The 62,279-nt window shown below is 36.9% G+C and overlaps 1 protein-coding gene and 1 pseudogene across 1 annotated transcript; both read left to right on the forward strand.

The window, feature by feature from the left end:
- The first annotated feature begins 1,227 nt into the window (after nt 1-1,227).
- LOC105985417 (zinc finger protein 883-like) lies at nt 1,228-51,589 on the forward strand. Its single transcript, XM_013015961.1, is given in 6 exon segments — nt 1,228-1,243; nt 6,348-6,513; nt 23,578-24,184; nt 50,021-50,646; nt 50,728-51,117; nt 51,271-51,589. Coding segments are annotated over 6 exon segments (2,124 nt in total).
- Nucleotides 30,511-49,989, forward strand: LOC105985416 (annotated as a pseudogene).
- Nucleotides 51,590-62,279: the final 10,690 nt, after the last annotated feature.

The raw sequence follows: 62,279 nt of genomic DNA on the forward strand, positions 1-62,279 counted from the left end.
GTTAAGTTAATTCCTAGGTATTTTATTTTTTGTGGGGCTATTACAAATGGAGTTGCTTTCCTAATTTCAGCCACACTTTTATCATTGTTGGAATACAGAAAAGCCATTGATTTTTGCTTATCCCTTTTTTCTTACTTCAAAATTTCCCAGTGTAATAAAAACATCACAATGATGATACTGCATAATAAATGTGCAATATACCACATATTATATATGCAACTTTTCATCATGATTTTGAGTCAGTGCTGTTGATAACTTTTGGTATTCTATATGCATTTGGCATAAGGATGTTGTTTGTATCCATAGCCACATCCATATATATACATATACATCCCTTTTTCTATTCATTTGGTATTGTATATATTTTTAACTTTCACTATTCGTTCAATCATGTGTTGATCTATTTGTCATCTTCTTGACTGAAATACTACTGTATTGAATGCATACTTTGTAAATATCTTCAGCCTTAGGAGAGCACCTTTTCTACTTTGTCTTGACTGAATTAAGGAAAATGTTGTAATATAGACAAATGTAATGACATTTTCATATATATATTTCCTATTTGCATTTCCTTTGGGAAATACATCTCCATACTTAAAACACACTTTCATTTCCTTTTCAAAGATTACAAGTGTTGTATTCTAATTTTGCCACTTTACTTGGTTCTAGGAGTTGTTTGCAAAGACTTTAAGAAAAGGTTTACCTTTCTCATATAGAGAGATAATTCTCCTAGTGGCTTTTTATTTGGTAGTCTAGTGTCAGATCTCCGGTTCCCACACAGGCTTGTTTCCCCTATCTTAAAACAATTTTCTTATTGTGTTTCTTCAGGTTTAATATCAGACTGTCTTGGTTACAATGCTTTATTATAACAAATCTTCATTTCAAGTGTTTTGTGTCCCCAGATTTGTTCTTCCACATTCTTTGAATCTTTGATCTTTGAAAATCTCTCCCAACATTCTTCACTGGAGATGAAACCCAGGCTTTCCTGTATGTGAGGCCAATGCTCTACGACTGAGCTACACTCACACCCAGCTTTTAACTTTGAGAAGCAACTGTCACTGGCTCCAGGTGAGAGTTTGTGAAGTTTCCCTCTAGGAGTAGCTAGTCTTGACCCAGGGTCCTTGACTTTGGTCACAGAATAAGAATTTCCAGAAAAGTCACCATAGTAAGAAATCTTGACAGAGCTTTACTGGGCAAGCAAACCAACAGATAAACAGACAAGCAGACATGCAGATAGACAGAGGTATGTACACTGAAATGCAATGTGGGTGCTCTCAAAGGGATTGACACAGAACTCTTTGACAGAAGGAATATTTTTATGATAAAGGCAAGGTGAGTCATAAACTCATGCAGAGAGGTGTTTATCTTTGCTCTTAATCATTCCTGGTGTTATGCTTTTTGAGTTCTTGTTTATTGTGTGACATACTCTTTAGTGCATGTCTTCCAAGAAAATGGATTTTTCCATAAAGAGTTGCTTATCCTTATGACGAAGAATGCATCTTGTTGCTTCTCAGAAAGACTGTATTTAGAAGCAAACAAGATAGTGCTTTTATGTGTCTAATTTTCTTGTTTCTATCTGTGTTCCTGGCCGCCATTCCTTAGGTATTATTTTCCCTAACCTATCCAGCCTTGGAACTATGAAAAATTCTGATAAGACTTCAGAAAATTGCATTCAAGGTTTAGATTTCTTTGACAGAAAATAATATCTTCTTTATACTCAGTATTCCTGTTTATGATTGTGTCATTGTTCTCATTTAGCTATATTTCAATTATTTGGAATGTTTAATGTTCTTTATGTAGTATTTTATATGTTTTATTATATATAGTTTTTGGGTGCTTTTTTGTTAGGTGTGCTTTGAACAACCCTGGGGACTGTACTCAGATCCTGGTGTATAGAAGAAAGAACACATTCTGCTACTTAATACACAATACAGACACTGAAGTTACTCTTGAAACTATGTTGGTTACTAAATTTTATCCATCTTCTGATGTAATTTAGTATTTTTATCTTTTTTTCATCCTGGGGATCACACAGTATCTCTTAGCTTTTTCCACCCAAGGCTGGTACTCTACCACTTAAGCTACACCTTTAGTCTGGCTTTTTTACTGGCTAATTGATGGTAATTATTAGAGATTCTTTTCAGCCTATGGAGGCTGAAATCTGAAAATCATAGTTAGAAGCTACTCTGGGCATCAGAAAAACTGGTCATTATACTGTGTGACTCAAATGGTAAAGCACTTTCCTTTAGGAAAAGAAGCCCAGGGACAGTGCTCAGGTCCTGACTTCCTGCCCCAGCACCAGTAGATTAACAGAAAACAAAACTCTGATTTATCTGACCAGTCTTGCTTTAAACCATGAGCCATAGATCTCAATCTCTTAATTAGCTAGGATTATAGGTCTGACCATATAGTGATAGCAATAGTTGTCTCCTATTATTGTTGGAAGATTCTTTTAAAAAACATAATGTAGATGCTGGTGGCTCAAGGCTGTAATCCCAGCTACAATGGAGGCTGAAATGTAAGAATCTTGCTTCAAAGTGGGCCCTAGGGAGGAAAAATTTGAGGCTTATCTCCCAAAAACAACAAAAATGTGGAAGTAGAGCTGTGGCTCAAGTGAGAGAGTACTAGTCTTAAGCAAAAAGGTTAGGGATAATGTTCAGGCCCTAAATTCAAGCACCAGAATCAGCCTAAAATTTTTAACTGCTTGGAAGACAAAATAACCCCCAGATATGGCAAGTAATAATTAACCTAGGTTACCTGAGAGTCTGGGTTTGATAGCCACCACCTAGATAAACAGACAAATAGAAGATATTTCCACCGCCAGAAGAAATTTTCTGCTAATTAATCTGTACTAATTATCACACTCTGTTTCATTCCTTACACTATCATTTAGAAAGTGAGACAAAAAATAACTCTGATAGAAGGGAGATTGTCATGTGATGACTACTTTAGTAACAATGCATTCCTCAGTTTGTTAAAATGAGGTGTCACCTTTTATATCATCTTAGAAATATGTGTAAGATTATTAAATTTAAACTGTTAACTCACTATCCTCTGTGACGTGTATAAATATTATAGAGGTAACTGAGGTAATGAAAAGGGAATATAAAAGAATGTTCTTTTGAGGGTGAGGTGGTTTGAAGCTGGCCAACTAGGTAGGTCTTCAGGAGGCCAGGGCTGTTTCTCTTTCCTAAGGTCCCTCTCCTTGGCTGATCCCCTCCCCTTGTGTCTAATAAGGATGAGCTTACAGGTTTGGGAACAGTAGTAGTTTGACTTGAAGACTCTTTCTAAACCTTCTTACTTGTGTTCCAGGAACTAGAGCAATCCTTGGCTCACTGGGCTCTGAATTTGAAGGAAATTGAAACTGAAAAACAACTTGAGCAGCACATTTTGGAGAAATGGTGGTACATTTGAACAGATCATGGGAGGGCCTCTCCTGTGAGGAAGTCAGTCATCTGCCCATAGGAGGCTGCAATGTACCAAATGCCAATATTAGAAAGGAGCTTTAATTTTGTTAAACTTGAGGCCCTGTTCAGTGGGATTACTGCTCCTCCATTGTTCCTTTACATTCTGAAGTTTAGAAAACAGCAACATGCTTCACAGAAACAACCCCTGTTTTCCACAGTGCTGGCTGCTGCAAGTTTGCACACTGTTAAGGAACTTATTGAAAATGATTTTAAACAGGCAGAAATTTAAAGGGTTGGGTTGTAGTGGAGCTCAACTTTCGCTGGATAGATGGTGGCGTGTAATGTATCTGCTGTAGGAAACCTCTGCTGGTCTCTTGCTTGGCCAGCAAGTAATGTGAGTCTAACAATAGGAGTCTTACTTGGCTCCTCTAAGCATGGGGGCTTTTACATTGGTAAATATATTCACATACAATGAAATCTTTACTTAGAAGAGCTGGAGATTTTAAACTTTTTGGAATGATCAAATCAGCTCCTTGAACTCAAATGGTAGGAATATTCAGCTGCTAACTGCTACCCAGGATAGAATCCTGGTTAGAGTGGTAGACAGTTTATGTCAGTGATGAGATGAAGACAAATTGAAGGTTTCAAGTAGTCTTAAAGATTTTAAAGAACACACCATTCAGTGGAAGTTGCCCTGTGGCTGAAAATGGTAGAGCTCTAGCCTTGAGAAAAAAATGTTCATGCCACAATAAAAAAAGGAAAAATAAGTTCATGGACATCTCCCAGGTACTGAGTCCAAATTCTACAACCAACTTAAAGCTAAAACAAAACAAAACAAACAAAATGAAAATACATACAATTCAGATGACAATGTACTTCATCATCTCATTTTGAAATGTCCTCTGAAGTTCTTTATTCAAGTTTTACACACAGGAAAGTGCTTGGAATACTTGAAAAGTTCTCTAAAAGCTTAGGTAAAGGAGACTGTAAAGCCATTGTGAGATTAATTAGGAATCTGGATTCTGAAAGGCCATAGATGTCAAAGCTAAAATGTGTGTTAGAAGAATGGAAACAAAAAGCTTGATTTTCTATGGATAGACTTTCAATCAAGCCTGTAAACAGGTTTGTCTGTGTAGCTGGTGCTACATTTTGGGACATTTGCATCTCTGTGAAAAACTTGGGGAAGTTTTGTATGTAACACTTCACTCTATGAAGTGGGTGTTAACAGTTTACCAAAGACCTTCTGTGGCCCCATTTTTACTGAATGTATTTCAAGACTTTTAAGACCTCAGAATCCTTTGTACGTTTATCTAGGCTTAATTGTATTATTTACTGTTAAGTTTATTAGAGTAACCCATTTAACCTTGTAAGGAGGATGATTCTGTGCTGAAACCTGCTTGCTAGAGTTGTTTGTAAACAATGAAGCATTGGATATTTTGCATCACCCTGTGTAGAACAGACTGGATTGGGTTAACATTTCTATGATTTCCATGCAAAAGCTACGCAATACCATTTGAAGTGTAGGATCAAATGAGTGGTGGACATTGGTTTAGGTTTTGTTTTTCTTTGTTTTAATACTCCATCATGTATATGGCTTTATTATTCCTGGTGCATTGTATTATAAATGGTTGATATACAGCATGATGGGATTAGAAATTAAATCAAAAGGGGACATTGGTCTTAACAATGTAAGTTTTTGATTAGTTTTAAAAAGGGGAAAGGTTTGAGTGAGAATTAAATTAGCAGGTTGTTAACATTCATAACTGAATATTTAAAGGACCTAAAACAGAAGAAATTTATGTGGTCCTTAATATATCCAGCCTTTCTTGTTTCTGATGTTTGTTATCACCTAGTTGTAATAGATCTGCAATGGGTAAAAGTCAGTTTTGTTGGGCTGCTACAGGTGTTACTTCAGCAAGCCTTGAGAATGTCTGTTGATACTGAAACTGAGGTTTGTAAGAGGAAAAACATACATTTAAATCCTTAATGATACTGACTAAAATGAATGAAATTCAGTCCTTTCTTAGCAGGGAATGGTATACCTGTTTTGTTGGCTATCTTCAGCAGCCAAATGCATTTTTATAGGCAGGTGACTATCAGGAAAGAAGAGACTGAAGACAGACTCAATTCATGGATTCAGTTAAATGATGAAAACAAGGAGCTGTGTGGATACCTGGTGCCAGATGGAAACCAGTTCTACAGACAACAGACCTCCCATTGAAGAAGAGGTTGTGACATTTCAGAAAGTTAGCTAGCAGGCATTCTCAGGTGGACGTAGTTAGAACCCTCTATTCACTGCTGAGAATCTAATGTTACATAGGTGTTTTCTGTAATCATTGAGTTTTTAGAACTACTTTTCATCTTTCTGAAGAAAAAAAAAGAATATAAAGAGGTGAGAAGTTTGAATTCTTTGTAGGTGGACATGTATTGAGAGCAGTTGCTTTCTCTGGGTTGGCAAGTCTGGTAGGAGGAGGGGCTTGTGTCTCCTGAAGCATTTTGATGTCTTAGACCTATTAAGGATTCTACTTACTAACAAAGGGCAGAGTCAACCACCATGAACATGATGATTTTAGGTGGTCACTAGGCCCCAGATGTAATAAAAATAACAAGACCAATGTTCTTATAGTTAATCAAACTGAGTTCCACCCATTTGTAGGTTCTCCAGTAAGATAGAATGGAGAGAAATTAGAGAGGCTGTTGCATTAAGAAAGTAACAACTAACACACCTCGTGAATATGCTTAGAGGGTCTTTCTTGACCTTTTAGCCTGTAAAGTTGTGTTAAGTCATAATATGATGAGAATTTTTCAATTACAAAAATCATTAAGAGGCATGCATATATTTGTTGGTTAAGAAGAAATGCATTTGGGGGGTTAGAATTGAAAATAAGAACAGGGAATTGGGGTAATAGTGGAGCTTCCTGTTTTCAATTCCTCTTGTAGGACTACATGAAGAAAAGAATCTTCCTCAATGCAATCAAGTCCCACTTGAAGCAAATGGGGTAGCAGTTGCTACAGCCAGCAGCAATATGACAACTGTCAAGATGCATGCCAAGCTTAGCAAAATCAATGAGCACTGGCAACATGTTTTTGATGTCATTGGAATGAGGTAAGAAATGCCCTGCAATTGTTTTCTACTCCCATGGTTCTTCACAGAGCTAAGAAACTAAGCATGTTCTTTCTCTATAGTCATCTAGCAGTTTTATAAAACTGCAGATTCATGTTTGGTGATTAGAAAGAAAAATTGGAAATTTTGCACTCAGCATTAAAAGAGATGTATTATTAGTTTAAAATGTTATGCATTATGTTAATATTGTTTTCTAGTACTGGGGATCAAACCCAGAGCCTCTGGTAAGGAAATGCTGCACTTGTGTTGCTTTGAGACTCAATCTTCCTATGTTACCCAGAATGGCCTTCATCTCCTGAGCTTGAATGATCCTCCCTGCTCAGCCTTACAAGTTGCTGGACTATAGGTGTCCCACTGTGCCTGTATAGATTAGGCTTACACATTTATTTTGAGAAGATTTCCAAGGGAGATTTTCATGAGGATTTAGTAATTCTCTGTTGAAGCTGAATTATCAGCAAAAGAACTCTCTTGTCCCAAATGATGTCCATCTATTCCTGACTGTGTGGCAATTATGAGTGGTCAGGACAAAAGCATGGCTTTTAGAAGTGGGGTCTGACTGCTCCCACACTAAGAACCTAAGATAACAAAGATTTATTCCACAGACTAACGGATAATGTCAGGGAAGACAAATATGAGGTAGCTTAGACTTCCCTAGAGGAACTTCTAGGATCAGAACAGAGGTAGGAATCCAAACCAAAGTAGGGTATGCAGAACAGAAAAACAAAGACTGGTTTGGGGCAAGCCATCAAGCTTCACTCTTGCACCTTACCCACATTCCTCCTGATCTGCCCAAACAACCATCTCTGAACAGCAAGGTGGTGATGTACCATGTTTGAAGGCTGCTCTTCTCACCCACAGGTTGCTTTTCACTAGTTAGCTGGAGAAATTATTAAAGAAAAGATAGTGTCCCTGAATTCAAGCCACAGGACCAATAACAAAAAGAAAAGAGGAGAAAAAAAAAACCTTAAAGGAAAGGAAAAATTTGGAAACAGCCAAAAACTCCTTAAAATTTCGTAGATGGAATTTGGGTGTTTCTGGGAAATTGTTAGGGTTTTGAAAAATCTAAATTGGTGTAAGGATTATGCTGCATATCTACCTAGCAAGTCTGCTACTTTATTGCTGTGTATACATAAGAGCATGGAAAATGACCCAAGAATCAGTTTAGTGTCTGTGAATACTTTTTTTATAGTGAGCAGGGAGCTATTAAAGAAGATAAAGAAGGACATAATTTACATTCAAACGAACTTATCTGTTAAACAAAAACAAAATCAAAATAGTCTCACAACCCCAATTATAATAATAGAACTAAGAATTAAAAAGCCATTTAATCTCATGATCCCAATACAATTTCCATTTTTCGGTTGGTCTAACAATGATTCAGGAGGAACACAGTGCTTTTTCATGAAAAAAAAACAACCTTTCCTATGCTCCCACAGGTGGGACAGAAAAGTCCATAGGCAAACAAACAGTCTTGGGACCTAGGGCCTAGCACTAGTGGAACCCTACTTCCTTCAGGGTGGCACAGTGCATTGTGGGAAATGTAGTCTCCCTTGCAGCACAGATGCTCTGAAAGTGCTTGGTTTCTATTTTTTTTTTAAGTAGCAAAGATCTTTCTGTGCATGTGCCTCCCCATTCACTGTGGGTATTTTCAGCCTTCAAATTCCAGTTCCTTTCCCGTTGCCTTGCTGCTGGAAGTTTTCTCTCCAGTGGAGCTTGGGAGGTGTAACTTGAAGGTCTCTCTCCAATGTCAGGTAGGAACCATGAGCTGGATGCAGAAACCAAGAAAGAGTCTATCCTCCACATGTTACTCCAGTATGGGGCTGATGATTGTTAAGGGTTCAAAAGTTTGTGTGCCACAGCCCTTGTGCCTCCAGGTGCCAGAAACTGGCTCGCAAAGTTCTGACAGCAAGTTGGGTAGTTCTCCCGAATAGAAAAAAACAGGGAATTGTGCATTTATATTTCCATGACTATGAATCACTGCTGTTAAGCCATGTGACTTTATTAACCTTGCCCAGGTGTAAGATGAGCATGGTAACAATTGTAGTAAAATTGTGAGGGGTGTGCCTGATTTGACTCCATTTATATTGCAGTTGTATTTTGGGTTTCTGTGTTGTTTCTCCTCGAGGTGTCTCTGCTCTCCTCCTCCCTTGTTAGATTTCTTAGCACTCCTGGCTTTAGTTCACACGTGTTTGTATAAGACCTTCTTTCTAGGAACAGGTACACATGAGATATTACAGTAGTGATGGTCCTGTTTTTTAATTTCTGTTAAGCAATGAAGCCTACCAATGTTTGAAGGAGGTTACTTTGTCAACTCTGACAAGCTCTACAGAGCAGAGGCAGAAAGGCAAAGGAAGGGCAAAATGTTTTCAGCTTCCTTGCCTTAAGCAAAGATTGGTTCTATTTCCTAGAGCACAAGACTCAAGTGGTACTCTTTCCTCTAACACTCCCAGTCATTTGGTGCTGTTGGAAGGTTAACAGTAACTACTAGGAGGGGAAATGAACTTGCCTGAGGAATCAGACAGAGCCTAGTTCTCAGAAGGGACATGGGGCTGTGGTTTTTTTGTGGAGGAATAATGATCACAACTGAAATTATCTGTAGCAGTCCTGACTAATTTATTCAGCCTTTCCACAGTATCATTTCTAGTGTATGTTCTCTGAATTGTCCCACCTATGGATATACTGATAGTAGCCTTAACTCGTTGGTTTTTACCTGCAGTTCAGAAATTGTTAGTCACAGATTGTTACAGAAGGGAACTTGAGGTACTGTGTCTTGCTCAAGTTTGTATGTTTTGTAGATGTAAGATATAACAAAATATTAGCTAGTGTTCTCCATTTTGTCTCAATCTGCTCAAAGAAATTTGTGGGAATTGAAGTCAGTGAAGCTTGATCACTTTTATCCTTTGCACTTCCTATGGATTTTCCTAGCTTAAAATATTACAAGCATGGATATTCTCCAGTTTTTTGTTCTTGACTAGTTACAACTTCTCCACTAGAATAATGAGCCTATTTTACATCACTTAAAATGAGAGACTGCTGAAATATGTATTCCAAAACAATTGTTCAATAGAATTTAAATACACTACAATTCCCATTTTTGTGTGCTAATCCTGGTTCCTAGGCTCAAGCACTGGACACTGATCCTGAGCTTCTTTTGTTCCAGCCTAATGTTCTACCATTTAAGCTACATCTCCAATTCCAGGTATTTTTAGTAGTTTATTGGAGATCAGAGTCACTCAGATTTTTCTGCCCAAGCTGGTTTCAGTCTGTGGTGCTCAGATCTCAAACTTCTGAGTAGCTAACATTAAAATCATAAGCCAAGTCAGCCTAATTACAATACACTCTTTTAAATACAGATTATATTTCTAATAAAATTATATGATTCAATTTTAAGGAGGATAGTCCAAAACCTAAAACAAAAAGAAAATATCCCACCCTGAAATCTACAACACTCTTGGTCCTGAATATTTGAATATGGATAATTAGTGTATAAAAATTTCTTTGTAAGTTTTTAAAGTAAGAAAACATTCTTGTGATGTGAAAAAACCCAATACGAATGTGCAGATGTTGCTTTTAAATGATTAATATTGTGTTTCTTAGCAGAAAGGACCTAAGTGAAGTTTATAGAGTAGAGTTTCTTTTTTAATTTTTTTATTGTGAAAATACTGTACAGAGGGCACCCAATTACATGGGCAAGATAATGAGTACATTTCTTATCAAGCATTGTAGCCTCCTCCTTTGTTTCCCCTTCCTATCCCTTCCCATCCTCCCCCTGCATCCCCACCCAATCCTCCCCAATATAGAGTAGTTTTTTCATTTTTCATGCATATCACTATGAAGTTCATGTTATTTTTTTTTTCTGTTGGTCGTGGGATCTGAACTCTGGGCCTGGTCGCTGTCCCTCAGCTCTTCAGCTCAAGGCTAGAACTCTACCACTTGAGCCACAGCACCACTTCCAACTTTTTCTGCTTATGTGGTGCTGAGGAATCAAACCCAGGGCCTCATGCATGCGAGGCAAGCACTCTACCACTGAGCCACCTTCCCAGCCCAGTTCATGCTATTTTATATTAAGAGTTTCCATTCCATGCAGTTGTGTTAAAAAAAAATCCCTGTCTGGATAGTAGCCTTTCCTGTTTAATAAGCCAACCAAAAAATACAAGAAAACGCATATAGGTATGTAATTTGTTTATTTTTATTGGTCTGCATTTTGGTGTGTCATCAGCTTGGAATTTTGTGTTAATATTATTTGTGTAATTTAAGATTTTAATCTTCTGGGTCTTTGGCTGTGGTTGTTGGTTGGGACTGTTAATACTATGACTAGTATTTCATGTTATATCTTTATTAGGCCTTTTATCTTCATCAGGATGGCCATCTTCATATGATTGTTTAGGAAAGTGAGTATTAGAGACTTCTCAAACCTGTATTTACATAATCTTTACTGCTTATGTGAAGCAGGTTAAACGGCAAGTTTCAAGTCATTGCACAAGGGTACTCTGAGTATTTGGATACAGGGAAATGTGCCATTTGAAAACCACTAATGAAATATTATGCAAGTAATATGTATTGTATAAATTTTCCTGCATAATTATGGGTGAAAAAGTACTGAGTTTTAACCTGTATGCTCTCCATGGAGTTTAAATATGTAAATGAGTAAGATAGAGTACAAAAGCACAATGGAGTCCTAGAATCCATTTTAATGAATAGAAAAATAATTCATACAACCCTAAGTATTAATAACTAGTGTTATTGAAGGTGTGGATTTTTGTTTCAATTATTCAATTATTTTAGGAACCTTAGTTTTTATGAATTCTGTATGTATATTAACCTAGAAATGAATTGCTTTTATACTGTCTGTCTACCAACTAATGGACTGTGGAGTCATCTTCAGGTGAGTATTTAATACTCTACTTGAGATATAAAAGATTTTTTTCTATAAGAAGGCTTTTGTGCCTTTCACTCCATGTATAATGTTTTGAACAGGAGAATCTGGAGCATAATCTCACAGGTTCTTTCCTGACTATGTCTATTGCCTTTTCTCTAAGCCATGCTTCCAGAATCTTCTGTTCATTGTCAACAGCAAGAAAGAATGAGAGGATCTCTGGTGAGTTGGTTTTTTTTTTTGGATCCGCTCATGGGGCCTGAACTCTGGGCCTGGGCGCTGTCCCTCAGCTATTCAACACAAGGCTAGCGCTCTACCACCTGAGCCACAGTGCCACTTCGGGCTTTTTTCTTTTTTGCTTATGTGGTGCTGAGGAATCGAACCCAGGGCCTCATGCATGCAAGGCAAGTGCTCTACCACTGAGCCACCTTCCCAGCCCCTGGTGAGTTGCTTTTTATTTCTCATTTTCCACATTCCATTTTAGAAAACTTAGGGTGTCAATGATTTAAAAACTGAAAAAATGATTCTGCTTTAGGAACATGTTTCTAAATCAGATAAAGATGGTTCTTAGAGTTAGTTTTTCAACATAACGACTTGTACATCTCATTGTAGCAATGGGTCCATCTGTACCCCTAGTTAAATGATTTGTTTTTAACCTTCCCTGCACAAATTATACCAACATCAAATACAGTGAAAGCAGGGGTTATACCGTGGGGGAGGAACATACAAAGCAACATAGAAATCATCTTATAAATATGTTAGCAACAATTGCATGAAAGAATAAAAAATTTGAATACTTACCTTGGGGTTCATAATGTACTCATCTTGGCCATGTAATTATAACTCCTCTGTATGGTATTTTCACAAAAAAAAGATGATTTTTAGAATGAGTAGATTATAATATGTTACAGTCTGTCTAAATTGAGGGCAGACTTGCTTCAGTTTTTCTGATGTGAGAAAAAGTAGTTGCACTTGTTATGTGATTCAGTGACATTGAGGAGGTCACTTGTCATGTAGGGTGAACATTTGCAGGCAATTTGTCAGAGATCACCTCCTTATGATTAATGTTGGATTATATTAAAGAGGTTTTACCGGTGTTTCTGAAATAGTGTGGTCTCACACACAGCTTCAAATGTTATAGAAGACTGAGTAAACTATATGTAATTAAACTACTCTCCATATATACTTCTTGGACTTCTTCCTGGTCTCTAACTACATAAAACTTGATCATAGTTGATGATATAGCGTGTGGTGTTCCTAGAAAGCCCTCAGCCCTCTCTATTTTCCCTAGGTGTGTCTTCACAAGATTTTTTTCTCTATTTTTTCTCTTCATTCTGTTTCCTACTCATTAGCTTTCATTATTCCTATCTTTCTCCTGCTTTTTACATATTTTTCGCCCTGTCTCTTCTTCTCTTTCAGTCCCCCTTCTCTCCATGTTTCTCTCACTGTTTTTTTGACATGCTGTATTTGGGAACTATTTTGTCTTACTGATCAATTTACCTTTGCTGACATGGCTCTTAGAATTGACATTTTTCTTACCCACTGTATAAGGAATTGTTGCTACCTGTAACTCAAGGCAGGCCTATGGGATTCCAGAGCCAAAGACAAGCAGAAAAACACAGACATGTACAGATAGAGAGATGAAGAGGAAACAAGTGGCCCCAAGGCTCACTGGCACTTGGTCCCCAAATCCCCATAAGCAAGCATACTTGCTTGAGTTTACACAGGGAAGGTTACCACTCATACATGGAAAAAATAATCTATAGTAATGTTACAACCATCCTTCTATCCATCTACTACATTTTTGATCTTCCATATATGAAGCTGTATAATCATTAAATATGCAGCTCCTGTTCCTCTCTACCCCAGACTCATACAATGGCTGTTCCTTTATGTACTTTATTTATCTCATTTACTGAAGTTTGATCCATGCCATAAAAGGTAGTAAATTTTTCTTACTTTCAAATCATTTATCTATCATTTACAAGCTTCTATCTTGTGGTTATTGTGAGTGGATGTACAGTAATTCTAAAAATATTTCTTCTAGTTCTGATTTCTCTTCTGTTAGGTACAAATCCAGAAATAGGTGTCCTGGATCATTTTTCTGTGTAATACTTGACTTAGTTCTTTTTAGGAATCTCAAAAATACCTATGATTTTTATATTACTTCCAGAAATGTATCAGTTTTCATATTATTTTCACATCCTTCCCAAAACTTGTTAGATGTTGGATAATTTTTGTCACTGTTTTTTAAACTATATCCATACAACATGTATAAAGTAGTTTTTCAATATAATTTTGATTGAATTTTGTCATGATTATTGATATTGGACTTCTTTATATGTTTTAATCACCTATTTATACATATTCTTTGTAGAAAATCTCTTCAATCTTTTTTCACATTGTCAAATTAGATTTTGGGTGTTAGGGTTAGTTGTAGGATTTTCTTTTATATTTTCTAATTCATTCCAGGTACTAGTCAATTTAGAAATATACACAAATATTTTCTCTCATACCATGCTTTTCCTTCTTTGTAGATCATGTCTTATGATGTACAAGGTTTTACTTGTAGGCACTTAATCTTGTTTGATTTTTGTATTGGGTATTGTTGGTGTCCCATTCAAGGAGTAACTGTCAAATCTAATGTTATGAAGCTTCCTCCCTTCCTCTCTTCTTTATTCCTTTCCCTTTGTCTCTTTATCCCTCCTTTACACCCCACACTGGTCCCCTCTCCCTCCTTATTTTTTTGCTCCCTTTGTTCCTGTCCTCTCCCCCCTCCACTAAGTTTTTTTCTCTTTATGTCTGAGATGAGGATTTGTTGTGTTGCATGTTTGGTGTCTAACTTTGAAACTCATGGGATATACATACCTCTGCCTCCACTATGTCTTTCTTGTGCTAGAATTGGAACATGTACTCACAGTCCTCACAGTAGTCAGCTTCCTCCTTCACTGCTGGCATTATCTCTTGAGCCATGCCTCCAACCTGTTGCTTAGCTGCTTAATTTGAGCTGTCTACCCAGTATGGCTTCCAGACTGTAGCCTCCTTAGTAGCTAGGGTAGGATGAGATTCTTGCGCCAGAAGCACTTGTTTTTTTTTTACCTGAATATTTATTATTAACAGTTAATTGGATACAACAATCAAATGAGATTATTATTAATGGCTTATATAAAATCAATATTCAACCTAAGCTCCAATATTTCATGTTTCAAATTAAGTGTTGTATATTATTTCTAATAATTTCAGCTGCTCTTGTAAATGTATTACATATTTTTCACTAAGTTTATGCTCACACAACTCCATGGAGAAATTGTTTCAAAATTAATTTATTTTATTGTTGATATAGTGGTGATCTATGGGGAGACTACCAGTCCTTAGGTCAGGTAATGAGTACATTTCCTGTGTCTTCCATACCCGCACTCTCTCACAATCTTTCCCTTCCATTGTGAATCATGACTTGTATAACTTACTTTCATCAATGCCTAATGACCTCCTCAGATGCACTTTTTCACCCAATTTCCTACAAGTTCTCTGGCTTTCCCCCACCCTCCAGAAGATATCCATGTGAATACACTATGCATATTTAAACTTTTTTTTTTTGCCATTACTGCGGCTTGAACTTGGGGCCAATCCTGGGCACCATTCCTGATCTTGATTTGGTCAAGGCTACCACACTACCACTTAAGCCACAATGTCATTTCCTATTTTTTCTATTTATGTAGTGCTTAGAAATTGAATCTAGGGCTTCATGCATGGTAGGCAAGTACTCTACCACTTAGCCATAATCCCAACCCAAATGCATTTGTTTTTATTTCAAAGGTGTAGTAAGAAATTGGCCACATTTAATATTCTATAATTCACAATGGTAAAATACATTACTTTGAGACCCATTGTAATTTCCCCTGTGTTTATTTCACTCATAGAATACTACAAATATTTTTTTAATTTTCATGTATTTATCACGTATTTTTATTTCTCATATTGATTTCTACAAAATTTGTAGATTAAAGATATTATAACTTCATGGCCTTTTAAAGATGGATTTGCACACTTTGCTTTTCAGCATAAAACTTTTATTATCAAAGTGTACGATATTTCAGTTATTATCAGTGGTCTGTATCTGTGGTCATATATTTTGGTCTGATGTTTATATCCTTACATATTATCACTTTGTATTTTTCATTATTAGTTTTGCTTATTCTTTCTATTTATTTATTTCTTATTTTGCTTCTATGTAACCTGCACACACCTCAAATTCACTGTAAATCACCTCTCATATACCCTGCAGGCATTGTCCTATACACTGTGAACCACCTCTGATACCTATTACAAATTAAGTCTGATGTATATAGTTGTTATACTGGATTGTTCATAAGATACAAATAAGACTGCATGCTCAATACAGGTGCCATACTTTTTCAAACATTTGTTTTTATGTTCCACTGAATTTGTGCAAATCAAAATATGCAAGGCCTGCAAGAGTTTTTGGAAAGGATATTATAAAGTCGCTATAATCTAGTCTGGAAATTTGACTGAAAATTTTCGTTATAAATAAATAACCAGAGATTTTTTTAATGTAAAGAACAAAGGCCATTCTCAGGCTGAAGCATAGAGCTTCAGAAGAATTACCATGAGCACGAAAAGTGTTATACTATAGAACTACAAGTAAACAAATTTCCTACCCTGTCAGATTCTTTGTTAGGAACACATAGGAAGTTAACTTGCTGGATGTGCTTCACTGTACTTTCACTAGGAACATTAAAATTTTACAATATTCTCACAGTAGTACTATCTGGCATAATATACTTACTTTTCAATGGAATAATTGTATTTATAACCTAAATCTATTCCCCTTTTAAGTATTTTGTAGAATTAATTCTTTGAACTCAGGCCTTCGTATTTGCCAGGCAAGTTCAATATTAAGTGATCCATATGCCCAGTTAATGCACTTTGTTTTTAATACACTTACATGTTTACATATTGAATTTTCATGCACTATGAATCATGAATTTAGTGCTATAAGTTTTCCTTCCACAAGAGGAATTACATACAATATGTATTCTATACATTCTTTTTTTATTTCAATAATTTTTAATTTAAATTTAATTTTTATTATCTTTTAATAGCTCTATAAGGGATTTACCAATCAACAAATCAGTTCATGAATACAATGCACCTTGATCAATGTTACACATTTTATCATTCTCCCTATCCCTCCTAACTCCACCCCTCCCCTCAGTTTTCTTAATTTTGTAAGATATGCATTGAATTGTATGACTGCAGTCCTTGCTTCTTCTCTTCATTCATCTATCCCTTCCCCTTGACCTCACTCCACTAACTCTGTTACCAGGTTCCTGGTATTTATTTCCTTAAACTGTGAGTTTGAATTCTCTCCTGAAAATACCATGTTTTGCTTAATACATTTGTTTTAATACATAACTTTTTATATACAACCCCATTGTGTTTATTTATACACTTATAAATTAGTTCTAGCTTTTTAAAAATCATTTTTCTTTACTCTTTATTATTCATTCATATAATTATTATTGTTTTATTGTGAGAATACCGTACAGAGGAGTTACAATTACATGGGCAAGATAATGAGTACATTTCTTATCAAGCATTGTTGTTTCCTCATTGTTTCTCCTTCCCATCCCTTCCCATACTCTGGTCCTCCCCCCATCTTCCACCAAAGTTGTTAAGTTCGTTTTTTGACATAACGACTTGTACATCTCATTGTTGCAATGGGTCCACCTGTATCCCTAAACGATTTTTTTCCTTTCCCCTCCACAAATAATATCAACATCAAAAACAGTGAAATTATGGGTTATACTGTGTGGGAGGAACATAAAAAGCAACATAAAAATCATCTTATAAATATGATAGAAACAATTGCATGAAAGGAAAAAAAAAGAAAACAAAAAACCTTTGAATACTTACCTTGGGGTTCATTCCCCTACACATCAACTTTCTATACATTCCTTTACTTACATATTTACCATTTTAATAATCTTGTCTATGTAGATATATGTTGGCATTTTTTTTCACTTGAAGCAGGATACTTTATTGTAACACTTAAAATGATGTGTTAATGAAGCATTCTCCTTCCCTAGAAATATCTTCAATGTATTTTGTTAGAAGAGGCCCTTTCCCCACTGGATTGTGTATTGAAGTCTATTTTCTTTCAACACTTTACAGATATATTTTCCTTTTTGTGTGTTACTCATCATTCACCTCTGATATTTTCAAGCGTGAATGTATTGGAGGGATTGTTGGCCATTGTTCATTTGTAATGGATTTCAATTTGGGAATAAACAATCTTTCCTTTTAAGCACTGAACAAGAAACTAGTATCGTATTTTATTGCAATTTGTAATTTTTTTTCTATATTTTTTAGATCATGTCCCTCTTCATATTTTTTTACCCTATCCTTCTTGTGGTGGTCATGTTTCACATTTTGGGGGGGGGGTCTTCTTGAACGTTCCTCAAGCCTCTATCCATTTACATGCATCCTAACCTTAAGGCCAATTAAAATGCAAAGTTGGTTAAGAAACATTTTATGGTAATAAATATATATTCGATATTATAAGAAGTAGGCGATGTTCATAAAAGTTCATGCTAGCAGTTCATTTTTACTTAGGAAGGAAGCATCTGGCTATCTATGAACACACTTTTATATTTAGAAATTTAAAAACAAAAGTGATTAACATAGGATGTTTTATTATGAGAACTAGGTCAAATCTTATGAGAGCCAACTCATTCATTTACTATTTTTGAGTACTTTTACTCCCTTTAACATTTACCTGGACACTGCTTTTCATAGATCTACTAATGTGTTATGTATTATGTATGATGTAATGACCATGTTGTGATCGCTTATGAGAGCACATTTTAATAGAAAATCTGAATAGGACTTGATTCAGTAAGGCAGAATATGAAAATGCAGGAAAAATATTTGTTTACTTCACTGTTCCACAGATATGTTGTAAATATTACCAAAATAAGCTAAACACACACTTTCAGACTCCTACTTATACTTAATGTTGTCATGCGAGATGATTAGCTTCTTAGAACTGTTTATCTTGTCTTTATTTCTGGAATCAGAAGTGTGTTTTGATGTATTAGAAAAACTTAGTATTTATATTTTCACAATAAAAAATATATACATAACAATATTAAAATATAAAGAAAAACTTAGTATTTGTAATTACCAAGTTACTATGGGGGAAAATATTTTTACGTTGATGTTTTTTCTCTCTCACTGTATAGATAACAGAGCAAGCTCCATACACATTCTGTGAGACAAAAGCGTACATATAGAAGAAAGAAATTCCAGCCTTGGTGTTTTCATGACTCAGTGGTAATAAATTGATGGAATATGCCCTTATAGAAGCTGGTGTCATTTGATGATGTGGCTGTGGAGTTCAGTTGGGAAGAGTGGCAGGAATTGGATATTTCTCAGAAGACCCTATATAGAGATGTGATGCTGGAAACATATGGCATCCTGGTGTCCTTGTGTAAGCTGAAAATATCACATTAAGTTGAAAGGTCAAATGATTTTTTTGTTGGTGGTTTGTCTTGAATTCTGGGCCGAGGTGCCATGCCTCAGCTTTTCAGCTCAGCGTGAGCACTCTATCATTGGGCCACATCACCTCTCCCAGCTTTCTGGTGGTTAATTGGAGATAAGTGTCTCTCAGCTTTCTTGCCAGGTCTGGCTTTGTACTGCGATGCTCAGATCTCAGATTACTGAGTAGCTAGAATTACAGGTGTGAACCACAGATGCCCAGAAATGATTTGTTTTTAGTAGATATGTGAATATTTATTGGACTTTCAATGCTATTTAGATGTAAGATTCCAGTCTGTGGGAAGTGTCATTTGTTTCTAAGGAAAGCTTCAGGTGGATTATATACATTCCAAGGCAATTTAATTCTCATTCTTCAAGAATCCAAATCAGCAGTTTGACAAAAATTCCAAACTATGTTCCCTAACCAGGAGACAGTCTCCACAAAATTGAGGTGATTATTGTGGGTGGATATACAATCTAGAAAATGCATAAACACACACACATACACATATACATAAATATGTATATATATACATATACCTATATACACATATATGCACATATATATGTGTATGTATACCTATATACATATATATGCATATATATACGTATATATGCCTATATACATGTATATAGGCATATATACGTATATAGGTATTTATACACATATGTATATAGGCATATATATGAATATAGGTATATATATGCATATATATGTATATATGTATATTTGTGTGTATATGTACATATATATGCACAAATATATGTACATATGTATATATGCATATGTACATATATGTAATGTATATATACACACACATACATATATGTATATGTGTTTGTGTATGTGGTGTGTGTGTGTGTGCATGCAATGGTTCACGCCTGTAATCCAGGCTGCTTAGGAGTTTGAAATCTGAGACTTTCATTTTTTTTAAATTTTATCAAAGAAATTTATTTGCATGTAAATAAACAGACTTTTTTTTAATGTTTCAGGAAAAAATTCCCACAGATTTTGTCTACTTTCAAAAAATGAAAACAGAAAACCCAAAATATTTACAGAACTGCTGTACACACAATCAAACTTGATTCCTTTTTAGAAAAGCCCTCCCCACTGCTCCTGATGTGCATTTTAAACGCAGGATTTAAAGCTCACCATTTAGTTGAGCATTAATTTCTAAACTAGCTTCTGAGATACGAAACACCTGCTGCTCCTCCAAAACAAACTGAAAGATAGAAACACGGAGCAGAGATAGAAATGAAATGGGGAAAATTAGATTGCCAAGGGATTATGAATGTTTCCTAAACTGGTATCTGCTGTGATTCAAGTTTGTGGATACTGTATGAATCACTGGCTCCCTGAAAGGGTTCTTCAGAAAGTTCATGATATGGCTGCACTAGATTTTCAGACCTTGGCCTGGAGAAGGAAAATCCTTTTCAAGAGTCATCAACCTCTTTTTTTTTTTGGCAACAATTTTATCCAGTTTCAGTCCTTCATTTTGAAGCCAGTAATGCCAGTAAAGTGTCCTTGAGACACTTATCTCAAATTAAGTACTCATTAACTGGAAATGGAGCTAGGCTCAAGCTAATAGAATGTTAGTCTGGGGAAAAAGAACTGAGTTCAAGCCACACAACCTGCAAAGTTTAAACCGATGCTAGGGGAAAGTCAACCATGGAGTCAGTGAGAAATGAGAAAGAAGATTTGGAGCAACCTGGTAAACAGGATATCTGAGATCTTACAGCTAATTTGACACAGCATGAGCAATAGTTCTCCACTCTTTCTTATTAACAGGGCACTGTGTTCCTAAACCTCAATTGATTGTCAAGCTGGAGCAAGATGAAGAGCTATATATAGAAGAAGCCTCAGACTAGTATTTCGCAGGTCTAATAACAACAGATGCTGGAGGGGATGTGGATAGAAGGGAACCTTACCGCATTGTTGGTGGGAGTGTAAACTTGTTCAACCACTTTGGGAAGCAGTATGGAGGTTCCACAAAAGATTCCACATAGCGCTTCCCTATAACCCAGCAAACCCATTTTTGAGCATTTACCCAAATGATCACAAACAAGACCATACTAAAGCTACCAAAACAAGTATATTTATTGCAGCTTTATTTGCCATAGCTAAGATATGGAACCAGCCCAGATGCCCCTCAGTAGATGAATGGATCAAGAAAATGTGGTATATATACAGAATGGAATTCTATGCCTCCATCAGAAAGACTGACATTGCCCCATTTGTTAGGAAATGGAAAAACTTGGAAAAAATTATATTAAGTGAAGTAAGGCAGGCTCAAAGAAACATAGGCCCCATGGTTTCCCTCATTTGGAATAACTAGTATATGTCTGAATCAAGTAGAAAAGGCCAGATAAGTTGATGTTAGGGAAATGAGCCACAAGATAAGTGTTCAATTTTTTTCTTTAATGCGATTTTTTCTAACATATTTATAAGATTATTTCTTTGTTGCTTTGTATGTGTCGCTCCCCCATGGTATAACCCCTGCCCACACTGTGTTTGCTGTTGGTGTAATTTGTGGAGGGGAAGGGAAAAAACAAATCGTTTAAATAGGGATACAGGTGGACCCATTGCAACAATGAGATGCACAAGTTGTTATGTCTAAAAATGAACTTTACAACTTTGGTTGGGGGGGAAGATGGGAGTTCAGGTGGGAAGGGGGCGGTGGGAGGATGGGAAGGGATTCGAACAGGAAACAAAGGAGTAGGCAACAATGCTTGGTAAGAAATGTACTCATTATCTTGCCCATGTAATTGTAACCCCTCTGTACAGCATTTTCACAAAAAAAAAAAGAATTTAACAGGTGAGTTACAGCATCTTGCATAGTGATCTTGGATCCAGAACTGAGTTGGTAAGTTCATCTTGCTCTGTACTGACCAATAATTTTCCTAATTCCCCTGAGTCCCATGTGTGGCAGAGAACTAGGTGATTCTCTGTTTTAGATTTGTGAATCAAAAAAATGCATGTAGATACACACTGAACTGTGTATGTCAATAAAGTTAAAGTTAGCAATTCTTTCTCGGTGTGGAAATTGTTCTGACAAAAAAGAAAATTAGAAATTTCCAAAATGAGCTTTCGTTTTCTTTGAAACTAGGACACGGCAGGTATAGGATATGAGTATGCCAGGACTGCTATCTTCTGATAAGGATAAGGTGGGGAGAGGCTGGGATACAGAATCAAAGTTTTAGTCTAGAGAGAATGATTAACTAGGTAGTGAGCTGGAGAATCTTTGGGCTTACATGGGTTTGAGGAACAGGAGTAAATTTTGATGAAACTTTGTCTAAAAAGGAGAGAAACAAAATTTAAAATTACTAAGATACTTAAAATAATCCACTGTGGGAAGTTAGAAATGAAGATATGTGTATATAAAATCTTACCCTCAGGTGACAAGCAAAAGGCTTTTATAAAAAAAAAAGGTATGATCTCCAAAATTAGAAAACGCTCTTCTCCTAATGTTTGAGACGTAGAGTAGCATAATATATATATTTTTTAAGGAAAAAAACAACACAAAGCAGCTATTCCGCTAAGACCAAGCAAAACAATATTTCAGAAAATAACAAAGAATACTAAATACAACAGTATGCAGCCTAAAATGCTAGCCATAAATAGTTTAGTAATTTGTGTAAATAATTCCTCTGATATGAAAAAAGCAAGAGAACTGAAAAAGAAAAATCCATTTTCTGTCGTGAAATATTAGTATTATTTTCTTAATACATTATAGAGAAAGAAATATATCTCTCATAAATCATTACCTATTTTAATATTTTAAAATCTCTAATAGTATGGGGAAAATGTCTTTACCTTTACATTAAGGATCTCATTTATGTTTTTGTCTTTTTTTTCATGACTCATTATAGATGTTCAAGAAATGGAGGATGTGATTACAACGTACCAGGAAAGTTCAGATGAATGTCTGTGTGAAGTACTGCCATGAATAGTAACAGAGTGGAGCAAAGAGCAAAACATAAGCCAAAGCTGAATAGGAATGAAGAGAACTCCTTAAGGGTGAGGAATGTAGAGTTCATTCAGCATCAGAACATGTTACCCTATTGCGAGCCTGGTGAGATGCCTGCTGCATATATGCCTGGTCTGTCTCCTATAGATAAACAATCCCTTAGATATTTGGAGCCTTTTAGTTGAAATTATGAGGGTCCAAATGAGCTTCAGTATTTTGAATATGGAGGAGGGAAGATTTTAAACTCAGAGACCATATTCTTTCCACATAATTGAATATAGAGAAGAATATGATAAGTCTGATCTTTTTGCCCAAGAAATTTGTCAGGGAGGGAGCAAAACACCTGAAAGCACTATATGCGGAAAAACATTCCACTTAAGGTGTACAGACACTATGAATCAGAAAAAAACACACAGGAGAGAATCCTTATATAGGTAATGAATTGAGAATTCAATCAGTAAGAATTTACACCTTACAAAACCTGAGAAGAAATATCCAGAGAAGCCTGATGAGTATAAGTAATGTGCAAAATCTATCTCTAAGAAGTCAGAACTGACTTGTCAACCTAAAACACCATGAGAAGAGAAACTCTATGAATATGAAGAATGTAGAAAATTTTCCACTCTTGAAGTTAATTCCCAGAAAGCATCAGAGAACTGACACAGAACAGAAACCTTATGAATGTAATGAATGTGGAAAGTATTTCAGATGTAAGTCAAAGCTTACTGTCCATCAGAGAACACCCACAGGAGAGAAACCTAACGAATGTAATGTGTGTTCAAAGTCTTTCACCCAAAAATCAGACCTTACTCTTCATCAGAGACCAAACACAGGAGAGAAACTATATGAATGTAAAAAATGTGGAAAGAACTACAGATACAAGTCACAACTTACTGCCCATCAGAGAACACACACAGGAGAGAAACCTTATGAATTTAACAAATGTGGAAAGTATTTCAGATGTAAGTTACACCTTACTGTCCATCAGAGAATACACACATGAGAAACACCTTATGAATGTAACACATGTGGAAAGTGTTTTACTCAGAGGACATACCTTTGTCATCATCAGAGAACACACACAGAAGAGAAACCTTAAAAATGTAATGTGTGTGCAAAGACTTTCACTCAGAAATCAGACCTTACTGTTCATCAGAGAACACACACAGGAGAGAAACCATATGAATGTAACAAGTGTGGCAAGTCCTTCACATGGAGTTCACAGATCAGCAGGCATAAAAGAATCCACATAGATGAGAAACATTAGGAATTTGATAAATATGGAAAATCTTTCATGTGAAAGAAAAAGCAGCTTGTATCAGAGAACCCAAACAGGATATAAGATTTGTGATTATAGCAAATGGGCAGTCTTTCACACAGAAGGCATACCTCAGTGTTCAACATTGAATGCACACAGTGAAAAATCTTGTGAATTAAATATGTGAAATTTTTTCGAGAAGAAATCATACTTAAATTTTCATCAGCAAACAAACAGGAGAGAAATTTTATGAATGTAAAAAGTACCAAAAATGTCCTTCACTAAGAAGTCATGCATGGATGAGTGTTTATAGACCACACACGAATGAAAACTTATAGATAATATCAATGCAGAAAATCTCACTTCGAAGTCATACCTCAGTGTTCATCAGAGAAACGACTCCCATAGGAGAAAAGAAAACTAACAAATATACCAAATATGCAATGACTTTTACTGTGAAGTCAGTCCTCAGTGCATCCAAGAATATAAACAGGAGAGAAAAAGTGAATATAATAAATGTAGACAAATATTTAACCAGAAGTCATGTCTCTACAGGTTTCAGAGCGCTGGTGACATGACAAAATGTCTCGTGAACATTAGAGGATGTCTTTCAAGCAGAAATCACCCTTCAGTCAGCATTGGAGCACTCACACAAAATGAAACGCAATGTAGGTAAACCTTTGGCAAAAACCTCTGTGATTTATAGAGCAACCCTTTATGGCAGAATTAAACTAGGTGTAATGGAAAACCACCCACTGAGCCAACATTTCTCATCCTCTCATTGTATTGCGTAGGGATGATGTGCCTTCATATTCAAAGATTGGACAAAAGTGATAGGTATCAATTACTTCCAGGCTTGACAAATAATTAAGATAGTGAAGTTGTTGACTTGTGTCTTTTATATTATGGAATGGCTGTTGGAGGAAATTTAATAAACTCTTCTCAGAAATAAGAGCTCTAGACCTTTGAGATTTGATTGGGATCATCCAAAGTGGTTTGGTAGTGATAGATGAGGAAAGACTACCATGCTTGAAGCCAAGGACATGAGAGCAATGGCTACTCTACTGCTCCCCAAAAGTCTTCCACTATATGTGTGGTCCATGCATTATAACATTATTACTATTACATTTCAGTTTTTGAATGGAATATCTGTTGGAAGATAACACTCCTTGTTTATTACAAAATGTGTACAGGAGTAAAATCTGTCTCATCATCTTCCATCCCCAAGTTCATGAAACATTCAGAAAACATGAAAGAATACATATTTGGGAATACATTTTCTTTGTGTGTGGGTAGAAGTCTGTAGCATGAACTCAAAGCCTAGCCACTCTCCTTAAGTACTTTTGCTCAAGGCTAAAGTCTGCCACTCGAATCGCAGCTCCATTTTTATTTTCTTTGGTGGGGAAATGAAAACATGATTCATAAGCATTTGGCTTTTTATGAGTAACCTCAAAATGACTTTAGTACTTTCTTTTTATATTTAATTAATTACTGCTGATGCATCAATTGTGACTGATTCACATTTAGCCCACTAAGATGTTGCTCTGAGTGAGTTATAATAAAACACTAGTGTGGATAATGTGGAGAGCCTGTATTTTCTCACTGTTATGGAGGCTGAAAGTGAATTTCTCAGGAGGATGAATATCTCTCTACCCCCACTAATATTGCTTTTTCCAGTTCCATGAAGATGAGTGTAAAAAAGCACAATTAAGTTATGGTTTTGCTAAATTTAATTCTGTAGCAATTTAAAAAAAACTAGATTTTCAAAAAAATGAGGAACAAGAGCTAGCAGAATACTTACAGATATCCATGGGATTATAGAGATAAGAAAAAATAGGACTCTGCTAGATATTTTGCAGGGTAAAATACAGGTAAAAATGATCCTTGTGGCTGTCTAATACATATGTAGGTACATAGACTATGGTTAAACTTTCAGACCAGAGGTAAAGGGTGTTTCAATGAAGCATTTAAATGCAAATTATACTGACTTTAAAAAAGGTATTAAAAATGGCCTACCCTTTGTGAAAATTTTGGTAAGTTGTCGGTACTGTCAGGCCTCCCAGACAAAGAAAAGTTTAAATGGGAAAATTACCCTAAAGTCTATTTCAAAATAGAAGAGATAAATTAGGATCACCAAAATGATTGTTTAACCTACTTTGCCATTATAGGTTTTTTATAGCACTTTCCAAAGGGAACACAATAAAGGACAGAGGACAAGTTTGTCACATGTAATGTTGGCCCTCAATAAGTTCAAGGTAAGACCATGCTTATAAATCCATTTCCAATGACCATCTTTTTGCTTTTAGTTGGAGTAAATATGCCCACAAGTAAAGATTCATTGATCTGAAAAATGATGTCAAGCCAGGCTGGGCAGAGAAAGGGCCCTGTGAGATTCTCATCTTTAATCTGCCAGCAGAGTATTCAAAAGCAGAGTTGGTTTGGAGTTCAAAGTGGCAAAGTACTAGCTTTGATCTGGAGAGCTGAGCGACAATGCTCAAACCCTGAGTTCAAGCCCACCAACTGACCAAGGAAACTGCCAAAGATTTATTTATCCCAGCATAGAGAAAGACATTCCTGGAACCCTGAAAATGTTGGAACATGCAGAGGCAGTAAGACACTGCTCGTTGGATGGCAGAGATGGTATCAGATACTGAAGTCACTTGTGCCTGTCTCTTCAAAGCTTGATCAGAGTCCGGAGGTCATGGGAAGATAGTTTGTAGGCATGCTTAATGCCCATGTCTGTCTAACACAGCATGGACTTCCCAGTCATCTACGGTACTGTGTAGTACAAGTTAAAGTTGTAAAATATGAGGGAAAATTTATATCCCAACTCACTGTATCAGCTCAAAGTCCCAAATTGGCAGTGAGTTTTGAGCTGGCCCAGCCACATTAATTCATCTGTTAAGGAAAGAAAGTTGTGGACCTGAGATTAGGTCCCCATTGAGATCTAACTGACTGCAGAGGCAGACATTGCTGCAACTACCACATATCAGGCTCCTCATCCAGCCAGAAAAAAGTTTTTACAAACCAAATGTTGAACAAGATATGCTGCTATAGCCCAAGAAAGGGTCTGTACATCTGTTAAAGGTTATATTAGTGATTTTAAACAGGCTGCCCAGATGCAAGGAGTGATACTTAGAATGGCAATCAGATGCAGTTTAAAAACATCTGCTGGGATTTATTGCAAAACTCTGGCAAGTAATTGTTAGTCAATTGTTTACAAGTTATAGGTAACCTCAATCTCGTTGATTTCCTTGTTGCTTTTATTGGAAATAAAAAGGGCTTTTGTGACAAAGACTCCTTTTGCCACAGTTGAAAGCCATCCTGTGCACAAAGAATCTCTGCAAAACTCAATTTCCCAGCTAATCAGCCAAGCACCAGTGTGGAGGCATGGCTCAAGGAATCTCACCTCCAAGGAACTCTCTTAGAGTAGAGCGCTAGCCTTGCAGAAGTGCTCAGAGAGAGTGCCCAGACCTTGAGTTCAAACCCAGTCAATGCCAACTAGGACAAGCTCTCCCAGCAACACACTAAGACCCCCTTTCACTCCCCCCCACACCATCTAGGACAAAATTAGTCCTTAAAATGGAAAACCATGGAGAGGAGTAAGAGGAGATGACATCCTAAATGGAGTCACTTTATGCTTGCCCTTTCAAAATTAATCAGAGCTGGGAGAACAAGAGAAATAGTTGCTTGCCCACCTAATGTCCATACCTGTCTATCTTCTAACTGGACAGAAAGTTCCAGTCTTTTTTTGTTACTTGCTATTTGTATTTATAGTAGCCTCTGACTGGTATTCCCAACTAGTCCATTATCTTCTCCCCTACCTAGTTGTACAAAAGCCTACTTCCCTGAATAGGGGCTTATACTTCAAATAAAACTTTTCTGGCCCATGGCTAATGTGTGTTCTCCTATGCCATTCATACAAACTGACCTTGGTACCTTGTCATCTTTTTGCCTGATCTATCCAAAAGTCTCTTTTTACAGGATAACAGCCCCCACTCAGGACACCACCTGGGAGGAAGTCATGGCTGTCCGGTTACTACAGGCAACTGGAGACATCATTTACATTGCCCTGCTGGACCCTAATGTCCCTAGCTCCAGTGACTCCTTAACCTCCCCAGCAGAAAGTAGCCAAAATAGCCCATGACACCATTTGACTGTGGTATCTTTAAATATCTCTGCTACCTACTCAGGCTACTCTAATCCTGAAGTTGAAAAAGTCTTACCTCCCCCCTCCAGGATGCCAGGAGCCAGGAACCATGCTGTCTCTTCTGGTAATCAAACCTTCCTGGCTTATTTCTCTCTTGGGCTCCTAAGAGCAATTTTTGCCTGAACAGCAACTTTATTTTTTATTAAATGTGTCTTGAATTTTAGATAACTATTTTCATGGAAAAAGAAGACCTTTATGAAACAGTCAAGTAGATGGTTCTTGGATAGTAACCGGCCAAGCAATAAAGCAGGGGCCCCTGACTACTTTGCCCCTTTACAAAAGAAGTTGCTCAAGAAGAAATAACCTCCATATCCCCCAGCCTGGTTCCCCTATGTATATTAATCAGCAAATTGGGGAATGTAAGCATTATGCCTACTGTTGGTCCTCAGCTCCACCCAGACCTGGACTCCTTCCAGCTGTGAGGTTCCAGCCATACAGCTGCCCCCTCCCTCTCCCTGCCCAGACCCACCTGAGCATGCACCTACCTCACTTCCTGTCCCCAGATCCTCCTGCTATCTGGATAGGGACATACGCCATGTGCTCCCTCTCCTAGGACATTATGGCTTCTTTAATAAACCTTATAGTAATCTTTATCCTGTGCCTGCCTTCCTCTGTGTGGTCCCCTGGGAAGAATGTGAAGGATCCTTTCACCTTGTAGACACCCAGTCTCTGCCACAGTCCCTAACTCACTGACAACCACACAAGTGATTTTCCCTTCATCATCCACTATCCACTGCACTCTCCTGAGGACACTACTTGTGATCACATCCCCAGGATCCTCCAAATCACAGGGACAAAGTAATCAGTACTCTTTCTCTCTCATTGTACTCTGAAAACCCATCTAAAATTTCTGGATTTCCATGTCTAACATTCTCTATGTGGACCTCAACACAAATAAAAATATGATGCATTATTTCTATTTCATAAAATTCTATTACTATATTTACCTTTGCTTTTGTTTATGTTGTAGTTAGCTTTAAACACATGGTGTGTTAACTCTTGGCTTTTATGTTCAAGCTCTACTCCTCATGCCACACATCAGATTCTGACATTGTTCTATTTTGTATCAAGAGTCCCTTCATCTGATAAAGGAATAAAGACGTGCCTCATGTTATATATTCTCTTCCAAGATGTTGATAAAAACTACATTGGAAAAACTATGATATTTTAAATTAAAAAATATGTATATATATTTTTGTAGATCGTGGGATATGAACTCTGGGCTTAGGTGCTGTCCTTCAGCTTTCAGCTCAAGGCTAGTGCTCTACTATTTGATCCACAGTACTGCTTCTGGCTTTTTCTGTTCATGTGATGCTGAGGAATCAAACCCATGGCCTCATGCATGCAAGAGAAGCACTCTAGCAAAGAACCACATTCCAAGCCATAGAAAAATGTTTTAAAAAGTGATATCATCGCAGAAATTAAAATAAAAACAGTAATTTAATGGAATTTGCTTGCACGTTTAAACAACAGTAAAATACAGCAGAATTTTTTTTAAGATGAGTAATATAGATTAAGTAACATTGAGCAGTCTAATGTGTAAAAGTAGCATTCAGAAACGCTGTATGAAGGTAGCTCCATCACAATAGTTCAGATTTCCCATTTCTCAGGACTTCTGACAGGAACTTGATCATGTCCCATCTGTTCACAATTGTGAACCCCTTTGCTCTGAGTGACACTTGGAGTAGAAGGCAAGATTTCCTTCATCATATCATCATGGTGCGAGGTCATCATGAAATGTGCACATTGAACACCTGGCACCATACACATTGACATAGGCCATATTGTTTTAAAAAATAAATCCCACAATCACACGTTACTACAATGCCTGGATATGAAATCATTTTAACATGATAAAAAATGAGCAGCAAGCAAAATGTACTTTAGCTGATTGTGAACTTTTCAGGGCACATTAAGGATATTGGTCACATGGAAAAACAATAAAATTGGATTTGAAGAAGCCCCATGTCTACAAAGCTGCTGGAGCCTGTGAGCTGTGAGATGCAGGGACAGAGTTTCAGCCTCACCGCTGCTTCTGCCACCATCCAGAGACCAATGACCCCCTGTCTTTCCTCCACCACCTATTCAGGACACAGAGCATCTTGTCATGGATAGAAATGAGATGGTGCAGAAGGATGAAGTGGCCAAGCAGGCTGAGCGATATGGTGACATGCTCAGTCTGTAACTGAGCAAGAAGATGAATTACCTAATGAGGAAAGGAATCTTCTTTCAGCTGCTTATTGGAACCCATAGGTCATCTTGGAGGGTAGTTTCAAGTATTGAGTGAAAGACAGAAGGTGCTGAGAAAAATCAGCAGATCGTGTGAAAACACAGGAAGAATTGAGAACAAGCTAAGAGATATCTGCAATGATATACTGTCTCTTTTGGAAAAGTTCTTGATCCCTAATGCTCCACAAGCAGAGAGCAAAGTCTTCTATTTGAAAATGAAGAAAGACTGCTACCACATCATGGCTGAGGTTGCTGCTGGTGATGACAAGAAAGGGATTGTGAATCAGTCACTCCAAGCATACCAAGAAGTTTTTGAGATCAGCAAAAAGGAAATTCAACCAATGCATCCTATCAGATTGTGTCTGGCCCTCAACTTGTCAGTGTTCTATTATGAGATTCTGAACTCCCCAGAGGAGAATTCCTTTCTTGAAAAGACAGCTTTTGATGAAGTCATTGCTAAGAACTTTATACTTTATGTGGGTTATGTTACTTCTATTTTAATTTCTGTATTTCCAATGTGTTTTTTGTTTCTTTGTTTCATATTAGGAGAATAGAGCCTGTTAACATTTAGTGAGTTATCCATTTTCATCATGAGATGGCCAGTATGACGATGTGGAATTTTTAAACAAGTTATAAATGTTTGGCATGTGCTTTGGTTCATGGTGACTTCACAAGGGCCAGTGTTAAAACTGATTCCATGTGTAAGCAAAGAAATCTTCCTACATATTGGTTTGTACTGGTGGAGAATAAGAGGGAAAATGGGTTCCAGTCACAGGTGTAGTTATCATGTGTATTATAAAGTTTTGGAGCATTCTAGGGCTGTGGCTCAAACAGATATTCCATGGCTATTCCAAGTTGGAATCATGTATTTCTGTGGAAGAGTCTATTTCAGTCAGCACACTTTTGACTACAGCACCAGAAGTGTTCTTTCAGACAAAGTTGTGACCCAATTAACTCTGGATAAGGGCAGAAACGGTTCACATTCCATAATTTGTGAAGTTACCTGCTGTTTGCTCAAATTATTTTTGCTACACATTTTATTTGTATTTCAATGTTTTAGACAACCTAAGAACTGATGTAAAAGTAAAGGTGTAGTAAAAATGAACTGCTTGGTATTCACTATTCATGTATATTAAGCACAGCCATAAACAAAAAACCCTATATATTTAACTTGTTTTTAGATTCTTTTTCCTTCTGTGATTTTTTTCTCTTGTGCTTGGTACTTTACAGCAAACAGCAAACAAAAATGCCATTTGAAAAGGTGCATTTGTTTTTTCTTATAAAATGTAAGATCCTCTAGAGCAGGCAATATTTTCTGTATGTTCTATTGTGCCTAGTACAATGTAAATACTCAATAAATACTGATGGTCTGAGGCAAAAAAAAATCTGCCTTCTTTATTTGAAATACCAGCTATACCAATTACTATTCTTGGATTTGATATAGTTTTAAAATAAAAAGTTTGCAGTTATATCGAGGACAGTCAGGCATAGAGACATACATTTATGTATAAAAACATACACATATATTGCTTTGGTTTAAGTAGTAAGATTACACTTATACCTAATTTAAAATATAAAATCAATGCTATATATAAATCAGTACAAACTCAACCAGTCAATTGAATCCACCCATATTCCTTCATAAAACCGGTAAACTTATCAGATCTTTTGCACAAGTGTTATTGCTTCTGACTAAGCTCATCTCAGAAGAAGCCATGATGGAAAAGAACCCAAGACCGATATCAGGGCCTTAAAACAGGCACACAAAAGAGGTGAGATCCATTTTCAAAGATGGGATATTAGTAAAATTATTAAATTATTTGGATTGAAAACCAAAGAAATGAAGATCTCTACAAAGAAGGGGACTAAAAAGAAAGGAATTTAGTTCAGTCATAGACTAAAAACACAGTTCACCTTGATGTGAATAGTTTCTCTGACATATCAGCACCGACAGCAATTTTTGGTTCTACATTTGGTATTTTTGCTTCTCTCTGAAAAACTTGGGGAGGTTATTTATGTAACAAAAAAATCTCTTTTGCTTCACTATCTATGCAGTGAGTGTTAATAGTTTACCAAAGTACCTTTTGTGGTCACTAGGCCCCTGAGGTAATATAAATAACAAGACTGATGTTCTTATCTGAGTTCCATTTGTAGGTTCTCAAGTAAGGATGGAGAGAAATTAGAGACGCTGTTGCATTAAGAAAGTAACAACTAACACACATTGCAAATATACTTCTAGGGTCTTTCTTCAATTTTTAGCCTTTCCCTATAAAATAGTGTTAAGTCATAGGACGATGACAATTTTTCAATTACAAAAATCATTAAGAGGCATGGACCTATTTGTTGGTAAAGAAAAACAATGCATTTGCGGGACTGGAATTGAAAAAAAAAAAGGAATTGGGGTAATAATGTCGCTTCCTGTTTTTAATTCCTCTTGCAGGACTGCATGAAGGAAACATTCCTGCTCAGTGCAATCAAGTCCCAGTTGAAGAAAATGGGGTAGCAGTTGCTAAGACCAACAGCAATACGACCACTGTCAAGATGGATGACCAGCTTAGCAAATCAATGAGCATTAGCAACATGTCTTTGATGTCATTGGAATGAGGTAAGAAATGCCCTAAAATTGCTTTCTACTCTCACGGATCTTCACAGAGCTAGGAAACTAAGCATGTTCTTCCTCTACAGTCGTCTAGCAGTTTTATAAAATTTCAGTTTCATGCTTGGTGATTAGAAAGGAAAATGGGAAATTGTATGCTCAGTATTAAAAGAGATGTATTATTAGTTTAAAAATGGTGTGCATTAGGCTAGTTTTATTTTTCTAGTATTGGGGATCAAACCCAGAGTCTCTGGTAAAGAACTGCTACACTTGAAACTCAATCTTCCTATGTTACCTAGAATGGCCTTCATCTCCTGTGCTAGAATGATCCTCCCTGCTCAGGCTTAGAAGTTGCTGGACTATAGTTGTATCACTGGGCCTGGAAAGATTAGGCCTACACATTTATTTTGAGAAGAGCTGCTAGGGAGCTTAGGAAATTAGGAATCCTCTGGTGATGTTGCATTATCAGTAAAGGAACTGTGTTGTCCAAAATGATGCGTGACTATTCCTGACTGTGGCAAATGCCAGAGGTCAGGACACAAGCCTGATTTCTAGAAGTGGCCCTGACTCTTTCCACACTCAGGACCTGGGATAACAAAGATTTATTCCAAAGTCTAATGGGTAACACCTGGGAAGACAATATGAGGTAGCTTAGAGTGACTGAGAGGAACTTTTAGGATCATAGAAGAGGAAGGAATTCACACTGGAATAGGGCATGCAAATGGAAAGACAAAAACACACTGGTTTGGGCCAAGCCATTGAGCTTCACAGAGACCTATCCTTCACTTCATACTTGCACCTAACTCACATTCCCCCGATCTCCCCAAACCACCATCAGTTTGAACAGTAATGGTGGTGAGATGCCTACTCTAAGACCACTCCTCACACCCACATGATGCTTTTCACTATTTAGCTGAACAAATTGTTTAAAAAATGGTAATGGGAACACCATGAGTTCAAGCCACAAGAGCAACAATGAACATCAAAGAAAAGAAATCAAAAGTAAAGAACCTTAAAGGAAGGAAAAATTTGGAAACAGCCAAAAACAACTTAAGATTTCAAAAATGGAATTTGGGCATTTCTGGGAAATTGTTAGATTTTTTAAAAAATTTAATTCATGCAAGGATTATGCTGTATATCTAGCAATTCTGCTACTTTATTGCAGTGTATACTTTAAAGCATGAAAAATGATCCAAGAATCAGTTTAGTGCCTGTGAATACCTTTTTATATTGAACAGGGAGCTATTCCAAATGTAAAGAAATCAGATATAATTTACATTCAACAGAACTTATCTGTTAAACACAAACAGAAACAAAAGTCTCATAACCTCAATTACATTAGTAGATCTAAGATTTAAAAAGCCAACTTATTTCATGCTTCCAATACTTGTCCATTTCTCAGATAGTTGAGCAAAGTTTCAAGGACACAGTGATTTTCATTAAAAAAAAAAACAACAACAACTCACCTATGCTCATGTGAAGCTGGAGAAAACCTCCCCTTGCATCCCTGCAGTCCTAAGACAAAGGGCCTAGCACTGGTGGAAACCTACTTCCTCTTAGAGTGGCACGATGCATTGTGGGAATTCTAGTCTATGGTGCAGCACAGATCCTTTGAAAGTGCAAGGTTTTTATTTTTTTTAAAGCAGGGCAAAGATCCTTCTGCGCATGTGCCTCCCCACCCACTGTGGGTGTTTCCAGCCTGCAAATTCCAGTTTCTTTCCCATTGCCTTGCTGCTGGAAGTGAAGCTTGGGAGATGTAACTTGAAGTGGAGCTTGGGAGATGTAACTTGAAGGGATCTCAGGCTGCAGAACCAATAACAGGTAGGGACTGCGAGCTGGATGCAAAACACAAGGCAAAATTGATCCTCCACATGTTCCTCCAGCATGAGGCTAATGATTTGTTCAGGGCTCCACAGTTTGTGCTGCCACAGCCCTTGTGCCTCCAGGTGACAGAAACTGGCTTGGGACGTTCTGACAGCATGTTGGTTGGTTCTCCAGAATAGGAGAAAGTGTGCATTTATAATTCCATGACGGTGAAATTCTGCTGTTAACACTTGTGACTTTATTATCTTTGCCCAGGTGTAAGATGAGCATGGTAACAATTGTAGTAAAATTGTGAGGGGTGTGCCTGATTTGACTCCATTTATATTGCAGGGTTTTTTTTGTTTCTGTGTTGGCTGTTTCTCCTAGAGGAGTCTCTGCTCTTCTCCTGCATTGTTAGCTTTCTTAGTACTCCTGGCTTTAGTTCACACATGTTTGTACAAGACCTTTTTACTAGGAACAGGTCTACATGAGATATTGCAGTAGTGTTGTGATGGTCCTGTTTTTTGTTTTCTTTCTGTTAAGCAATGAAGCCTAGCAATGTTTGAAGAGGATACCTTGTCAACTCTGACAAGCCCTACAGAGCAGAGGCAGAAAGGCAAAGGAAGGGCAAAATGTTTTCAGCTTCCTTGCCTTAAGCAAAGATTGGTTCTATTTCCTAGAGCACAAGACTCAAGTGGTACTCTTTCCTCTAACACTCCCAGTCATTTGGTGCTGTTGGAAGGTTAACAGTAACTACTAGGAGGGGAAATGAACTTGCCTGAGGAATCAGACAGAGCCTAGTTCTCAGAAGGGACATGGGGCTGTGGTTTTTTTGTGGAGGAATAATGATCACAACTGAAATTATCTGTAGCAGTCCTGTTCACACGATCAATTCTTGTACATGATCTCTCAAATGTCTCACCTGTGGATATACTGATAGTAGCCTTATAGCGTTGGTTTTTACCTTCAGTTAAGAAAGTGTTTGTCATCGAGTGTTACAGAAGGAAATTAAAGTACTGTGTCTTACTCAAAGTGGTATGGTTTTTAGATGTAATGTATAACGAAGTTTTAGTGTTCTCCATTTTGTCTCAATCTGCTCAAAGAAATTTGTGGGAATTGAAGTCAATGAAGCTTGAACATTCCTTTAAAATAGTTTAGTGAAACATGTTGATCCCGTTTTATCATTTGCACTTCCTATGGATTTTCCTAGATTAAAATTTTACTAAGATGGATGTTCTCCACTTTATCTGTTCTTGACAAGTTACAATTTCTCCACTAGATTAATGAGCCTATTTTACCTCATTTAAAATGAGAGACTGCCTAAATATGTATTCCAAAACAATTGTTCAATAGAATTTAAATACAGTACAATAAAATGCTCTTTTTTGTGTGCTAGACCTGGTTCTTGGACTCAAGAACTGGACATTGACCCTGAGCTTCTTTTGTTCCAGCCTAATGTTCTACCACTTAAGCGATATCTGCACTTTTAGGTATTTTAGTAGTTTATTTGAGATCAGTGTCTCTTAGACTTTCCTGCCCCAGCTGGCTTTAATCTGTGGTGCTCAGATCTCAGACTTCTGAGTAGCTAAGATTACAACCATGAGCCACCAGAGCCCAGTTACAAAATAAACTCTTAAATATAGATTATGTTTGTAATAAAATAATATGAAATAGAAGACTTTAAATTTAAAGGATGATAGTCTAAATCCCAAACAAGAAGAAAATATCCCACCCTGAAATCTACAACACTTGTGGTTTTGAGTATTTGAATATGGATAATTAGCCTTCAGAAATTTCTTTGTAACTTTTTTTTTTTTTGGGTCCGGTCATGGGGCTTGAACTCTGGGCCTGGGCACTGTCCCTCAGCTCTTCAGCTCAAGGGTAGAGCTCTACCACTTGAGCCACAGCGCCACTTCCAGCTTTTTTCTTTTTGCTTATGTGGTGCTGAGGAATAGAACCCAGGGCCTCGAGCATGCAAGGCAAGTGCTCTACCACTGAGCCATCTTCCCAGCCCCTCTTTGTAGCTTTTTTAAAAGTAAGAAACCATTATTGTAATGTGGAACAATCTAAAATGAATGGGCAATTGTTGCTTTTAAGTGATTCATATTGTTCCTTAGCACAAACGACATAACTGAAGTTTACAGAGTAGGTTTTCATATTTCATACATATCACAGTAAAGTTTGTTATTTTATATTAAGAGTTTCTAATCCACGTAGTTGTGTAAAAAAAATAACTCTGGATAGTAGCATTTCCTGTGTGAAAGCCAAACAATAAATATAAGAAAAAGCATATAGGTATTTATTTTTTTATTTTTATATGTCTGCATTTTGGGGTGCCTTCAGCTTAGAATTTTGTGTTAGTATTATTTGTGCAACATAAGATTTTAATCTTCTGGTTCTTTAGCTGTGATGTTCTGTCACTCCTATGCTTAATATTTTCATGTTACATCTTTATTAAGCCCTTTATCTCCAGGAGAATGGCCACAATTCTTCATATGATTGTTTAGGAAAGTGAGCATTAGGGACTTCTCAAAACTGTATTTACATAATCTTTACTGATTATGTAAAGTAGGCTAAATGACAAATTTCAAGTTATTTCTCAAGGGTGCTCCAAGTATTTGGATGCAAGGAAATGTGCCATTTGAAAACCATTACTGAAATATTATAATACAGGTAATATGTATTGTATATATTTTCTTGTATAATTTTAGGAAAAAAGTATTGAGTTATAACCGATATTCTCTCCATGGAGTTTAAATGTATAAATGAATAAGATAAAGTGCAAAAGCTCAATGGAATCCTAGGATCCATTTTAATGAATAGAAAAATAATTCATACAACCCTAAATGTATTTCATTAATAACTAGTGGCATTGAAGGTATGGATTTTTGTTTTAATTATTCAATTATTTTTAGGAACCTTAGTTTTTATTAATTCTATTTGTATATTAACCTAGAATACTGTTTGTTTACCAACTAATGGACTGTGGAGTCATCTTCAGTGGAGCATTTAATACTCTACTTGAGACATCAAAGGTTCTTCTCCCAATAGAAGGCTTTGTGCTTTTTCACTCCATGTATAATGTTTTGAGCAGGAAAATCTGGGCATAATCACACAGGTTCTTTCCTGACTATGTCAATTGCCTTTTCTCTAAGCCATGCTTCCAGAATCTTCTCTTCATTGGCAACAGGAAGAAAGAATGAGAGGATCTCTGGTGAGTTGTTTTTTATTCTCATTTTTCACATTCCATTTTAGGAAGCTAAGTTTATCCAAGATTTAAAACAGAAAAAAATATTCAGCTTCAAGAAAATGTCCTAAATAAGATAAAGATGGTTTTTAGAATGAGTAGACTATAAAATGTTTCAATCTGTCTTAGTTGAGGGCAGACTTGCTTGGAGTTTTCTGATGTGAGATAAAGTAGTCACATTTGTTTTGTGATTCAATGTCATTGAAGGAGTCACTTGTCATGTAAAGTAGACATTTGCTGACACCTTGTCAGAGATCACCTCCTTATGAATAATGTTGAATTATATTAAAGAGGTTTTACTGGAGTTTCTGAAATAGTGTGGGCACACACACACATCTTCAAGTGTTAGAGATTGCTTAGTAAGATATATGTAATTAAATTACTCTCCATACAGACTTCTTGGATTGCTTCCTGGTCTTTGACTACATAAAACTTGATAATATTTGATGATATAGTGTGTGGTCTTCCTAGAGAGCCCTCTGTATTTTTCTTAAGATATTGTCACAAGATTTTTTTCTCTATTTACTCTCTTCATTCTGTTTCCTACTCATAAGCTTTCATCATTTCTCTCTCTTTCACTTTATATATATATATTTTCTTCCCTGTGTCTTTGTCTCTTTCAGTCCCCCTTCTCTCCATATGTCTCTCACCATTTTTCAAATGCTGTATCTGGGAACTTGTTTGTTTTACTGATCAATTTTCCTTTGCTGACAGGGTTCTTTGAATTGAAATTTTTCTTATCCCTTTTCTCTTTATGTCTGAGATGAAGGTTTGTTGTGTTGCATGCTTGGTGCCTAAATTCAAAACTAATGGGATACACCTACCTCATTCTCCACTGTGCCTTTCTTGTGCTAGTGTTGGAATAGGAACTCACAGTTCTCACATCCTGTCAGCTTCCTCCTTCACTGTTCGCACTACTTGTTCTTTAAAAAAAATCTTTTTGCATTGTAAAATAGTTTACAGAAGGGTTACAGTTATGTGATTATATTTCCTTTGGAGCATTGTTACCTGCTCCTTTGTTTTTCCTCTACCATTTCTTTCCTCCTAACCTCTGTAACCTCTCCCACCCTCCCTCACACAAATGGTAAAGTTCATTTTCAACCTAGTGTCTTTTTTGGGGGGAAGGGTCCGGTTGTGGGGCCTGAACTCTGGGCCTGGGAGTTGTCCCTCAGCTCTTCAGCTCAAGCTAGCACTCTACCACTTAAGGCACAGCGCCACTTCCAGCTTTTTTTCTTTTTGCTTATGTGGTACTGAGGAATCGAACCCTGGGCCTCATGCATGCAAGGCAAGCACTCTACCACTGATCCACCTTCCCAGCCCCCAACCTAGTGTCTTATACATCTCATTGTTACAATGGGTCAGCTTGTATCCCTATTTAAGCATTTTGTTTTTTTTTCCTTCCTATCCCCAAATTAGAAAAATGTATATACAAGATGCAGGGCACCGCAAACAAATACAGTGAAAACAGGTGTTATACTGTGGGGGAAGGAACAAAAAATCACATAGTACATTGTAAGTACATTAAAAACAATAGCAAGAAAGAGAAAAACCACTTGGTTTCCTGTCTTAGGGCTCACTTCACTTCATATCATCTTATATGGTCATATATACATAGCTTTTGACCTTTCTGCTTGTCCTAGACATATACTAGTTATTTCAAATAAGGGAGACCATGTGACCTATGTTTCTTTGGCCTGGCTTACTTCACTTAATACAAGTTTTTCCAAGTCTTTCCATTTCCTAATAAATGGGGTGATGCCATTATTTCTGATGGAGGCAGAGAAAAGCATTGTGTGAGTGTGTATATGTGTGTTCGTGTGTGTATATATATACACATATATGTGTATAAATATGTATTATATATGGATATATATATTTATATATGTATACCATATTTTCTTGATTCACTCATCTACTGAGGGGCATTGAGGTTGGTTCCATATCTTAGCTATGGTAAATAAAACTGCAGTAAACATAGGTGTGCTGGTAGCTTTAGTACACCCTTGTTTGTGATCTTTGGGTAAATACCCTAAAGTGGGATTGCTGGGTCATAGGGAGCACTATGTGGAGTCTTTTGAGGAACTTCCATACTACTTTACAAAGTGGATGAACAAGTTTACACTCCCACCAACAATACAGCAGGTTTCCCTTTTCTGTCCGCATCACCTCCAGCATCTGTTGTTGTTAGTGTTCTTGATTATAGCCATTCTATCAGGGGTGAGGTGGAATTTCAAGGTTGTCTTAATTTGAATTTCTTTTTGGCTAGAGAAGTTGAGCCTTTTTTTGTTTTTTATACATTTTTTAGAATGACATTGTCCTATTTGTTAGGAAATGGATAGACTTGGAAAAAATTATATGAAGTGAAGTAAGCCAGGCCCAAAGAAACAAAGGTCCCATGGTTTCCCTTATTTGCCATAATTAGTATATGTCTAAGACAAGCAGAAACGGTCAGATAAGTTGATTTTAGGCAAAATGAACCCTATTAAGGATTCAAATGTATTTTCTTTCTTGTAATTGTTTCTAACATATTCATAAGTTGAGCTTGTTTTAAATATGTCCATTGGTCATTCTAATTCTTCTTCATAATAATTTCTCGTTAAGTCTTTAGCTCACTTATTTATTGGGCAGTTGTTTCTCTGAGGATTTGTTGTTGGGGATTTAATTTCTTGAGTTCTAAGTATATTTTAAATATGAGACCCATGTTCATTTTTATGCCTACTGAAGATCTTCTCCCAATCTGTGGGCTTTGTATTGATCTTGTTAGCAATGTCCTTTGCCATGCAGAAGCTCTGCAGTTTCATGCAATCCCACTTGTCCAACCTTTCTTTGATTTGTTTTGTTTCTGGGTCTCTATTAAGAAAATTTTGGCTGCTGCCAAGGAGCACTAGAGTTTCTCTTATTCTTTTCTGTAATGATTTTTAGGGAGTTTGCTTTGAATGTGAGGTTTTTTGATCCATTTGGAGTTGATTCTGGTGCAGGGTGATATATACAGCTCTAGCTTTAGTTTTCTACAGGTTATGAACCAATTTTGCCACCACCATTTACTGACGAAGTTGTCTTTCCTCCATTCTATTTTTTAGCTTCCTTCTCAAAGTTTAGGTGAATATAGGTCTGTTTGCTCATTTCTGGGACTTCAGTCCTATTCCATTGGTCCTCAGGTTTGTTCTTGTGCAATTACCAAGCTGTTTTGATTACCATGGCTTTGTAGTACAGTTTGAAATTTGGTAGTGATATTCTACCAGCATTGTTCTTTCTGGTATGGATCGTTTTTGCTAGCTGGGGTCTTTTAATGTTCCATATAAATTTCTGGCTTGCTTTTTTATTTCATTGAAGAATGAGGTTGGACTATTGATAGGTATGGCATTGAATTTGTAGATAGCCTTTGGAAGTATTGTCATTTTCACAATGTTGTTCCTCCCATTCCGGGAGCATGGTAGGTTTTTCCACTTCCTAAGTTGTGCTTTAATTTCTTTTTTGGCACTATCTCTTGAGCCACACCTCCTCCAATCTGTTGATTAGCTGCTTCTTTTGAGTTGTCTACCCAGTTGTCTGGCTTCCAGCCTCCTTAGTAGCTGGGGTAGGATAAGCATCTTGAGCCAGAAGCACTTGTTTTGTTTTGTTTTTAAATACCTGAATATTTATCATTAACAGTGAATTGGATACTACAATAAAGTTAGATTATTGTTAACAGCATATTTTAAATTAATATTCAACCTAAGCTCCAGTATTCCATGTTTCAATTAAGTGATGTATTTTATTTCTAATAATTGTAGCTGTTCTTCTAACTGTGGTACATTTACTTCACTAACTTTATGCTCACACAACTCTATGAAGAAATTGTTTCAAATTTAATTGAATTTATTGTTATAGTGGTGATGTATGGGGAGACTACCAGTTCTTGGGCCAGGTATTGAGTACATTTCCTTTCATGCTGTGTCTTCCATACCCTCACTCTCTCCCAAAGCTTCCCTTCCATCTTGACTCATGATTTGTATAGCTTAATTTCATCAGTGCCTAAGGACCTCCACAGATGCACTTTTTATCCCATTTCCTTCTGGTTCTCTGGCTTTCCCCCACTCCCCAGAAGATATCCATGTGAATACACCATATATATTTAAAACTTTTTTTGCCAAACCTGGGGCTTGAATTTGGAGCGTGTCCTGGGCACCATTCCCAATCTTGATTTGCTCAAGTCTATAACTACCACCTGAGCCACAGTGACATTTCCTAAATTTTCTGTTTATGTAGTGCTGAGGAATGGAACCTAGGGCTTCATGCATGGCAGGTAAGTACTCTTAACACTTAGCCATATTCCCAGCCCCAAACTATTTGTTTTGATTTCGAAGGTGAAGTAAGAAAGAGGCTACATTTAATATTCTATAAATCACAATGAAGGAATACATTTCTTTGAGATTCATTGTAATTTCCTTGTATTTATTTTACTCATAGAATACTACAAATATATCTTTTAATTTTCATGTATTTATAACATAACTTTAATTTCGTATGTTGATTTCCAACCATTTGTCTTCTGATTTACTTTTAATCATGGAATATGTGTCTTCATAAGTGTAACACCATAGTGTTTTATAAACAGCATTAAGTTTAACATAATGGCATCCATATGTGTGTTCGTGCTGATTTTTTGTCTGGTTACTATATCAGTTAGTAAGAGGACTATTAGTTCTGCAATAGTAATGGTAGATTAAAGTATTAAAACTGCATGGTCTTTTAAACATGTCTTTGTACACTTTGATTTTCAGCATAAATTTTTATTATCATAATGTATAATCTGTCTGTTATTATCAATGATCTGTATCTGTGGTCATATATTTTAGGCTGATGCTTATTTCCTACATATTATCACGATTTATATTTTTCATCATTAACTTTTGCTCATGGTATCTTTGTATATTTTTTTTAATTTTTATTTCTCTCTAATCCATGACTTTGGATTGCTCATTAAGTTTTCATTCTTCTGTTCATTTCAGACAGTGCCTTATATATTTACTATATTTTACAATGTAAATATGGTCTTATTTTGATGGACATTTTGCTATTTAATATCTGTTTGTCTCATCTGATATTTATTTCTTATTCTGCTTCTATGCAACCTGCACACACCTCAAATTCACTGTAAACCACCTCTCATATAACTTGCAGGCATTCTCCTGTACACTGAATTACCTCTGATACCAATTACAAATTAAATCTGATGTAAATAGTTGTTATACTGCATTCTTCACAGGATAAAAATAAGTCTGCATTCTTAATACAGGTGCCCTACGTTTTCAAAGAATTGTTTCTATGTTCCATTGAATTAGTATGACTCAAAATATGCAAGGACTGCAAGATTTTTTAAAAAGGGTCTTATTAATTTTCTTCATACAGAAATAACCAGACATTTTATGTAAAGAACAAAGGCAATTCTCAGGCTGAAGTACAGAGCTTCAGCAGAAGTAAAATGTGAAGGAAAATTGTTATACTAGAGAACTGCAAGAAAATGAACTTCCTACCCTGTGGGATTCTTTGTTAGGAACACAAAGGAAATTAACTTGCTGGATACACTTTTACTAGGAACATTAAACTTTACAATATTATCATAGTAGTAGCATATAGCATAATATAGTTACTTTTCAATGGAATTGAATGAAATTCATAACCTATTTATAACCTATCTATTCTCCTTTTAAATTTTTGTAGAAATAATTCTTTGAACTCAGGCCCCCATATTTGCAATGCACGTACAATATTAATTGATCCATATGCAGGATTCACAAACTCTGTTTTTAAAATACTTATGTGTTTGTATATTGAATTTGCATTCCTTATGAATTATGAATATGGTACTATAAGTTTTCTTTTCACAAGAGAAATTGCATACAATGTTTTCTATACATTCTTTTACCTATACATGTACTATTCCTTTAACTACACATTTACCTTTTTAATAATCTTGTCCTCTGTGTAGATCTATGTTAGCAATTTTTATTTTTCTCTTGATGCAAAATAATTTTTTTGTTCCGGTTTTTGGGCCTGGAACTGGTCCCTCAGCTCTTCAGCTCAAGGCTAGGGCTCTACCACTTGAGCCACAGTGCCACATCTGGCTTTTTTCTTTTTTGCTTATGTGGTGCTGAGGAATCGAACCCTGGGACTCAGGCACGCAAGGCAGGTGCTCTACCACTGAGCCAGCCACCTTCCAAGACCTGCAGAATAATTTTAATAGCACTTAAAATGAAGATGTCTTAATGATTCATTATTTTTCTCTAGGAATACCTTCCATCTATATTGTTAGAAGAGGCCCTTTGCCCAATGGATTGTGTATTGAAGTCCATTTTCTTTCAACATTTTATAGATATATTTTCTGTGTGTTACTCATCATTCACCTCTGATATTGTCAAGAATTACTATTCCTTTTAGACACTGTACAACAAATTAGTGCCATATTTTATTCCAATTTTTAAAACTTCTATATTTTTTAGATCATGTCCCAATTCATAGTTTTCTTTTTCTCTATCCTTCTTGTGGTGGTCATATTTCACATTTTTGGGGATAATCTTGAGCATTCCTTAAGCCTCTGTCCATTTTTTACATCCATCCTTCCATTAAGGCCTATTAAAATGCAAAGCTGATTAAGAAACATTTTATGGTAATAAGTACATATTTGGTGTGGTAGGAAGTAGTCGATGTTCAGAAACGTTCATGCTGGCAGTTCATTTTTACATATGAAGGAAACATATGGTTATTTATGGCCATACTTTTATATCTAGAAATTTAATAACAAAAATGATTAACATCAGATGTTTTATTGTGAGAACTAAGTCAAATCTTATAAGAGCCAAATCATTCATTTACTATTTTTTGAGTAATTTTACTCCTTTTAACATTCACCTGGATGCTGCATTTTCATAGATCTACTAATGTGTTATGTATTCCATATGATGTAATGACAATGTTGTGACTTTTTATGAGAGCACTATTTAATAGAAAATCTAAATAGTATTGTCAGTGAGGCAAAATATGAAAATGCAGAAAACATGTTTGTTTACTTCATTGTTACCCAGATATGTAGTAAATATTACCAAAATAAGCTAAACACACACTTTCAGACTCATACTAACTGTTGTCTTGCTAGGTTACTTGTTGTTTTCTTGCTAGGTTATTAGCTTCTTAGAACTGTTTTCTTGTCTTTATTGCTGGAACCAGAAATGTGTTCTGATGTATTAGAAAAACTTTGTATGTGTAATTACCAAGTTACTATGGATGCAAATATTTCTACTTTGATTATATTTTCTCTCATTTTATAAATAACACAGAAAGTCCCAAAAACATTCTATAATACAAAAGCATGCATGTAGAAAAATGAAATTCTAGCTTTGGTGTTCTCATGACTCAGGGATAATAATTTGATTGAATGTGCCTGACAGAAGCTGGTGTCATTTGATGACGTGGCTGTGGAATTCAGCTGGGAGGAGTGGCAGGAATTGGTTATTTCTCAGAGGGCCCTGTATAGAGATGTGATGCTGGAAACTTATAGCTTGCTGGTGTCCTTAGGTGAGCCAAAAATATCACATTAACTTGAGAAGTAAAGTGGGGCTTGACCTCTCTGCATTGGTACAGTGTACAGTGCCTCAGCACTTCAGTTCAAGGTGAGCACTCTATCACTTGAGCAACAGCACCTCTTCAAGGTGGCTAAATTGGAGATAAGTATCTCACAGCTTTCCTATTAGGGCTGGCTTTGTATGGCAATCCTCAGATCTCAGCGTATTGAGTAGCAAGGATTACAGGCATGAACCACTGGTGCCTGGAAAATTATTTGTTTTTAGTAGATATGTGAATATTTATCGAACTTTCAATGCTATTTGGATGTAAGATTCCAGTCTGTTGGAATGTCATTTGTTTCTAATGAAAGCTTCAAGTAGATTATATACATTCTGAGGCAATTTTATTTTCATTGTTCAAGAATACAAATCAGAAGTTTGACAAAAGTTCCAAACTGTCTTCCATAAAGATAAGACTGTCTTCCCAAACTTGAGGTGATTATTGTGGGTGGATATACAATCTAGAAAACACATACATACATAAATACATACATACATACATACCTATTTATCACTATTGGAAGTATGAACTGGAAATCACTAGATTAGAGGGAGTATTTATAATCCAAACCTAGTACTAGATGCAGTGGTTCATGCCTGTAATTCTTAAGAGTCTGAAATCTGAGGCTTTCAGTTTGAAATAAAAAATGCCAGTGAAGTCTCAATGAGACTCTTATCTCAAGATAACCACTTTTAAACTGGAAGTGGAGCTAGGACTCAAACTAATAGAATGCTAACCTTGAGAAAAAGAATTGCATTAAAGTCACACAACCTGCAAAATTAATTGAAACCTCGGGGAAAGTCAAACATGGAGCCAGTGAGAAATGAAAGAAGATCTGGGAGCAACCTTGTTAACAGGATATCTGAAATCTTAGAACAATTTTGACACAGCATGAGCAATAGGTCTTCACTCTTGTTAACAGGGCACACTGGTCCTAAACCTCAATTGATTGTCAAGCTGGAGCAAGATAAAGAGCCATATATGAGAGAAGCCTCAGACAAGAATTTCCCAGGTGAGTTAAAGCATCTTTCATAGTGATCTTGGATCCAGAACCAAATTGATAAATTCATCTTGCTCTATACTGACCAATAATATTCCTAGTTCCCCTGGGTCCCATGTGTGGCAGAGAACTAGGTGATCTTTGTGTTAGACTTGTGAATCAAAAATGCATGTAGATGCACATTGAACTGTGTATGGCAGTAAAGGTAAAGTTAGCAATTCTTTCTCTTTGTGGAAATTATTTTGAAAAAAGAAAATTAGAAATGTCAAAAATGAGATTTAGTTTTCTCTGAAACTAGGATTAGGCAGGTACAGCAAATGACTATGTCGAGGCTGCTATTCTCTGAAAAGGATAAGGAAAGTAGAAGCCAAGATACAGAACCAAACCTTTCAGTCTAGAAAGAGTGGTTAACGAGGTGCTGAGCTGATGTGGCTTTAGTTCATGAGTCTGAGGGTTTAATGTCTGATGAGATTCTTTCTAAGATGGAGGGAAACAAATTTCAAAATTTCTAAATATACTTAAAATAATTCACAGTGAGAACTTATAACTGAAGAAATGTGGTTATAAAACCTTATTCTCAGGTGAAAGGCAAAGGTTTGTATAAAAATGTTACAATCTGCAAAGTTATAAAATACTGTTCTCCTAATGTTTGAGAAGTAAAGTAGCACAATATATAAATTATTTGAAGAAAATAAAACAATGCAAAGCATCTATTCCCCTACGATCAAACAAAACAATTTTTTGGGGAAAAAAAACAAAGAATGCTAAATATTAATTATAGAGGTTAAAACGCTAGCAGTAAATAGTTTAGTAATTTGTGTAAATAATTCCTCTGACATAAAAAAGAACAAAAACCTGAAACACAGAAAAACATTTTCCATCATAAACTGTCAGTATTACTTTTTTTATTGTGAAAATACTGCACAGAGGGGTTACAATTACATGGGCAAGGTTATGAGTACATTTCTTATCAAGCATTGTTGCCTCCTCCTTTGTTTCCCATTACCATCCCTTTCCAGCATTCCCCTCCACCCCCCCACCTGCCAAAGTTGTAAAGTTCATTTTCTGACAGAGCGTCTTGTACATCTTATTGTTGGAATGGGTCCACCTTCCCCTCCACAAATTATACCTATATCAAACACAGTAAAAAAAGGGATTATACCATGGGGGAGGGACATACAAAATAACAAAGAAATATCTTATAAATATGTTAGAATCAATAGCAAGAAAGAAAAAAATTGAGTCCTTATATTGGGTTTCATTTTGCCTAACATCAACTTATTGACCGTTTCTGCTTGTCTGAGACATATACTAGTTATTGCAAATAAGGGAATCCATGGGACCTATGTTTCTTTCGGCCTGGCTTACTTCACTTAATATAGTTTTTCAAGTCTTTCCATTTCCTAACAAATGGAGCCATATCATTCTTTCCAATAAACGCATGGAATTCCATTGTGTATATATACCACATTTTCTTGATCCATTCATTTACTGAGGGGCATTTGTGTTGGTTCCTTATCTTAGCTATGGTAAATAATGCTGCAATTAACACAGTTGTGCTGGTAGCCTTAGTATGTTCTTGTTTGTGATCATTTGGTTAAATGCCCAGAAGTGGGATTGGTGGGTCATAGGGGAACTCTATGTGGAGTCTTTTGAGGAACCTCCATTCTACTTTCCAAAGTGGTTGAACAAGTTTACACTCCCACCAACAATGCAGTAGGGTTTTCTTCTGTCCATATCCTCTCCAGCATCTTATTAGCTCAGTGGTACAGTGTTTGCCTTGCATGCATAAGGCTCTGGGTTCGATTCTTCAGCACCACATAAGCAGATAAAACTAGGAGTGGTGCTGTGGCTCAAGTGGTAGAGAGCTAGCATTGAGCTGAAGAGCTGAAGGACAACACCAGCCTGGAGTTCAGGCCCCACGACAAAAAAGAGTGTAAGGAACAGTATTACTTTCTTAATCAATACATTGTGGTGAAAGAAATTTATTTCTCATAAATCAACTCCTACTTTAATATTTTAAAATTTGTAACAGTTAAGATGGGAAAAATGTTTTTACATTAAGGACTATTTGGATCTTATTTATGTTTTTTTCTTCTTTATATTACTCATTTTAGATGTTCAAAAAATGGAACATGTGATTAAGACTTACCAGGAAGGTCCAGATGAATGTCTGTGTGACGTGGCTGTCACAAATATTAACACAATAGAGCAACGAGTGAAATTAGTGACAACTTCTAACTTGACCTCAAAACAGAAGCCAGATCTGAATAGGAATGATGAGAACTCCTTAAGGATGAGGACGGATGAGTTCATTCAGTGTCAGAACATGCTCCCCTACAGTGAGCCTGGTAAGATGCCGGCTGCATATATACCTGGTATTTCTCCTGTAGTGAAACAATTGCTTAGGTATTCAGAGGCTTTTAGTCAAAATTATGATGGTCCATATTTTGAATATGGAGGAGAGAAGATAATAAATTCAGAATTGATATTCTTTCCACATAATTGGGTTTGTGTCAGAGATCCCGCCTCTAACCATAACGAATATAGAAAAGAATATGAAAAGTCTGCTCTTATTGCCCAAGAACTTTGTCACAGAGGGAGGTTTCCTGTCACTATGCATCAGGAAAGAGACACGGGAGAGAATCCTTATACAAGTAGTGAATGTGAGAAATCATTTAGTAAGGATTTATACCTTACAAAACCTGAGAGGAAATATCCAGAGAAGCCTTATGAATATAATCAATGTGCAAAATCTATCTCTAAGACGTCAGAACTAAGTTCTGACCAACCTAAAACAACACTAGAAGGGAAAGCCTATGAATATGAAGAATGTAGGGAATTTTCCACTCAAAAGTCAGATCTCAGAAGGCATCACAGAACTGACACAGAACAGAAGTTTGATGAATGCAACAAATGTGGAAAATCATTCAGAATGAAGTCATACATCACTTTGCAGCAGAGAATACACACAGGAGAGAAATCTTATGTATGTGACAAATGTGGAAATTATTTCAGACAGATGCCAGACCTTATTGTTCATCAGAGAATTCATGCAGGACAGACACCTTATGAAGGTAACAAATGTGGAAATTTTTTTTACCTATAATGCACACCTTCATCTTTATCAGAAAACAAACACAGGAGAAAAACTATTCGAATGTAACAAATGTGAAAAGTATTACAGACAGAAGTCATACCTTATTGTCCATCAGAGAACAGACACAGGAGAGAAATCTTATGAATGTAATGTCTGTGAAAAGTCTTTCACCTGTAAGTCACACCTTACTGTTTATAAGAGGACACACACAGGAGAGAAACCTTATGAATGTGCCAAATGTGGAAAGTCTTTCACTGGTAAGTCAGAACTTACTGTCCATCAGAGAACACACACAGGAGAGAAACCTTATGAATGTAATATGTGTGAAAAGTCTTTCACCCGTAAGTCAAACCTTACTGTTCATCAGAGAACACACACAGGAGAGAAACCTTATGAGTGTAACAAATGTGGAAAGTATTTCAGATCAAAATCACACCTTACCGTCCATCAGAGAAAACATACAGGGGAGAAACCTTATGAATGTAATGTATGTGAAAAGTCTTTCACCTGTAAGTCAGAACTTACTGTTCATCAGAGAACACACACAGGAGAGAAACCTTATGAATGTAACAAATGTGGAAAGTATTTCAAACTTAGATCATACCTTACTCTTCATGAGAGAACACACACAGGAGAGAAACCTTATGAATGTAACAAATGTGGAAAGTATTTCAGATTACAGCAACAACTTACTGCTCATCAAAGTATACACACAGGATAGAAACCTTATGAATGTACCAAATGTAGAAAGTCTTTCGCCCATAGGTCAGAACTTATTGTCCATCAGAGAAAACATACAGGGGAGAAACCTTATGAATGTAATGTGTGTGAAAAGTCTTTCACCCGTAAGTCAAACCTTACTGTTCATCAGAGAACACACACAGGAGAGAAACCTTATGAATGTAACAAATGTGGAAAGTATTTCAGATTAAAATCACACCTTACTGTCCATCAGAGAAAACATACAGGGGAGAAACCTTATGAATGTGACAAATGTGGAAATTATTTCAGACAGAAGTCAGAACTTACTGTTCATCAGAGAACACACACAGGAGAGAAACCTTATGAATGTAACAAATGTGGAAAGTATTTCAGATCAAAATCACACCTTAATGTCCATCAGAGAAAATATACAGGGTAGAAACTTTATGAATTTAACAAATGTGGAAAGTATTTCAGACAGAAGTCATACCTTACTGTCCATCGGAGAACTCATACAGGGGAGAAACCTTATGAATGTAATGTGTTGAAAAGACTTTTACCCATAAGTCAGACCTTACTGTTCATCAGAGAACACACAGGAGAGAAAACTTATGAATGTATCAAATGTGGAAAGTATTTCAGACTTAGGTCCTACTTTACTCTCCATCAGAGAACACACACAGGAGAGAAACATTATGAATGTAACAAATGTGGAAAGTATTTCAGACTTAAGTCATACCTTACTCTCCATCAGAGAACACACACAGGAGAAAACCCTTATGAATGTAACAGATGTGGAAAGTCCTTCATTTGGAGTTCATACCTCAGGAAGCATAAGAGAATCCACACACATGAGAAACCTTACGAATGTGATAACTATGGAAAGTCTCACTTGGAAGAAAAATAAGTTTGCATGACAGAACCAAAACCTGATAGAAGCCTTGTGAATGTAGCAAATGAGCAGCCTTTTAGCCAGAAGGCATACCTCATAATTCCAAATTGAATGCACACAGGAGAAAATTCTTATGAATGAAAAAAATGTGGAAAGTTTTCAAGAAGTCAGAGTTAAATTTTCATCAGATAACACACAGGAGAAAAAGATTATTAATGAAACAATTATCAAAAAAAGTCCTTCACTTTGTAATCATGGATGGCTGAGTGTTTATAGCTCACACACAAGAAAGACAAGGTATGAATAATACCAGTGTAGAAAATCCCACTTCGACAGCATAGCACAGTGTTCATCAGAGAACTGAATAACATAGGAGAAAAGAAAACTCACATGCCTAACAATATGCAATTTTGAATGTGAAGTCAGTCCTCAGTACATCCAAGAACAAAATAAGGAGAGAAAATGTGAGTATAATAAATGTAGACCAATTTTTAGCCAGAAGTTTCAGAGGTTCTCTACACATTTCAGAGACCTAGAGACAAGGCAGAATTTCAAGTAACATTAGAGGATGTCTATCAAGCAGAAATGAACCTTCAGCCAGCATTAGAGCACTCACATAAAAAAGAAACCCAACATAGGGAAACCTTTGGCAGAAACCTCTGTAAATTATAGAGAAATCCTTCATGGCAGAATTAAGCTTGGTGTAAGTGGAAACCACTCACTAAGCCAACATTTCTCATCCTCTCATTGCGTAGAGTAGTGATGATGACCCTTCATATTATTCAGGGGTTGGACCAAAGGGATGGGTATCAATTACTTCCAGGCTTGACAAAGAATTAAGATAGTGAAATTGTTGACTTGTGGGTTTTATATTGAAGAATAGATGTTCAAGGAAATTTAATAAACACTTTTCAGAAATATGTGCTCTGGACCTTTGAAATGGAACTCAGATCATCCAGAGTGGTTTGGTAGTGATGGATGGGGAAGGACTATCATGACTTTATCCAAGGACATGAGAGCATCAATTACTCCACTGCTCCCCAAAAGTCTTCCGCTATATTGTGGCCTATGTATGCATTATAACACTATCACTATTACTATTACTAGTAATAACACTATTACTATTACTAGTATAACACTATCACTATTACTAGTACTAGTTTCTTTGGTGGAAAAATAAAGACATGATTCTTAAGCATTTGTGTTTGGATGAGTAATGCCAAAATGATTTTACTACATGCTGTTTTCTATTTACTACTCATGAGTCTGTTATGAATTTTTAACTTGTAGACCATGCTATTGTTCTTCTGAGTAATAAAACACTAGTGTGGATATTGTGGAGAGTCTGTTTTCTCACTGTTATGGAGGGTGAAAGTGAATTTCTCAAGAGGAGAATATTGCTTTTTCTAGTTCCAAATTTCTAGTTCCATAACAAATTATAAGTTATGGTTTTGCTATTATTTTGCTCTAGTTGGCAATTAAAAAAACTAGACTCATGGAAAAAATGATGGACAAAAGCTAGCTAGAATATTTACAGATATCCATGGGATTATAGAGATAAGCAGAGAGAGGTAGGACTGTGCTAGATATTTGGCAAGGTAAAATACGGGCAAAAATGATCCTTGTGGGCTGCCTGGTGTCACATGACAGGGGTGCCTGGTGGAGGGAACTGGTCCAGGTGCTCTGAGGGAAGCCTAGTGAAGAGGGGGAGGGTGTGAAGGTGGCTTTCACAATAAATTTCCTTGGATGTTTTTGGGTCCCATAAACATACCCCCCTTACTTGACCAGGATAGTGGCCATTATGTCACATTATATGTCTGCTCATGTCTTGATTCCTGTTTAGTAAAAAGTTTCTTGTTGGAAGTTTTTTGTTTTGAACTACCATGATTAGGCAAAGTATTACTGCTAAAATTCCAAAAATTTTAAATGGCCAATTTTAGCATTTAAGTGTGCTCTATAATCTGTGCACAAACATCTCTGTCTGTCTATATGTAAAATTTGTAAATAGTAATGGTTCCAAAGTTACCAAGTATTCTGCTTGTTAAAAATCTTTGTCAGTGGAAGCTGTCCTTTAATCTGAATTGCTTTGTGACCTGACTATAAGCCAAATAAAAAAAACAGGCAGTTTTAAAAGGCCATGGGAAAGGAGTTAGAAAGATGGTTTCCTTTCCAAAGTCAATGAAATTGGTAATTAAGTTGGCTGTGATTTATGTTATTTCTGATGTCTATCTATGCTAAGATTAAATATTGTACCACTGACCATGATTGGTAAACAAAGGCAAAGGTTTTAATTCTCTGTTTCCTCCCCTGTACACTGATCAACTCCCTATAAGGTCAAGGGACCACAGTGCGTCAAGATGCAGTTTGCTCCTATGCATGGGAAATACCCACATAACAGAACAAAGTTGTCACAGCTGCCTAAACCAGTGACACCAGCCTGCAAAAGCCAATGTGGTCTTTCACCAGTGGTCTTTAACCAGTGCATATAGAATTTTGCAGGTAACCAGCAAGAGATGCAACAGTCCATACACACTGGAAGATGCTACAACCTTGCCTAGACTCCAGCCTTGCTGAATCACACATGATGAAAAGCCTGCGAATTGAGGGTAAAAAGAGAATAAAAAACAAGCCAGTAAAGATTTGTTTCTGTAATGTTAATCACCACCATGTTAGACCATAAGGGGTGTATGAGCAAAAAATCTAAGTTGACTTATCTCTAGAAGGCAAGAGATACTAAGTTTAGATTCTTGGTACAGAGCTACTGCATTAAAATAAACTGCTAATTTGCTAAATGTAACTTATACTGTAGAAAAAATGGTCAGTTTAAACCTTCAGCCAAGGGGTAAAGGGTGTTGCCCAGTGTTTCAATGAAGAATTTAAATGCAAAGTAAAGTGACTTTTCAAAAAGGTTTAAAAATGGCCTCCCCATTGTCAGAAATTTGTGATGTTGTGGGGAATGACAGGCCTCCCAGACAAAGGAAAGTTTAAAAGGAAAACTTATGCTAAAGTTAATTTCAAAGTAGGAAATAAAAATTAGGATTACCAAAATGATTCTTTAATCTACTTTGCCATTATAGGTTTTTTTATAACAGTTTCCTAAAGGCCCACAATAAAGGACAGAGGACAAGTTTGTCAGATATAATGTTGGCCCTGAATAAGTTCCAGGTAAGACCATGCTTTTAAATCTCCTTCCAGTGCCCATCTTTGTTGCTTTTACTTGGAGTAAATGTGGCCATAAGCTGAAAAGTGGTGTGAAGCTAGGCTGTGTAGAGAAAAGTGCCTGTGAGATTGTTATCTCTAATCTGCCAGCAGAGTACTCAAAAGCGAAGTTGTGGTTTGGAGTTCTTGATCTGGAAAGCTGAGGGACAATACTCAAACCCTGAGTTCAAGTCCAGCAAGCAATGAAGGAAACTGCTAAACAAGTATTTATGCTACCATGGAGAAAGGCATTCCGGGAACCCCGGGAATGTTGGAACATGCAGAGGCAGTAAGCCACTGCTCTTTGGATGGCAGAGATGGTATCAGATCCTGGAGTCAATTCGGCTTGGCCCTTCAAAGCTTGATCAGACTCCGGAAGTCATGGGAAGATAATTTGTAGGCATGCCTAATGCCCATGTCTGTCTGACTTGGCAGGGACTTGCCAGTCATCTATGGTTCTGGATTATAAAAGTTAAAGTTGTAAAATGTGAGGGATAATTGAAATCCCAAATGCCCTGTATCTATCTGCTCAAAGTACTAAATGGCAGTGACTTTTGAGCTGGCCCAGGGACATTAATTTATCTGTTAAGGAAAAGTGGTTGTGACCTGAGATTAGGTCCCTAGTGATATTTTTCTAAAGGCCTCCAGGGGCAGGCATTTTTGGGACCACTACAGATCAGGCTCCTCAATCAACCAGAAAAACGCGTTTACAAACCAAAATGTTAAACAAGATATACTGCTATAGCCCAAGAAAGGGTCTGTATATTTGTTTAAAGTTAAATGTTGTATGACTTTAAAAAGGCTGCTCAGAGGCAAGGGCCAGTACTTAATGTCAATCAGTTGTAGTTTAAAATATCTACTGGGTTTTACTACAAAATTCTGTCAAGCAATTGTTAGTCAATTATTAACAAGTTATAGGTAACCTTTATCTCATTGACCTCCTTGTTTCTTGAATTGGAAATATAAAGATCTTTTATGGCAAAGACTCCTTTTGCCACCATTCAAAGCCATCCTGGGCACAAAGAATCTGTCTAAAGCTCTATTTCCCAGCTAATCAGCCAAGAGCCAGGCTGGAGACATGGCTCAAGAGACTCTCACCTCCAAGGAACTCTTAGGTGGTAGAGCATTAGTCTTGAGGAGAAGTGCTCAGGAAAAGTGCCCAGACCTTGAGTTCAAACCCAGTCAATGCCAAATAGGACAACCTATCCCAGGAACAGACATTGAGACACCCTACAGGACAAATTTAGTTCTGACAATGGAAAACTATGGAGAGGAGTAAGAGGAGATTACTTCCTAAATGGAGTTACTTTATGCTTGCTCTTTCAAAATTAATCAGAGCTGTGAGATCAAGAGAAATAGTTGCTTGCCCACCTAATGTCCATACCTGTCTAACTTGTTAGTGGGCAGAAAGTTCCAGTCTTGCTTTGTTTGCTGCTGTTTGTATTTATAGTAGCCTCTGACAGGTACTCCCAAGCAGTCCATTATGTTCTCTGCTACCTGGTTGCCCAAATACACACACACACACACACACACACACACACACACACACACACACAAATGGGACTATCTACATCTGCCTTCTCCCTTTGAAATGGAAAAAAGCTGAAAATTCAGGGAATGAATGGAAACAAAAAGAATGAGAGGCCCTGTCTGGCAAAAGAAGTTTTGAGGTTTACTGGTGTTTTGGTTAGGTCTCACCCACCCAGGAACTATCTAAGGATTACGATTTGGTAGAGAATATTACCTATGTTCCACTAGCTCAGAAAGTAGAAAGCTATACAAACAGGAGAAGCCATTGAGTCCGGAGCTCCTATTTCCTGTGTTAGAAGCAGGCAATATTCTTTTTCTTTCTCCCTGCTTTATCCTACCCTAACACACTAACACAAATCCATGCCAGAACTTCCACGTTGTGAGACTCTTGTGTCCAAGTTAGAAAAAGACACATACTTACTTTATTCCAGGCTAACTCACCAAAGTTGTTACCAGAAACTTTAGGGCAGCTAACTAACTGCCAAGATAACAATTCAGGTAAGATGCAAACATAAGTAAGGATGATAGAAAAAAATGATTAGAAGAGAATGTAATAAAGAAAGAGAGCAGGCAGGAAGCATGTCTATGCCACCAGCAAGACAGCATTTCATCCTATCTCTGCCATATTGAAGTCTTCAGCTGTCTTTCAATGTCTTGTTCTGTCTTCCTCCTTACTGAGTTTGGCCTTAGGTTAAATTGAGAATTGGATGGCTTTCTGACTGATGGGTCTCTTTTGTGTTTTGTGTGAGGTTGAAATGCCAAAGATTTATTGTCTTACTTTCTTATTCTTTTGTCCTTCTTACTTCCCCGTTATTCTTTATTTTGCAGCCTCCTGCCCCCATTTTGTTGTCAGGAACGTTGGGTGTATTCACTTATCTTGTTGTCTGCAAGTTGTGTGGGCCCAAATTCCCTACCAACCTCATATCCGTGTGAAGCACTGAATTGCTTTTTATGAGTGGATCTCAAATGGCTGGATTTTTTTGACCAGTCCTGGGTCTTGAACTCAGGGCCTAGGTGCTGTCCCTGAGCTTCTTTTTGCTCAAGGCTAGCATTCTACCACTTGAGCCACAGCACCACTTCTGGCTTTTTCTGTTGATGTGGTATGGATAAATGGAACCCAGGGTTTCATGCATGCTGTGCAAGCACTCTACCACGAAGCCACCTTGCCAGCCTGTGCCTGGGATTTCTCTGTGGAGAGTTGGAAGAATGGGACACCTTATTTTCAGTTGAAAGCCAGTTGGATATTTCTTTAAACTTTCTGTGACCAGTAGAAAGTGACAGAAACAAAGCTGTGACATTTTGAGTGTAACTTGTAAAAAAATATGGCAGCTTCTAATTTTGCTCTTGAATGCTAATGTTCAGAATGTAAAGGTTTTTGATTAGACTGCTAAATGGAGAGAGAAGAGATGGAGGGAGAAGAAGGAAGCTAGAAGGAGGGAAGAAGGAAGAGAGAGGAAAGGAAGAGGAGGAGGAGGAGGAAAAGGAGAGTAAGAAGAGAAGGAGGAGGATGGGGAGAAAAGGAAAAAAGAGAAGTCATGTCCACCATAGTCAAATGGACCAGCAACACAGCAGACCCTAGCAGATGTGACCCCAGCAGATGCTAAACTGAGCAGCTAATGACAACTCAAAAGTCAGAACCATGAGAACTGATGTTTCCTGCTGTTGTTTTAACTCACTAAATTTTGCCTGGGCTTGTTACATGGCAGTGGAAAATTTAACTGTTCTTTCTAAATGTAAAACCATGTTAAGCCTGGGAGTGACAATAGAACCAAGAATTCTTCCTGCCCTCCATGAACCTAAAGTCCAAGTGAAGCAACACACACACACACACACACACACACACACACACACTTATACACACACACACACACACACACACACACACAAGTGTTTTCCTTTTTGACAGTTCAAACTCAGGGCCTTGCACATGGTAGGCAGGCATGGATATACTTGTGATCCTCCTACTTCATGATTCCTACTGTTCCTGATATGATGGATGTGCACTAATGTGCCATGGTTCTTCCACTGAGATAGAGTCCCTGAGCATTTCTATGTTGGCTGGCCTCTACCTTGTATGCTCCATTCTCAGGCTCCTGCATGTAAAAATATGTGAAAAGTTCTGACAGGGGTGGCATAACTAAGAATATTTCCTGCCTTCCATGAGCTTAAAATCCCAGGGGAGACATCACACACACACACACACACACACACACACACACACACACACACACTCAGAAAAAGAGAGAGAGAGAGAGAAACAGAAACACATACATATACAAAATAACTTGAACATTAGAATTGGAGATCCAGACAGTTCTTTTCCTTTCTTTCTTTTTTTTGCAATTTTTTATTGTGATTATGTGATTATATAAATTTCACAAATTTCACAGTATTGTGGGATAGTGATACTTAGTTAAAGTCACAAACACATTTGGATATTTGTAACATCCAGAATTTGCAGGCCAACCAGAATTATCTATATATGTGATGGCTTGGGCAGCCATGTACCAGATGATTTCAGATATCAAATATGTCCCATCGGTCTGATGTTCACCACCCCTTTTTGATGTTAAGAAGTTAATAGTGTAGGAAGACATACAATAAAGGACAAGCCGGCTTCCTTACAGACTTATAGTAAGAAAACTGCCAAATCTTTTAATAGCCAGAAAATTGAAGGACTAGTTTTGAAAGCTGAAGTTCTGAAATTTGCAACTATTTTGTTCATGTGTTCTTCATTAGCTGAGACAACATCTTCAGCTTCTGTATAATAAGACATATTTTGGCTGTGTTTTATGTAATAAACCTACCCAGAACCTATTGTCTCTAATGATTAAGAGTTGCTAGGTGATGAGCAGGTGTGGATATAGGAATTCAACATGAAATCCCCCAGATAACTTCTCTAGACAGAATCTACATTTGGAGTCTTCTTTATTCTCATTTCCCTGTCCTAGTTTTCTGCACTTTATCCTATTACACTAAAATAAATCATTGCTGAACTACTTTGTTAGAGTCTCTCTCTCTCTCTCTCTCTCTCTCTCTCTCTCTCTCTCTCTCTCTCTCTCTGCTATTAAAACAGATTATTTGGGGGGAGGTCCTGGATCTCAAATTCTTGTTAATTGCATGGACACTGGGAAGCTGAAGGATGTCTTTATCCCATTCCTCCTTTACTATTTCCTGTTGAAAAATGAAAGGAGCATGCTTGTTACAGAACCCAGGACTTGTGGTGATGTCAGGACATAGAACTTGATGAGGAACTCTTGTTACCATTATGAGGATCAACAGGGAGATGAGTTTATAGAAGATTAGTATGTGATGTCTCTATTCATATTTGCTCAATATATTAGAATGAGAAAGTAAGGAATACAACACTTAGGTGGGCAGCAACCTTGAAACCCAGAGAAGATTTTTCTCATATTCAAAGTTCACCAGGTGTAGCGTATGTTTCTTCAGGAAGTAATGAATATATTACTTCTGGATGTGTTTTCACTAAAGCTTAGCACCTAGTTGGCTTTAATGCTATTGTGTCTTTTGCTGGTACACAGGCTTGAGATTAGAGCCTGGGCACCATCCCTTAGCATTTTCGCTCCAGGCTGTCACTCTTAACACTTGAAGGACAGCTTGACTTCTGGCTTTTTCATGGTTTCTTGAAGATAAGAGTCTCACTGACTTCTCTGCCCAGGATAGTTTTGAGCCTTGGTCATCAGATCTCAGCCTTCTGAGTATGTGGCATTATAGATGTGAGCCACTGGCCCTCAGCTGTAATACTGTTTAAGGGATTCAAGTACATGGCCAAATGAACTCTTTGAAGTATCTAGCTATTAACGATTCTGTGAACTTTCTAAAAGGTTGTCATTGAATAAACATTAATGTCAGGAATGAGTATAGCTCAATAGAGAACAGGAAGAGACATCATTACTTAAGTCTGAGTCCTAATATTTAGCCTATTATGTCACTCGTATCCTGCAGGAAACCTTTATAACTATCACATTACTTTAACTTGCGATTTTCCCATTATTTTTTTACTTCTTCCAATTATTATTCCTTCCTAAAATGAGTTGTCTAATAAGTCCAGATATTTTTATTCAACCATATATGATATTATGAAGTATGTACTTAGATATTATAATCATTTCCTTAAGCCTTTGAAGACTCTGGAGTGATGATGAGTGTCTTGATTTTTTGTTTGTTTTTGTTTTTGTCAGTTGTGGGGCTTGAACTCATGGCTTGAGTGTTGTCCCTGAGCTTTTTCACTCAAGGCTAGCTGGCATTCTAGCACTTTGAGCCACAATGCCACTTTTAGTTTTCTTCTGGTTTATTGCAGATAAAAGTGTCACAAACTTTCCTGCCCAGGCTGGCTTTGAACCATGATCCTCAGATCTCAGCCCCCTGAGCAGCTAGGATAACAGGGAGTAAGAGCCACTGATCCCCAGCTCAAAAGTGTTTTTTATGCTAATGAATGACTTCTGGGAGGGGTTCAAGCCTTCTAAAGGCTCCCTCTTCCAAATTTAGGAGTCCCAAGTTATATCTGATATGCCAAGTAAAGAGAAACAGAGAAGATCATAGAAAAGATACCTATTATATAGAAGCCATGAGAAGAAAGCACTTTAGGAGGAAAAGAGGTTGGCTTCAGGTTAAAAAGAGATTTAGTGGCAGGGGTATGCAGAATTAACCCAAGACTTTAGTTACCAGCAAGGCCTCATTAACATAAACTTGATTTTGTCTCTGGAGAATTTTTTGTTTTGGAGAATTGTTATCTCTTTCCCATTGGGGCACCTTGCTTGTTGGGTGTCTTGTGGAGTAGTTTGCCTTCCACAGTGAATTTTCTATTTCCTAGATTTCAAGATGGACATGGTAAAGTGACTGCAGCAGGGAATAACTCCAATCATAGTGCACAGATACAAAGTTGAGGGAGTTTACTTAATTTACATGTTCTAGCAAAAGCATCTTTCAAGTTGCCTGTTACACTTTCAGCTTCATACCCTGACCTCTGGAGGTCAGAGGAAGAGTTGAACATAGAGTCTTTAATAACAGCCAATGACTTAGTCAACCCTGCCTCTTTATTTACAGAGTGATTGCTTTAGGGAGATTCTAGATGGCTGTGAGGAATAATATGGAACCTCCCAACCCTTCTACTATAGCTTGCCTCATACACTCAATATTAAATTTGGCTGTTCATTTCTCATATCCTTTCTTATAAATATGTAATCATAAGTGAGGTGTATACTCAAGTTCTTGGGTTGCTCTAGCAAAGCAGCCAAACTTGATAAATCATGGAAACCACAATTTATAGTTGTTTGGTTGAAATTAGTTATCATAACCTGAGGCTTGCAAATAGTGTGTGTGTGTGTGTGTGTGTGTGTGTGTATTGGTGCATATATATATAGTTTTTTTGGGGGGGGTTGACTAAATCCTCAACCTGGAGATCTGACATTATCTCTAGATCAATATGATAATAGTGAAGCCAATGAGAGGACATCTAGTGGGATTCAGCAGCTGAATTACTTGATTGGTGTCTAGGGAACAAAAAAAATATGTACCCACCAGGCATGGTAGGGAGGCTTTGAATAAAGAGTAGAGAATAGGAACAACAGCATTTTGAGGTTTCTTCTTCTTTTTTTTTTTGTTTTCATCAGTCATTGGGGCTTGAACTATGGGCCTGGCCACTGTCCCTGAGTTCTTCAGCTTAAGGCGAGTGCCCTATCACTTAAGCCACAGTGCCACTTCTGGTTTTCTGGTGGTTAATTGGAGATAAAACCCTGACTGACTGCCCTGGATTATACGCATGAGGCGGTGCCCAGCCTTTTTTCTTAAGCCTTAAAATGTGAGACTGTATTTAAATTTTTTAAAACATTTTGGTGCCCAAGACTTGTTTTCAGTTATTTTTCCTTGGAAACATTGGCTATTCTAGCCAATGATTACAGTTTTCTATACTAGTTTATTTTCACCTTTGTTCTTTCTCAGTTGATGTGTGTGTGTG

This window comes from Dipodomys ordii, unplaced genomic scaffold, assembly GCF_000151885.1.
Source record: "Dipodomys ordii isolate 6190 unplaced genomic scaffold, Dord_2.0 Scaffold29, whole genome shotgun sequence".
In the NCBI taxonomy this organism is placed as follows: domain Eukaryota; kingdom Metazoa; phylum Chordata; class Mammalia; order Rodentia; family Heteromyidae; genus Dipodomys; species Dipodomys ordii.